The sequence below is a fragment of the Salvelinus fontinalis genome, chromosome 15 (genome assembly GCF_029448725.1).
Source record: "Salvelinus fontinalis isolate EN_2023a chromosome 15, ASM2944872v1, whole genome shotgun sequence".
Classification (NCBI taxonomy): Eukaryota; Metazoa; Chordata; class Actinopteri; order Salmoniformes; family Salmonidae; genus Salvelinus; species Salvelinus fontinalis.
This window is the reverse complement of record NC_074679.1, coordinates 15,679,369-15,751,457: the sequence shown is the minus strand read 5'-3', so window position 1 is coordinate 15,751,457 and position 72,089 is coordinate 15,679,369. Positions and strand designations below refer to the sequence as shown.

At 49.4% G+C, this 72,089-nt stretch overlaps 1 protein-coding gene across 1 annotated transcript; it reads left to right on the top strand.

Annotated features, from left to right (window-relative positions):
• The first annotated feature begins 16,487 nt into the window (after positions 1-16,487).
• On the top strand, positions 16,488-70,767 carry LOC129811466 (M-phase inducer phosphatase 1-like). The gene is made up of 11 exons (XM_055862799.1): positions 16,488-16,946; positions 17,060-17,312; positions 18,126-18,211; positions 18,595-18,646; positions 21,440-21,481; positions 21,657-21,978; positions 22,111-22,305; positions 25,271-25,453; positions 32,470-32,631; positions 37,776-38,126; positions 70,549-70,767. The coding sequence occupies exons 2-11, from the start codon at positions 17,113-17,115 to the stop codon at positions 70,687-70,689; spliced, it is 1,734 nt and encodes a 577-aa protein (XP_055718774.1). The 5' UTR covers positions 16,488-16,946; positions 17,060-17,112; the 3' UTR covers positions 70,690-70,767.
• Positions 70,768-72,089: the final 1,322 nt, after the last annotated feature.

The window sequence follows — 72,089 nt, the reverse complement described above, 5'->3', positions numbered from 1 at the left end:
TATTGTACCAGCCATCCAACATAACAACTAGTATTGTACCAGCCATCCAACATAACAACTGGTATTGTACCATCCATCCAACATAACAACTGGTATTGTACCAGCCATCCAGTATAACAACTAGTATTGTACCAGCCATCCAACATAACAACTGGTATTGTACCAGCCATCCAACATAACAACTGGTATTGTACCAGCCATCCAGCATAACAACTGGTATTGTACCATCCATCCAGCATAACAACTAGTATTGTACGAGCCATCCAACATAACAACTGGTATTGTACCAGCCATCCAACATAACAACTGGTATTGTACCAGCCATCCAGTATAACAACTGGTATTGTACCATCCATCCAACATAACAACTGGTATTGTACCAGCCATCCAACATAACAACTGGTATTGTACCATCCATCCAACATAACAACTGGTATTGTACCAGCCATCCAACATAACAACTGGTATTGTACCAGCCATCCAACATAACAACTGGTATTGTACCATCCATCCAACATAACAACTGGTATTGTACCAGCCATCCAACATAACAACTGGTATTGTACCATCCATCCAACATAACTGGTATTTTACCAGCCATCCAGTATAACAACTGGTATTTTACCAGCCATCCAGTATAACAACTGGTATTGTACCATCCATCCAGTATAACAACTGGTATTGTACCAGCCATCCAACATAACAACTGGTATTGTACCATCCATCCATTATAACAACTGGTATTGTAACATCCATCCAACATAACAACTGGTATTGTACCAGCCATCCAAAATAACAACTAGTATTGTACCAGCCATCCAACATAACAACTGGTATTGTACCAGCCATCCAACATAACAACTGGTATTGTACCAGCCATCCAACATAACAACTAGTATTGTACCAGCCATCCAACATAACAACTGGTATTGTACCATCCATCCAACATAACAACTGGTATTGTACCAGCCATCCAGTATAACAACTAGTATTGTACCAGCCATCCAACATAACAACTGGTATTGTACCAGCCATCCAACATAACAACTGGTATTGTACCAGCCATCCAGCATAACAACTGGTATTGTACCATCCATCCAGCATAACAACTAGTATTGTACGAGCCATCCAACATAACAACTGGTATTGTACCAGCCATCCAACATAACAACTGGTATTGTACCAGCCATCCAGTATAACAACTGGTATTGTACCATCCATCCAACATAACAACTGGTATTGTACCAGCCATCCAACATAACAACTGGTATTGTACCATCCATCCAACATAACAACTGGTATTGTACCAGCCATCCAACATAACAACTGGTATTGTACCAGCCATCCAACATAACAACTGGTATTGTACCAGCCATCCAACATAACAACTGGTATTGTACCAGCCATCCAACATAACAACTGGTATTGTACCAGCCATCCAACATAACAACTGGTATTGTACCAGCCATCCAACATAACAACTGGTATTGTACCAGCCATCCAACATAACAACTGGTATTGTACCAGCCATCCAACATAACAACTGGTATTGTACCAGCCATCCAACATAACAACTGGTATTGTACCAGCCATCCAACATAACAACTGGTATTGTACCATCCATCCAACATAACAACTGGTATTGTACCATCCATCCAACATAACAACTGGTATTGTACCAGCCATCCAACATAACAACTGGTATTGTACCATCCATCCAACATAACAACTGGTATTGTACCAGCCATCCAACATAACAACTGGTATTGTACCAGCCATCCAACATAACAACTGGTATTGTACCATCCATCCAACATAACAACTGGTATTGTACCAGCCATCCAACATAACAACTGGTATTGTACCATTCATCCATCATAACAACTGGTATTGTACCAGCCATCCAACATAACAACTGGTATTGTACCAGCCATCCAACATAACAACTGGTATTGTACCAGCCATCCAACATAACAACTGGTATTGTACCAGCCATCCAACATAACAACTGGTATTGTACCAGCCATCCAACATAACAACTGGTATTGTACCAGCCATCCAACATAACAACTGGTATTGTACCAGCCATCCAACATAACAACTGGTATTGTACCAGCCATCCAACATAACAACTGGTATTGTACCAGCCATCCAACATAACAACTGGTATTGTACCAGCCATCCAACATAACAACTGGTATTGTACCAGCCATCCAACATAACAACTGGTATTGTACCATCCATCCAACATAACAACTGGTATTGTACCAGCCATCCAGCATAACAACTGGTATTGTACCATCCATCCAACATAACAACTGGTATTGTACCAGCCATCCAACATAACAACTGGTATTGTACCAGCCATCCGAAATAACAACTGGTATTGTACCATCCATCCAACATAACAACTGGTATTGTACCAGCCATCCAACATAACAACTGGTATTGTACCATCCATCCATCATAACAACTGGTATTGTACCAGCCATCCAACATAACAACTGGTATTGTACCAGCCATCCAACATAACAACTGGTATTGTACCAGCCATCCAACATAACAACTGGTATTGTACCAGCCATCCAGCATAACTGGTATTTTACCAGCCATCCAACATAACAACTGGTATTGTACCAGCCATCCAGCATAACTGGTATTTTACCAGCCATCCAACATAACAACTGGTATTGTACCAGCCATCCAACATAACAACTGGTATTGTACCAGCCATCCAACATAACAACTGGTATTGTACCAGCCATCCAACATAACAACTGGTATTGTACCAGCCATCCAACATAACAACTGGTATTGTACCATCCATCCAACATAACTGGTATTTTACCAGCCATCCAGTATAACAACTGGTATTTTACCAGCCACCCAGTATAACAACTGGTATTGTACCAGCCATCCAACATAACAACTGGTATTGTACCAGCCATCCAACATAACAACTGGTATTGTACCAGCCATCCAGCATAACAACTGGTATTGTACCATCCATCCAACATAACAACTGGTATTGTACCATCCATCCAACATAACAACTGGTATTGTACCAGCCATCCAGTATAACAACTAGTATTGTACCAGCCATCCAACATAACAACTGGTATTGTACCAGCCATCCAACATAACAACTGGTATTGTACCAGCCATCCAGCATAACAACTGGTATTGTACCATCCATCCAACATAACAACTAGTATTGTACCAGCCATCCAACATAACAACTGGTATTGTACCAGCCATCCAACATAACAACTGGTATTGTACCAGCCATCCAGTATAACAACTGGTATTGTACCATCCATCCAACATAACAACTGGTATTGTACCAGCCATCCAACATAACAACTGGTATTGTACCAGCCATCCAACATAACAACTGGTATTGTACCAGCCATCCAATATAACAACTGGTATTGTACCAGCCATCCAACATAACAACTGGTATTGTACCAGCCATCCACCATAACAACTGGTATTGTACCAGCCATCCAACATAACAACTGGTATTGTACCAGCCATCCAACATAACAACTGGTATTGTACCATCCATCCAACATAACAACTGGTATTGTACCAGCCATCCAACATAACAACTGGTATTGTACCAGCCATCCAGCATAACAACTGGTATTGTACCAGCCATCCAACATAACAACTGGTATTGTACCAGCCATCCAACATAACAACTGGTATTGTACCAGCCATCCAACATAACAACTGGTATTGTACCAGCCATCCAACATAACAACTGGTATTGTACCAGCCATCCAACATAACAACTGGTATTGTACCATCCATCCATCATAACAACTGGTATTGTACCAGCCATCCAACATAACAACTGGTATTGTACCAGCCATCCAACATAACAACTGGTATTGTACCAGCCATCCAACATAACAACTGGTATTGTACCATCCATCCAACATAACAACTGGTATTGTACCAGCCATCCAGTATAACAACTGGTATTGTACCAGCCATCCAACATAACAACTGGTATTGTACCATCCATCCAGTATAACAACTGGTATTGTACCAGCCATCCAACATAACAACTGGTATTGTACCAGCCATCCAACATAACAACTGGTATTGTACCAGCCATCCAACATAACAACTGGTATTGTACCAGCCATCCAACATAACAACTGGTATTGTACCAGCCATCCAACATAACAACTGGTATTGTACCAGCCATCCAACATAACAACTGGTATTGTACCAGCCATCCAACATAACAACTGGTATTGTACCAGCCATCCAGTATAACAACTGGTATTGTACCAGCCATCCAACATAACAACTGGTATTGTACCATCCATCCAACATAACAACTGGTATTGTACCAGCCATCCAACATAACAACTGGTATTGTACCAGCCATCCAACATAACAACTGGTATTGTACCAGCCATCCAACATAACAACTGGTATTGTACCAGCCATCCAGTATAACAACTGCTATTGTACCAGCCATCCAACATAACAACTGGTACTGTACCATCCATCCAACATAACAACTGGTATTGTACCAGCCATCCAACATAACAACTGGTATTGTACCAGCCATCCAACATAACAACTGGTATTGTACCAGCCATCCAACATAACAACTGGTATTGTACCAGCCATCCAACATAACAACTGGTATTGTACCAGCCATCCAACATAACAACTGGTATTGTACCAGCCATCCATCATAACAACTGGTATTGTACCAGCCATCCAACATAACAACTGGTATTGTACCAGCCATCCAGCATAACAACTGGTATTGTACCATCCATCCAACATAACAACTAGTATTGTACCAGCCATCCAACATAACAACTGGTATTGTACCAGCCATCCAACATAACAACTGGTATTGTACCATCCATCCAACATAACAACTGGTATTGTACCAGCCATCCAACATAACAACTGGTATTGTACCAGCCATCCAACATAACAACTGGTATTGTACCAGCCATCCAACATAACAACTGCTATTGTACCAGCCATCCAACATAACAACTGGTATTGTAACATCCATCCAACATAACAACTGCTATTGTACCAGCCATCCAGTATAACAACTGGTATTGTACCATCCATCCAACATAACAACTGGTATTGTACCAGCCATCCAACATAACAACTGGTATTGTACCAGCCATCCAACATAACAACTGGTATTGTACCAGCCATCCAACATAACAACTGGTATTGTACCATCCATCCAACATAACAACTGGTATTGTACCAGCCATCCAACATAACAACTGGTATTGTACCATCCATCCATCATAACAACTGGTATTGTACCAGCCATCCAACATAACAACTGGTATTGTACCAGCCATCCAACATAACAACTGGTATTGTACCATCCATCCAACATAACAACTGGTATTGTACCAGCCATCCAACATAACAACTGGTATTGTACCAGCCATCCAGCATAACTGGTATTTTACCAGCCATCCAACATAACAACTAGTATTGTACCAGCCATCCAGCATAACTGGTATTGTACCAGCCATCCAACATAACAACTGGTATTGTACCATCCATCCAACATAACAACTGGTATTGTACCAGCCATCCAACATAACAACTGGTATTGTACCATCCATCCAACATAACTGGTATTTTACCAGCGATCCAGTATAACAACTGGTATTTTACCAGCCATCCAGTATAACAACTGGTATTGTACCATCCATCCAGTATAACAACTGGTATTGTACCAGCCATCCAACATAACAACTGGTATTGTACCATCCATCCATTATAACAACTGGTATTGTAACATCCATCCAACATAACAACTGGTATTGTACCAGCCATCCAAAATAACAACTAGTATTGTACCAGCCATCCAACATAACAACTGGTATTGTACCAGCCATCCAACATAACAACTGGTATTGTACCAGCCATCCAACATAACAACTAGTATTGTACCAGCCATCCAACATAACAACTGGTATTGTACCATCCATCCAACATAACAACTGGTATTGTACCAGCCATCCAGTATAACAAATAGTATTGTACCAGCCATCCAACATAACAACTGGTATTGTACCATCCATCCAACATAACAACTGGTATTGTACCAGCCATCCAGTATAACAGCTAGTATTGTACCAGCCATCCAACATAACAACTGGTATTGTACCAGCCATCCAACATAACAACTGGTATTGTACCAGCCATCCAGCATAACAACTGGTATTGTACCATCCATCCAGCATAACAACTAGTATTGTACGAGCCATCCAACATAACAACTGGTATTGTACCAGCCATCCAACATAACAACTGGTATTGTACCAGCCATCCAGTATAACAACTGGTATTGTACCATCCATCCAACATAACAACTGGTATTGTACCAGCCATCCAACATAACAACTGGTATTGTACCAGCCATCCAACATAACAACTGGTATTGTACCAGCCATCCAACATAACAACTGGTATTGTACCAGCCATCCAACATAACAACTGGTATTGTACCATCCATCCAACATAACAACTGGTATTGTACCAGCCATCCAACATAACAACTGGTATTGTACCATCCATCCAACATAACTGGTATTTTACCAGCCATCCAGTATAACAACTGGTATTTTACCAGCCATCCAGTATAACAACTGGTATTGTACCATCCATCCAGTATAACAACTGGTATTGTACCAGCCATCCAACATAACAACTGGTATTGTACCATCCATCCATTATAACAACTGGTATTTTAACATCCATCCAACATAACAACTGGTATTGTACCAGCCATCCAAAATAACAACTAGTATTGTACCAGCCATCCAACATAACAACTGGTATTGTACCAGCCATCCAACATAACAACTGGTATTGTACCAGCCATCCAACATAACAACTAGTATTGTACCAGCCATCCAACATAACAACTGGTATTGTACCATCCATCCAACATAACAACTGGTATTGTACCAGCCATCCAGTATAACAACTAGTATTGTACCAGCCATCCAACATAACAACTGGTATTGTACCAGCCATCCAACATAACAACTGGTATTGTACCAGCCATCCAGCATAACAACTGGTATTGTACCATCCATCCAGCATAACAACTAGTATTGTACGAGCCATCCAACATAACAACTGGTATTGTACCAGCCATCCAACATAACAACTGGTATTGTACCAGCCATCCAGTATAACAACTGGTATTGTACCATCCATCCAACATAACAACTGGTATTGTACCAGCCATCCAACATAACAACTGGTATTGTACCATCCATCCAACATAACAACTGGTATTGTACCAGCCATCCAACATAACAACTGGTATTGTACCAGCCATCCAACATAACAACTGGTATTGTACCATCCATCCAACATAACAACTGGTATTGTACCAGCCATCCAACATAACAACTGGTATTGTACCAGCCATCCAACATAACAACTGGTATTGTACCAGCCATCCAACATAACAACTGGTATTGTACCAGCCATCCAACATAACAACTGGTATTGTACCAGCCATCCAACATAACAACTGGTATTGTACCAGCCATCCAACATAACAACTGGTATTGTACCAGCCATCCAACATAACAACTGGTATTGTACCAGCCATCCAGTATAACAACTGGTATTGTACCAGCCATCCAACATAACAACTGGTATTGTACCATCCATCCAACATAACAACTGGTATTGTACCAGCCATCCAACATAACAACTGGTATTGTACCAGCCATCCAACATAACAACTGGTATTGTACCAGCCATCCAACATAACAACTGGTATTGTACCAGCCATCCAGTATAACAACTGCTATTGTACCAGCCATCCAACATAACAACTGGTACTGTACCATCCATCCAACATAACAACTGGTATTGTACCAGCCATCCAACATAACAACTGGTATTGTACCAGCCATCCAACATAACAACTGGTATTGTACCAGCCATCCAACATAACAACTGGTATTGTACCAGCCATCCAACATAACAACTGGTATTGTACCAGCCATCCAACATAACAACTGGTATTGTACCAGCCATCCATCATAACAACTGGTATTGTACCAGCCATCCAACATAACAACTGGTATTGTACCAGCCATCCAGCATAACAACTGGTATTGTACCATCCATCCAACATAACAACTAGTATTGTACCAGCCATCCAACATAACAACTGGTATTGTACCAGCCATCCAACATAACAACTGGTATTGTACCATCCATCCAACATAACAACTGGTATTGTACCAGCCATCCAACATAACAACTGGTATTGTACCAGCCATCCAACATAACAACTGGTATTGTACCAGCCATCCAACATAACAACTGCTATTGTACCAGCCATCCAACATAACAACTGGTATTGTAACATCCATCCAACATAACAACTGCTATTGTACCAGCCATCCAGTATAACAACTGGTATTGTACCATCCATCCAACATAACAACTGGTATTGTACCAGCCATCCAACATAACAACTGGTATTGTACCAGCCATCCAACATAACAACTGGTATTGTACCAGCCATCCAACATAACAACTGGTATTGTACCATCCATCCAACATAACAACTGGTATTGTACCAGCCATCCAACATAACAACTGGTATTGTACCATCCATCCATCATAACAACTGGTATTGTACCAGCCATCCAACATAACAACTGGTATTGTACCAGCCATCCAACATAACAACTGGTATTGTACCATCCATCCAACATAACAACTGGTATTGTACCAGCCATCCAACATAACAACTGGTATTGTACCAGCCATCCAGCATAACTGGTATTTTACCAGCCATCCAACATAACAACTAGTATTGTACCAGCCATCCAGCATAACTGGTATTGTACCAGCCATCCAACATAACAACTGGTATTGTACCATCCATCCAACATAACAACTGGTATTGTACCAGCCATCCAACATAACAACTGGTATTGTACCATCCATCCAACATAACTGGTATTTTACCAGCCATCCAGTATAACAACTGGTATTTTACCACCCATCCAGTATAACAACTGGTATTGTACCATCCATCCAGTATAACAACTGGTATTGTACCAGCCATCCAACATAACAACTGGTATTGTACCATCCATCCATTATAACAACTGGTATTGTAACATCCATCCAACATAACAACTGGTATTGTACCAGCCATCCAAAATAACAACTAGTATTGTACCAGCCATCCAACATAACAACTGGTATTGTACCAGCCATCCAACATAACAACTGGTATTGTACCAGCCATCCAACATAACAACTAGTATTGTACCAGCCATCCAACATAACAACTGGTATTGTACCATCCATCCAACATAACAACTGGTATTGTACCAGCCATCCAGTATAACAACTAGTATTGTACCAGCCATCCAACATAACAACTGGTATTGTACCATCCATCCAACATAACAACTGGTATTGTACCAGCCATCCAGTATAACAACTAGTATTGTACCAGCCATCCAACATAACAACTGGTATTGTACCAGCCATCCAACATAACAACTGGTATTGTACCAGCCATCCAGCATAACAACTGGTATTGTACCATCCATCCAGCATAACAACTAGTATTGTACGAGCCATCCAACATAACAACTGGTATTGTACCAGCCATCCAACATAACAACTGGTATTGTACCAGCCATCCAGTATAACAACTGGTATTGTACCATCCATCCAACATAACAACTGGTATTGTACCAGCCATCCAACATAACAACTGGTATTGTACCATCCATCCAACATAACAACTGGTATTGTACCAGCCATCCAACATAACAACTGGTATTGTACCAGCCATCCAACATAACAACTGGTATTGTACCATCCATCCAACATAACAACTGGTATTGTACCAGCCATCCAACATAACAACTGGTATTGTACCATCCATCCAACATAACTGGTATTTTACCAGCCATCCAGTATAACAACTGGTATTTTACCAGCCATCCAGTATAACAACTGGTATTGTACCATCCATCCAGTATAACAACTGGTATTGTACCAGCCATCCAACATAACAACTGGTATTGTACCATCCATCCATTATAACAACTGGTATTTTAACATCCATCCAACATAACAACTGGTATTGTACCAGCCATCCAAAATAACAACTAGTATTGTACCAGCCATCCAACATAACAACTGGTATTGTACCAGCCATCCAACATAACAACTGGTATTGTACCAGCCATCCAACATAACAACTAGTATTGTACCAGCCATCCAACATAACAACTGGTATTGTACCATCCATCCAACATAACAACTGGTATTGTACCAGCCATCCAGTATAACAACTAGTATTGTACCAGCCATCCAACATAACAACTGGTATTGTACCAGCCATCCAACATAACAACTGGTATTGTACCAGCCATCCAGCATAACAACTGGTATTGTACCATCCATCCAGCATAACAACTAGTATTGTACGAGCCATCCAACATAACAACTGGTATTGTACCAGCCATCCAACATAACAACTGGTATTGTACCAGCCATCCAGTATAACAACTGGTATTGTACCATCCATCCAACATAACAACTGGTATTGTACCAGCCATCCAACATAACAACTGGTATTGTACCATCCATCCAACATAACAACTGGTATTGTACCAGCCATCCAACATAACAACTGGTATTGTACCAGCCATCCAACATAACAACTGGTATTGTACCAGCCATCCAACATAACAACTGGTATTGTACCAGCCATCCAACATAACAACTGGTATTGTACCAGCCATCCAACATAACAACTGGTATTGTACCAGCCATCCAACATAACAACTGGTATTGTACCAGCCATCCAACATAACAACTGGTATTGTACCAGCCATCCAACATAACAACTGGTATTGTACCAGCCATCCAACATAACAACTGGTATTGTACCAGCCATCCAACATAACAACTGGTATTGTACCATCCATCCAACATAACAACTGGTATTGTACCATCCATCCAACATAACAACTGGTATTGTACCAGCCATCCAACATAACAACTGGTATTGTACCATCCATCCAACATAACAACTGGTATTGTACCAGCCATCCAACATAACAACTGGTATTGTACCAGCCATCCAACATAACAACTGGTATTGTACCATCCATCCAACATAACAACTGGTATTGTACCAGCCATCCAACATAACAACTGGTATTGTACCATCCATCCATCATAACAACTGGTATTGTACCAGCCATCCAACATAACAACTGGTATTGTACCAGCCATCCAACATAACAACTGGTATTGTACCAGCCATCCAACATAACAACTGGTATTGTACCAGCCATCCAACATAACAACTGGTATTGTACCAGCCATCCAACATAACAACTGGTATTGTACCAGCCATCCAACATAACAACTGGTATTGTACCAGCCATCCAACATAACAACTGGTATTGTACCAGCCATCCAACATAACAACTGGTATTGTACCAGCCATCCAACATAACAACTGGTATTGTACCAGCCATCCAACATAACAACTGGTATTGTACCAGCCATCCAACATAACAACTGGTATTGTACCATCCATCCAACATAACAACTGGTATTGTACCAGCCATCCAACATAACAACTGGTATTGTACCATCCATCCAACATAACAACTGGTATTGTACCAGCCATCCAACATAACAACTGGTATTGTACCAGCCATCCAACATAACAACTGGTATTGTACCATCCATCCAACATAACAACTGGTATTGTACCAGCCATCCAACATAACAACTGGTATTGTACCATCCATCCAACATAACAACTGGTATTGTACCAGCCATCCAACATAACAACTGGTATTGTACCATCCATCCATCATAACAACTGGTATTGTACCAGCCATCCAACATAACAACTGGTATTGTACCAGCCATCCAACATAACAACTGGTATTGTACCAGCCATCCAACATAACAACTGGTATTGTACCAGCCATCCAGCATAACTGGTATTTTACCAGCCATCCAACATAACAACTGGTATTGTACCAGCCATCCAGCATAACTGGTATTTTACCAGCCATCCAACATAACAACTGGTATTGTACCAGCCATCCAACATAACAACTGGTATTGTACCAGCCATCCAACATAACAACTGGTATTGTACCAGCCATCCAACATAACAACTGGTATTGTACCAGCCATCCAACATAACAACTGGTATTGTACCATCCATCCAACATAACTGGTATTTTACCAGCCATCCAGTATAACAACTGGTATTTTACCAGCCACCCAGTATAACAACTGGTATTGTACCAGCCATCCAACATAACAACTGGTATTGTACCAGCCATCCAACATAACAACTGGTATTGTACCAGCCATCCAGCATAACAACTGGTATTGTACCATCCATCCAACATAACAACTGGTATTGTACCATCCATCCAACATAACAACTGGTATTGTACCAGCCATCCAGTATAACAACTAGTATTGTACCAGCCATCCAACATAACAACTGGTATTGTACCAGCCATCCAACATAACAACTGGTATTGTACCAGCCATCCAGCATAACAACTGGTATTGTACCATCCATCCAACATAACAACTAGTATTGTACCAGCCATCCAACATAACAACTGGTATTGTACCAGCCATCCAACATAACAACTGGTATTGTACCAGCCATCCAGTATAACAACTGGTATTGTACCATCCATCCAACATAACAACTGGTATTGTACCAGCCATCCAACATAACAACTGGTATTGTACCAGCCATCCAACATAACAACTGGTATTGTACCAGCCATCCAATATAACAACTGGTATTGTACCAGCCATCCAACATAACAACTGGTATTGTACCAGCCATCCACCATAACAACTGGTATTGTACCAGCCATCCAACATAACAACTGGTATTGTACCAGCCATCCAACATAACAACTGGTATTGTACCATCCATCCAACATAACAACTGGTATTGTACCAGCCATCCAACATAACAACTGGTATTGTACCAGCCATCCAGCATAACAACTGGTATTGTACCAGCCATCCAACATAACAACTGGTATTGTACCAGCCATCCAACATAACAACTGGTATTGTACCAGCCATCCAACATAACAACTGGTATTGTACCAGCCATCCAACATAACAACTGGTATTGTACCAGCCATCCAACATAACAACTGGTATTGTACCATCCATCCATCATAACAACTGGTATTGTACCAGCCATCCAACATAACAACTGGTATTGTACCAGCCATCCAACATAACAACTGGTATTGTACCAGCCATCCAACATAACAACTGGTATTGTACCATCCATCCAACATAACAACTGGTATTGTACCAGCCATCCAGTATAACAACTGGTATTGTACCAGCCATCCAACATAACAACTGGTATTGTACCATCCATCCAGTATAACAACTGGTATTGTACCAGCCATCCAACATAACAACTGGTATTGTACCAGCCATCCAACATAACAACTGGTATTGTACCAGCCATCCAACATAACAACTGGTATTGTACCAGCCATCCAACATAACAACTGGTATTGTACCAGCCATCCAACATAACAACTGGTATTGTACCAGCCATCCAACATAACAACTGGTATTGTACCAGCCATCCAACATAACAACTGGTATTGTACCAGCCATCCAGTATAACAACTGGTATTGTACCAGCCATCCAACATAACAACTGGTATTGTACCATCCATCCAACATAACAACTGGTATTGTACCAGCCATCCAACATAACAACTGGTATTGTACCAGCCATCCAACATAACAACTGGTATTGTACCAGCCATCCAACATAACAACTGGTATTGTACCAGCCATCCAGTATAACAACTGCTATTGTACCAGCCATCCAACATAACAACTGGTACTGTACCATCCATCCAACATAACAACTGGTATTGTACCAGCCATCCAACATAACAACTGGTATTGTACCAGCCATCCAACATAACAACTGGTATTGTACCAGCCATCCAACATAACAACTGGTATTGTACCAGCCATCCAACATAACAACTGGTATTGTACCAGCCATCCAACATAACAACTGGTATTGTACCAGCCATCCATCATAACAACTGGTATTGTACCAGCCATCCAACATAACAACTGGTATTGTACCAGTCATCCAACATAACAACTGGTATTGTACCAGCCATCCAACATAACAACTGGTATTGTACCAGCCATCCAACATAACAACTGGTATTGTACCAGCCATCCAACATAACAACTGGTATTGTACCAGCCATCCAACATAACAACTGGTATTGTACCAGCCATCCAACATAACAACTGGTATTGTACCAGCCATCCAACATAACAACTGGTATTGTATCAGCCATCCAACATAACAACTGGTATTGTACCAGCCATCCAACATAACAACTGGTATTGTACCAGCCATCCAACATAACAACTGGTATTGTACCAGCCATCCATCATAACAACTGGTATTGTACCAGCCATCCAACATAACAACTGGTATTGTACCAGTCATCCAACATAACAACTGGTATTGTACCAGCCATCCAACATAACAACTGGTATTGTACCAGCCATCCAACATAACAACTGGTATTGTACCAGCCATCCAACATAACAACTGGTATTGTACCAGCCATCCAACATAACAACTGGTATTGTACCAGCCATCCAACATAACAACTGGTATTGTACCAGCCATCCAACATAACAACTGGTATTGTATCAGCCATCCAACATAACAACTGGTATTGTACCAGCCATCCAACATAACAACTGGTATTGTACCATCCATCCAACATAACAACTGGTATTGTACCAGCCATCCAACATAACAACTGGTACTGTACCATCCAACCAACATAACAACTGGTATTGCCTTGGCATTAGCTAATGGGGATCCTTAATAAATACAAATACAAATTACGGGGTATCCTGTGTAGATGGGTGAGAAAAAAAGTCAATGAAATCCATTTTGAATTGAGGCTGGATGTCTTGCCCACATGTTCCGTACTTGACTCACATATTATTTGCTTAGCAACGCACGAGTTGAAAATATCGAACGCATGCGGTACACAGAACGCACCGCAGCCAAGTGCGGCACTAGCGTTGCGGACTGCTCCGTTTGCAATGAATTACTTCCACCAGAACCAATGCATCTGGTGGACACGAGGCTTCATCTCAATATCTCAACATTTCGCTGAGCACACAATAATGCGATTGTTGTGGATAGTCAGATTAATATAATAGTTTGATTAAAACGTTTACATGCTTTGCAAGATGAACGATTCCCCTAATAATCCTGTTTACATGGACACATCTGCAATCAGACTACCTAACGGCACTCTGATAAATGCGGAAAATCGCCAAACAAAATAAACGTTTTACAACAGTGACCATGTTATTTTAGGGAAGAATATTTGATTCTGAGATCATATAAAGTTTGTATGTGAAAACTACTCTTAACGCCTCATGTCCACCAGATACATCAAACTCGTCGCGTACCCAAAGGAAGTCATTCATTGTCAATGGAGCAGTCCAGAACGCTAGTTGGGAGTGCCGCACTAGACTGCGGTGCGTTCTGTGTACCGCATGCGTCAATATTTTCAACTGGTGTTTCTTTACGGTGAGGTGGTATAAATGGAGGTGCGGACTTGGGTATTCTTCTCAAATGCATATTTGTGTTCTATCTAGAGCGTATAGCGGGGTACGGAAGTCAACTGTCCATTTTTCAAGTGCGATTCCAAACATAAGAATGTGAAAAGGCAAGTCTGTACTAGGTTTAGCTGAAGTTCTATAATCACACGCTATATCAAACTCTGTGCCTGTCGTTGTTTCTTCGCCATATGAATGGTGTTTTGCTGTGTGATTGGCTGTGTTGGTCATGTGGTTATTCTCCAACTGGCGATTCAAATCTTCCGCGGGAAGAATGCGTTTATTATAGACGGAGAGAAAGAGGAACCGAAAGGTCCAACTCGGTGGGAAATCTGTCTCCCTTCACCGGGCAAGGAGTTTTTCTATGCAGATCAATGGGTGTCGAATTTTGGTCCCCCCCCCCCCCAAAAAAAAAAAAATGATGACATATTTGCAACGTGAAGTTTATTTGATCGAATAGAAGTTTCGTAATGCTTAATTTGTCACGAATGTACTGAATGATAAGTAGGACGGGTGACATCCCGGCAACTCAGAGAAAAAACACTTGATATATATTCATGTAAGAGACTCGTAGTAAAGCATCTCCGTTGAATACAGGCGGTTGAAGTCAACACTCATTTCATATTCTAAAATGCATATCATTGGCTACCTGTCATGACTACGCTGCTGTCAGGAATTTGATTGGTTCGTTGACGAGTACGTCATGGAAATGACATCCCTTCCCATTTTCATGCCGAAAAGTCTCAACGGAATCCTTGGGACCTCCTAACTCTTACGTCACCCCATTGAAGGTGACATTTAAAACGGTTAAGGTAAAGGTTATGATTTAAAGGTTAGAGTTATGGTTAATGTTAGCGTAAGGGTTATTGTACGGACGTCCCAATGATCCCGAATAGCACAAGCGATGTTCCAGCCAGACAACCTCGCAGAAAGGGAAACGCCTCTGGACGAGTAGAATGTAACGACGTCTCTGATTGGACGTACAAGGATGTAACGACGTCTCTGATTTGCCGAAAGCATTGGCGCTTGTGAGCATCTATTTTGAACGTAAATACAGTCAGCTGCATTTACTTCCTGAGTGGGGCCTGTCAGGGAGAGGACACAGCTGTGAGCTCTCTGACAGAATATAAAGTCTGTACTTTTAAGCCAAGATGCTGTTCTAAATTGTGGTTTTCCAAGACGGGGTCTGCAAACAGCTTGCCATGGTTGTTTTGTATTTAGTACTTTTCACACTCATTCTGCAAGTTTCCTAATTTGGTTAGCTAGCTTGATTTTTCGGCCTGTGTATATTCACCGATATTTTGGCCTTCTTTAACAGGCATCTAAATTGAATTCCATTCAAGGAACTATCATTGGATTTACCTTGTAAAAATGGAAAACGTTACCAAAGATTTCAGTCCAGTCACCTTGACCAGCAGGCCCGACAGAGTCTCAGGGCTTTCCTCGATGTCGGACATGATGATGGCCTCGCCTTGCATCAACAAGAGTCTCTTCTCTTCTGGACCCACAAATGTACTGTCTCCCGTCACTAATCTGGCCCTAAACATGAACAATCTAGCTGGACTTGGGAGGTAAGAGTGTAATACAATGTATGTTGCTATGCTAGTTAGCTATGTTGTTTTCATCGAACTGCGTGAAAGCTGCACGATAACTACATTTGGGACATAACATCGGGAGTCTGTTTGCGCTCTCTGAGTTTTGCATTGTTCTGGTGGTCTGCGACAGAAAGTAACCCTACCACCATATAGCCGGCTTCACCGCAAAAAAAAAAAACGTTTCCTGTCAACAAAGGCATATGTATAATCTGTAGAAACGTAATCTCTACGATCCCTACTAGTTTGCTACAGTATTTATCAGGTGTAAAGTGAAGTCCATTGAGATCAAATACACGTCTGAATCCAACTTTTGTCAAAACCGCACAATATTCCTGAGTTAGACAGTGGGCTGACAAGACATTACTAGACCACACCATTTAACGCCAGATTTCCCACCACGGTCTAATTTACACAGCAGGAATATGGTGCGCTTTTATTTGAAAGGAAGGGACATTTTTCACTGTACATCAGTTAAGAAGAGTTTCTAGATATTTTACATACGCCTTTTGTTGAAAGGAAAAAGCTTTTGAAACCGGTTATATTGTGGTAGGTTTATTTTATAACCATTAGTCCAAACCCGATCATTGGTCCAACGAGTCTTGCAACTAAACTAAAGTTTCACCCCTGTTTCGTTCGCTTCAGTTTAGGAAAACGTTTTGCAACATAATCGGCATAATGAATACTCCCCAGCTAGCTTGGTAGTTAGCTAACTATTTCAAGCTAATGGAAATTGCTAGTTTGTCTGGTTGTTAGTAAAGTTAACTGATTATGTAACCCGTTCCTTTACAGCCAACAATGTGACACTCCAAAGCGGAAACAACGTGTGCCCCTCCTGAAGTTTCCGTCCGTCGCCTCTGACTGCTCCTCTGATGCAGGTACGACAAAATGTTTCACCCCAATATGTGTCAATATAATGTTGGCAATAGGAACTTGGCTTGCTATTTTAAAAGGTCAAATATTTTTTTTACGAGGTGTGTAGCCCTTATATTTTGTCATTTCCTGTTTTTTAAATTCTGCTCTTTTCAGTTGTGCAGTTTGACCACCTTGAATAAATGTGTAGGATATTTTCCTTTTTTTACCAGTACAGGATACACATTTTTAGTTATTAACAGGACAGGAAAAAAAGCCAAAATGTACATGATTAAATATTCTCTCCTGTGTGACCTTGTAGACCTGTGGTGTGAATGTGTTCTGATTTGAACTAGTCAACGGTTTACGATCAGATGAACTGTTGAGGTGTTTCTGCATGTTCTTCCAGGTCTTGGTATGGATTCCCCCAGCCCCATGGACCCCATCCATGTTGAGGAGACGTAAGCAATTGTCCTCTTGTCTGGCACAAATCTATCTCTCTGTTCTAGCAATGCTTACCCTCCCTTCCTCCGTACCATCCCTCCTCCTCTTCCTCATCCCGATGGAACACGGTTAGTGTCACCAGCTCAGCTGTGCTCTGGGATTAGGTGTTACTAAAGCAGACTAACAGACAAGATGCTCTTGTAACAGTATAACTTTACGTCGTCCCCTCGCCCCGACACGGGCGCGAACCAGGGACCCTCTGCACACATCGACAACAGTCACCCACGAAGCATCGTTAACCATCGCTCCACAAAGGCCGCGGCTCTTGCAGAGCAAGGGGCAACACTACTTAAGTCTCAGAGCAAGTGACGTAACTGATTGAAATGCTACTAGCGCGTACCCGCTAACTAGCTAGCCATTTCACATCCGTTACACTCTTATACTACAGAACTTTCCCTAGTTAAAGGATGGGCTCATTGGAGATGTTAAACACCACTGGAATGTCAGTCCTAAGTCATTTATCACCCTAGTAACAGGATGGGCTCATTGGAGATGTTAAACACCACTGGGATGTCAGTCCTAAGTCATTTATCACCCTAGTAACAGGATGGGCTCATTGGAGATGTTAAACACCACTGGGATGTCAGTCCTAAGTCATTTATCACCCTAGTAACAGGATGGGCTCATGGGAGATGTTGAACACCACTGGAATGTCAGTCCTAAGTCATTTATCACTCTAGTAACAGGATGGGCTCATGGGAGATGTTGAACACCACTGGGATGTCAGTCCTAAGTCATTTATCACCCTAGTAACAGGATGGGCTCATGGGAGATGTTGAACACCACTGGAATGTCAGTCCTAAGTCATTTATCACCCTAGTAACAGGATGGGCTCATGGGAGATGTTGAACACCACTGGAATGTCAGTCCTAAGTCATTTATCACCCTAGTAACAGGATGGGCTCATGGGAGATGTTGAACCACTGATTAGTCAGATGCACCAATCCCCTTGCTCGGATATAGAAGCAAACAGTGGTGTTAACGGATGATATTTATACCTGACTCTTTTCTTATAGAAGTGTTATACAGTTTCTAAAATGTTAATTAATTATTGTGGAAGGCATTATCTCCTAGCAGTGGGCTTTAGAGGAACAATGGGAAAGTCATTCTGCTTTGGAAGTTGATCAACTTGTAACCCCACTTTTGAGAAAATGGCCCTTGAATGTTTTGGTACTACTACTGGAGAGCTCTTCTTTGTCTCCACCCATTCAGCATTATTTATACCGTCTTAAGCCTTAAAGAGATGGGTGGGGATAACATGTGAGGCCATGTGCTAAACAGAGGGAGTCGTGTAGTAAACAACCAAATATTTCAAGACTAAAAGTGGTGAAAGTAGTAGCCTACGATAAGGAAAAACTCCAGGTTAAAATACACTAATCTAGTCTTTGGCCTGGATCCTAATCTGACTTTGTTGCAGGTCATGTTCTTCACATTACCGTCTCTGGTAAACGCACACTATATCAAATAAAATCTGTTTATTTGTCACATACACAGGATACAGAAGGTGTAAACGGTACAGTGAAGCGGTTATTTGCATAGTAGCTAATTCTACGTCTCTTTTATTCTTGTATAGCAATGAAAATGGTTTTCGGATTCGACTAATATTACTACACAGATCATACAAGTAACGCTAGCTAGCGAGCCAGCAAGCTAACGTTCGCTAGCTAGGTTACAGTACGCTTTAACTTGCAATGAAAATGACTTTCTGACGAAATTAGAAATGTATAATGTCTGAAAATGTAGCTAGACTCTTACCTGTTACACATGGAGGAGCTTCACACAGACTGGAACCATGTAACTCCGTTCTGTTTGTAGCTACATCTTGTTTGGTCAGCGTTGTGTCAAGTCACTCCGGTTCACACTGACTGGTGCGTGTGCAGAAAGGAGCCCATCACTTTTTCCTACTTATCTGTCGATAGCGCCTGCTAAATTCAGGGCATCGATGTTGTTGAGACAAGTAGCAACATTTTTGTAGTTCTCGATGGCTAACGTTATATTTAAAAACAGCCGTGGTAGAAAGCATTACCGACACATACTGAGCATCTCACGTTACAGACAGAAGTATGCTACATGGCAGACCAATCAGAACTCATCTCCCGACATGTCCAGCCCCATCAATTATCTCAGCCAATCATGGCTAGCGGGAAGGTTCCTGACTTTTTCCATAGCTCCCCTCATAATTTAACAATTTTATTTGTTTAACAGATGGAACTAAGTGTGTTTTATTAAGGCACATGAAAGTTCACATGTCCCAGAAGGCATTTCAAATTACAAAATGTTTGATAAACATGTCAAAGACGTTGAAATGCCTCTCCAGTGAGGTAGTGACGTGCGACATAAGCCCAGCTTCTTGAAACGAGTCACTTATTGGTAGATTAGCAGACCCCCCCCCCCCCCCCCCCCACCGTTCTCCTCTGTCTCTTTCTGTCTGGGTACTCTCCTCTCATCTCCTCGCTGCTTTTTCAGCATACAGTTGGGCATTGCTCTGCTCTGTTGTACAGCGATAAGGAGAGACGACCTCTTGCCCCTTCACTATACTCAACACTGGTTGAGTTACATCACCTACAACTGTTGATCATTTGTCCTGCTTCATTAGAGCCAGCCAGGGTCTTAGTCCTGAGAAGGTCATTTAGTTGCAGACCTCTTCTGGCCTGGTTAGTGGAGAAGACTTCCTGGGTCCTTTTCACTGTGTAGGGCAGGGATCTCAATAAATCGGTCTGTCACTGAATGTAAATGTTTGTCTCTGGCAGGTTTGAGAAGGCCATTCTTCATTCTGAAAGAGTTGTCAATGAGTAAGTGCTTAGTCCTTCGTGCTTAATGAATCGCTTTTTAAGTCTCATTTGACCCTAATTTGCTATCTGGGGAGTAGTTTCCTCTTTTCAATGTTCATGATCCAAGCTCCATATTGATTGACTGTCTGGTCCATCCATGTTTACTGACGGTGTAGCTTCTCTTCCCCACTTAAAGTAACATGCCAATCCGAAGAATCAACTCTCTGCCACTGCAGCTGCCAGACTTCGGCCCTCCTCTGAAGGGTCCGGTCCCAGGGAGCCAGAGTCAGCAGCGCCACGGGGCTTTTGGACGGCTCGGCTCAGCCCAGGATACAGCCCAGTGCTCCTCTGAGCACAGCGTTCACGGTGGACAGGGAAACAAGGAGAACCGGGAAAGCTTTGAGTTTAAGAAGCCCACCAAGCCCATGTCACCCGGCCGTATGAGGTCCTTCCATAGCGAAGGGGAGGAGAACAAGGACTTTGCCCCCTGGCCCAAGGACTTTGGCCCAGCACTCGTTGTGGGTAGCACGGACACACACTTACAGACACTCCGACATCATCAATATGTGACAGTGGACCAGCGGTTGGGTTGACGTTCAGACAACATCAAAGTTAACCCTTTTCTTGTCTCCTTCCTTTCTTAACTCTAGCTATCTCCGTCTAAACGCCTCGGCTCATTGGATGACAGAAGACCCGTCTTCCCGCATCGCTGCTCCCTTGACGATGACGACGGTTTCCTTGACGTTCTGGACGACCGTGAGGAGGAGTGTGACATGCCAATGGGGATGTCCAACCTGCTGACTGCTCCGCTTGTGAGGGACCGCACCACGCCAGGAGATGACTCGGTATGGTTGTTTAGCCACCGGATGTCGGGTTTTGGTCTGCCTGTCTTTCTTTGAAGAAATCAGAATCAGTCATTTTACTTTTGAGTCATTTTTAAAGGTAGTTTACCCCCAAAATCTAGAAATTCCTAAGTGCTTCCATACATTGAAACCATTTTAGTGGAGATTGTCGTCTCTCTCTCCCTGTACGGGTCATGTGACGTTGCTGGATGCAGGCCTCTCTGCTCCTTTGCCTGTGAATTCATGATTCAGAAATCCCCGAAGTGTGAACATTCGTTGTTTTATTGAAATCGTACAGACTAAAGTGCTCTCGGTTTTGAGTGAGGAAATGTGTACTTTTCCACCGAAATCATTAGCCACAGAAGGGGAGATGGGTAAGGACTGGCACAGAAGGGGAGATGGGTAAGGACCGGCACAGAAGGGGAGATGGGTAAGGACTGGCACAGAAGGGGAGATGGGTAAGGACCGGCACAGAAGGGGAGATGGGTAAGGACCGGCACGGAAGGGGAGATGGGTAAGGACTGGCACGGAAGGGGAGATGGGTAAGGACGGGCACAGAAGGGGAGATGGGTAAGGACTGGCACGGAAGGGGAGATGGGTAAGGACTGGCACGGAAGGGGAGATGGGTAAGGACTGGCACGGAAGGGGAGATGGGTAAGGACTGGCACGGAAGGGGAGATGGGTAAGGACTGGCACGGAAGGGGAGATGGGTAAGGACTGGCACGGAAGGGGAGATGGGTAAGGACTGGCACGGAAGGGGAGATGGGTAAGGACTGGCACGGAAGGGGAGATGGGTAAGGACGGGCACGGAAGGGGAGATGGGTAAGGACGGGCACGGAAGGGGAGATGGGTAAGGACGGGCACGGAAGGGGAGATGGGTAAGGACGGGCACGGACGGGGAGATGGGTAAGGACGGGCACGGGCGGGGAGATGGGTAAGGACGGGCACGGGCGGGGAGATGGGTAAGGACGGGCACGGGCGGGGAGATGGGTAAGGACGGGCACGGGCGGGGAGATGGGTAAGGACGGGCACGGGCGGGGAGATGGGTAAGGACGGGCACGGGCGGGGAGATGGGTAAGGACGGGCACGGGCGGGGAGATGGGTAAGGACTGGCACGGGCGGGGAGATGGGTAAGGACTGGCACGGGCGGGGAGATGGGTAAGGACTGGCACGGGCGGGGAGATGGGTAAGGACGGGCACGGGCGGGGAGATGGGTAAGGACGGGCACGGGCGGGGAGATGGGTAAGGACGGGCACGGGCGGGGAGATGGGTAAGGACGGGCACGGGCGGGGAGATGGGTAAGGACGGGCACGGGCGGGGAGATGGGTAAGGACTGGCACGGGCGGGGAGATGGGTAAGGACTGGCACGGGCGGGGAGATGGGTAAGGACTGGCACGGGCGGGGAGATGGGTAAGGACTGGCACGGGCGGGGAGATGGGTAAGGACTGGCACGGAAGGGGAGATGGGTAAGGACGGGCACGGAAGGGGAGATGGGTAAGGACGGGCACGGAAGGGGAGATGGGTAAGGACGGGCACGGACGGGGAGATGGGTAAGGACGGGCACGGGCGGGGAGATGGGTAAGGACGGGCACGGGCGGGGAGATGGGTAAGGACGGGCACGGAAGGGGAGATGGGTAAGGACTGGCACGGAAGGGGAGATGGGTAAGGACGGGCACGGACGGGGAGATGGGTAAGGACGGGCACGGACGGGGAGATGGGTAAGGACCGGCACGGACGGGGAGATGGGTAAGGACCGGCACGGAAGGGGAGATGGGTAAGGACTGGCACGGAAGGGGAGATGGGTAAGGACGGGCACGGAAGGGGAGATGGGTAAGGACGGGCACGGACGGGGAGATGGGTAAGGACGGGCACGGACGGGGAGATGGGTAAGGACGGGCACGGACGGGGAGATGGGTAAGGACGGGCACGGACGGGGAGATGGGTAAGGACGGGCACGGACGGGGAGATGGGTAAGGACGGGCACGGACGGGGAGATGGGTAAGGACGGGCACGGACGGGGAGATGGGTAAGGACGGGCACGGACGGGGAGATGGGTAAGGACGGGCACGGACGGGGAGATGGGTAAGGACCGGCACGGACGGGGAGATGGGTAAGGACTGCTACGTAGAACCGTCACCATATGTCCGTTTCTGTAGCTCGGTGACCGGATCTGCAGCACCAGTCTGTGTTGGTCCAGCTGCAGCACCACTCGGTGTTTAACCAGGGGTGTGTCGGGGCTGTGGTCCAGCTGCTGCTGTGGCTAGAGAGGTGGGGGCCACCTGAAGCTCAATCTGAATACTCAGGTTCAAATAAATACGTTCCGTGACACCGTCGGGCCATTGGGCATCAGACATTTTACAGGTTGTGTTACTTAGTGTATCGCTGTGTTCACTTCCCTGCTGAAAGCCCCTTCATCTGCGTAACGTGACGTTTGTCCGGAGCAAGGATTCCCCCGAGAGTTGTTACCCATCTCCACTGCTGTGGCAGTCGGCTACATAACATAATAGCAAATGTTTTGGGTGGAAAAAGGTTACATTTTCCGAACTTAAAACCGATACTACTTTTGACAGAAATGGCTCATTAGGCCGTAAGCTTCCAATTAAAACAACTAATTTGTCCACATGTTGGATTTCTGAATCATGAATTCACTGACAACGGAGCAGCGAGGCCTGCATCCAGCAACGTCATGAGTCACGTGACCCTTTTTTACAGCTGTGTCAGTACACTAATACAGGGTGAAGAGGGCAAAGTCCACGAAACTAATTTTCAATGTATGGAGTCACTTGGTAGTTACTGGATTCTGGGTAAACTCCTCCTTTAACTGTGGCTCTTATCCAGAGTAACACCGTCGGTGTTCAACTAGGGTCAGTAGGAACGACTACCCTTACAGCCACGATCAGCACAGTCCGTGCTAGAATGAAAACAGCACGTGGCATCAAACTAACTTCATCTTTGTCCTCTTCCTCAGCCGGTGGTTCGTTGTCGGCCGCGGGGTCTGTTCCGCTCGCCCTCCATGCCCAGCCAGGCGGGCCGCACACCTCTGAAGCGCCCCCAGGACGAGAACACGCCGGTCAGAGTGAAGAGACGACGCAGCCTGGCGGAAACTCATGGCACCACCATGGACCAGGACGACTGCTCTCCCAGCAAGATGGTACGTACCTGCTCACAGTACTTCCTGCTTAATGTCTCCACCCCCTAGTCAACTGGTCCTGGTACTTCCTGCTTAATGTCTTCACCCCCCTAGTCAACTGGTCCTGGTACTTCCTGCTTAATGTCTTCACCCCCTAGTCAACTGGTCCTGGTACTTCCTGCTTAATGTCTTCACCCCCTAGTCAACTGGTCCTGGTACTTCCTGCTTAATGTCTCCACCCCCTAGTCAACTGGTCCTGGTACTTCCTGCTTAATGTCTCCACCCCCTAGTCAACTGGTCCTGGTACTTCCTGATTAATGTCTCCACCCCCCTAGTCAACTGGTCCTGGTACTTCCTGCTTAATGTCTCCACCCCCCTAGTCAACTGGTCCTGGTACTTCCTGCTTAATGTCTCCACCCCCCTAGTCAACTGGTCCTGGTACTTCCTGCTTAATGTCTCCACCCCCTAGTCAACTGGTCCTGGTACTTCCTGCTTAATGTCTCCACCCCCTAGTCAACTGGTCCTGGTACTTCCTGCTTACTGTCTCCACCCCCTAGTCAACTGGTCCTGGTACTTCCTGCTTAATGTCTCCACCCCCTAGTCAACTGGTCCTGGTACTTCCTGCTTAATGTCTCCACCCCCTAGTCAACTGGTCCTGGTACTTCCTGCTTAATGTCTTCACCCCCTAGTCAACTGGTCCTGGTACTTCCTGCTTAATGTCTTCACCCCCTAGTCAACTGGTCCTGGTACTTCCTGCTTAATGTCTCCACCCCCTAGTCAACTGGTCCTGGTACTTCCTGCTTAATGTCTCCACCCCCTAGTCAACTGGTCCTGGTACTTCCTGCTTAATGTCTCCACACGTACACAGTCGGTGAGGTTTTTTTTTGGGGGGGGGGGGGTGGATTTGAGCAAGGAGAACCACAGAATCACTAATCTTGATCACAAAATGATTTGTTATTTGGAGTGATTTTCTAGATCAGTGGTTTTTGTCTGACTGCAATGTTTTAAATCTGTTGAATCACTTCAGGTCGTTCGGAAAGTATTCACACCCCGTGACTTTTTACACATTTTGTTACAAATTACGATTTAAGGAGATTTTTTCCCCCCCCATCACTGGCCTACACACAATACCCCATAATGTCAGTGGTATTATGATTTTCCAAATTGTTACAAATTTAATAAATGAAAAGCTGAGGAATTCAACCCCTTTGTTATGGCAAGTCTACAATCAGGAGTAAAAATGTGCTTAACAGGTCACGTAATAAGCTGCATGGACTCACTCTGTGTACAATAATAGTGTTTTAACATGATGGTTGAATGACTACCTCATCTCTGCCCCAAACATACAATTATCTGTAAGGTCACTCAGTCGAGCAGTGAATTTAAAACACAGATTCAACCACAAAGACCAGGGAGGTTTTCCAATGCCTCGCAAAGGAGGGCACCGATTGGTGGATGAGTAAAAAAAATAGAAAAGCAGACATTGAATATCCCTTTGAGCATGGTGAAGTTATTAATTACACTGTTGATGGTGTATCAATACACCCAGTCACTACAAAGATACAGGCGTCCTTCCTAACTTAGTTGCCGGAGAGGAAATGGCCTCGTTTCACCGCGAGAGGAAATGGCCTCGTTTCACCGCGAGAGGAAATGGCCTCGTTTCACCGTGAGAGGAAAATGGCCTCGTTTCACCGTGAGAGGAAAATGGCCTCGTTTCACCGCGAGAGGAAAATGGCCTCGTTTCACCGCGAGAGGAAATGGCCTCGTTTCACCGCGAGAGGAAATGGCCTCGTTTCACCGCGAGAGGAAATGGCCTCGTTTCACCGCGAGAGGAAATGGTGACTTTTAAACAGAGTTTAATGGCTGTGATACGAGGAAACTGAGGATTGGTCAACAACATTGTAGTTACACCACAATACTAACCTAATTCAGAGTGAAAAGGAGGAAGCCTTCTACATAATACATGTTTCTTTTTCTCTAAAATATGCATCCTGATTTGCAACAAGGCACTAAAGTAATACTGCAACAACATAAAAAATTGTGACTCAAATCACTTTCTGTCCTGAATACAAAGTGTTATGTTTGGGGCAAATCCAATACAACACATTACTGAGTACAACTTTCCATATTTTCAAGCATAGTGGTGGTTGCATCATGTTATGGGTATGCTTGTGTTACGAACCGGCTCGTAACAAAAAGGGGGAGACAACACGGAAATAAAGAAATAACAAACATATTTATTAAAGTCAACTATATCCAAGTAACAAAGTGAGTGGATGTATAGATAGATGGTGATAATGGTGTTGAGAGGTGCCAAAACAAATTAACACAAAGAAGCACCAAAATGCCACAACCAAAAACAACAGTTTGTCTGTGTGGAGAGTCTCCTCGACGTATTTATCCCCGGGACACACCCGAGCCACATTTGGCTGATGACCCACCCGGTTGATGACCCACCCGGCTTCGCCCACCGACATCCTATTAAGGAAAACGAGCGAAGAGAGAATTCGATAGAGTAGGAGGATCATGACCACCAAGAACCCCGGAACACCACACCAACCAATCAATACTGCTCTGGTAAACCCACTGCCCCAGCCAACCTCGTCCTCCCCAGGCCCTCAGCAACCTTTTTTTAAGAGGAAAGAAAAAACAAGGACAGCAAGACTGGACAAAACAAATAGTGGACGACACGCATTACCTTTTGGGGACAACGCGTATAAGAACGTGTGTCCACCGATCAATCGGACCAGACGCGTTCAGGAACAGGAGAGAGCGCGTCAGCAATGACATTATCAGTCCTCTCTGATGTGCCGCACATCGACACGGAATACCTATTAAAAACAAACACCATCTCATTATCCTCTGGTTAGGACACATCGTTGACCTCAAGAAGGTGAGAGGGTTATGGTCGGTTCAGACCACAATAGGTAGTACTCCCGACCCGACATAGACCTGCTTGCAGCAGGATTGCACCTGCCCCCACGTGACTCGCGTCTACTCGAGGAGCAGCTAGCACCAGAGTTGAGGTAAGCAATCTCTTTGCATCCTCAAAAGCCTGTTGACAAGAGAGAAGACCAGGTGTAAAACCGCCTTAACTTTCAGCAAATCTGTCAGGGGAGCAACTACAGTAGAGAAGTTCCTATGGAAATGATTGGTTATTACCGTAGTTTCTAAGACATGCATCAGTTTCTATTTTTAGTAGTTGGCGGTGGAAAAGCATCAATAGCTACCACTTTAGCCCGAAAAGGACGCACTTCACCCTGCCCAACCACCTCTCCAAGGTACGTAACGGTCGCCTGAGCAAACTCGCACTTAGCCAGATTGATAGTGAGGTGACCCACAGCCAGGTGGTCGAACAAGGCTCGAATATGGGACAGATTCTCCTCCCAAATATCTTCATAAACTTTTACATCGTCCAGATAAACAGTGCAGACCGGAGACCAGACCAGAGACCGCAGCGCAGACCGCAGCGCAGACCGCAGCGCAGACCAGACCGGAGACCAGACCGGAGACCGCAGACCAGACCGGAGACCGCACCGGAGACCGCACCGGAGACCGCACCGGAGACCGCACCGGAGACCAGACCGGAGACCAGACCGGAGACCAGACCGGAGACCAGACCGGAGACAACCCTAATTCATAAGGCGCTGAAAAGGGACGGGTGCTTTACGCCGAAACTCATAACCGAATACTTGTTTTAATATTGTGTTCTATTAGGTTTGTCGGTGTATCAGAAAAGAACTAGAAGAATCAGACCGACCAACTCGTCTCGCCTGTCAGCAGGTAGATGAGCTAGAAGGTTATTAGTGACTGAATTTTTCATTCTACCCTGCAGTACGCAGTAGTTGGGACCTGGGACATCTTCACCATGCACAGTCCTAACATGACAAAAAGAAGAACCCAGCAATGTAACCGTACTGGCCAAAAGAACAGGTTTACCGTCCTCTGCGGACTCCTACTCTTCGGCCCCAGAGGAACGTGGGTAATAAGGGTTTTAGCAGATTTACATGGCACAGTTGGTGCATTTTCCTCCGTTCTGGAGTGGCAACTAGACAGTTTTGCTCAGTGTACTTGCGCACCACTGTATATTGACCATGAAACTTGGCCTGAAAAGGAGAAACAACAATTGGCAGCAGAGCAAGAACCTGGTCACCTGGACTAAAGTGATCGGCTCAGCTCGCCAATCAAATAGTCCTTTCATCCTCCCCTGTGACGATGACAGCTTCTCTTTTGCCATCTCACCAGCGGTGTACAGGCGCCGCTGGACATCACACACAAGATAACAGGGACTGAGGTAGCTTGGGAGACTTCCAGACATCCTGGAGCACCGCTAGAAGCCCACGCAGACTATGTCCGAACACTAGGTCATTTGGATTGAAACCTGTGCTCTCCTGTGAAACCTCCCTGTCGGCAAACAGTAACCATTTCAACCTCTCCTCCCAATCCTTATCCATCTCAGTACAATAAGCTCTCAACAAAGACTTAAGTGTTTGATGGAAACGTTCCAGCGCTCCTAGCCTCTCAAAACAACCACCACGAGACACCCACCTTCTCATCAGGACCTCATCCTGGAGAAAATAGCCATAGGTGACATCTCCCAACTGTTCTACAGGCACAATTTGGTCACGCAACTCTTCTAATGTGGAGTCAGCCCGTTGCGCCTTGATTAGATCGGAGCAGGGTACAGATACCGGGATCATAGGGAAAGTGGTGCATTATATCTTTGTAACTTCGTACTTAGCCGGCTCAGTGACCAGGTCGCCACGGCTCATGGACCCGCGTCACTGCGCCCTCCGAGAACACCTCTGGGGGAAACGCTGGGCGCTCTGGGGGAAACGCTGGTCGCTCTGAGAACACCTCTGGGGGAAACGCTGGTCGCTCTGAGAACACCTCTGGGGGAAACGCTGGTCGCTCTGAGAACACCTCTGGGGGAAACGCTGGTCGCTCTGAGAACACCTCTGGGGGAAACGCTGGTCGCTCTGAGAACACCTCTGGGGGAAACGCTGGTCGCTCCGAGAACACCTCTGGGGGAAACGCTGGTCGCTCCGAGAACACCTCTGGGGGAAACGCTGGTCGCTCCGAGAACACCTCTGGGGGAAACGCTGGTCGCTCTCATTGTGAATTCCTCCAAACGATGGATTAGTGGAAACCATTAGAGATGGTGACCCGACAGGCCATACCCGCTCACCATCCAAGTTCTTCCCAAGGATAACGTTGATACCCTCAATAGGCAACGAAGGAAGCACTCCAACAACCTTTCACCAGTTCACAATACAACATACATTTACGTTTGTGTTGGTTACTACATGATTCCATATGTGTTATTTCATAGTTCTGATGTCTTCACTATTATTCTGTAGAAAATAGTACAAATTAAGAAAACCCCTGGAATGAGTAGGTGTCCATACTTTTAACTGGTACTTTGTCAAGACTTTGTCATAAATGGTTGTCTAGCAATGATCAACACCCCAATATGACAGAGTTTGAAGAGTTTTGAAAAGAATAATGGTCAAATGTCGCCTAATCCAGGTGTGGAAAGCTCTTAGACTTACCTAGAGACTCACAGCTCTTAGAGATTTACCCAGAAACACTCACAGCTCTTAGAGACTTACCCAGAAAGACTCACAGCTCTTAGAGACTTACCCAGAAACACTCACAGCTCTTGGAGACGTACCCAGAAACTCTCTAAGAGCTGTGAGTGTCTTACCCAGAAACACTCACAGCTCTTGGAGACTTACCCAGAAAGACTCACAGCTCTTAGAGACTTACCCAGAAAGACTCACAGCTCTTAGAGACTTACCCAGAAAGACTCACAGCTCTTGGAGACTTACCGAGAAACACTCACAGCTCCTAGAGACTTACCCAGAAAGACTCACAGCTCTTAGAGACTTACCCAGAAAGACTCACAGCTCTTGGAGACTTACCGAGAAACACTCACAGCTCTTAGAGACGTACCCAGAAACACACTCTACTGTAATCACTGCCAGAGGTGACTAACATGTATTGACTCAGGGTGGTTGAACACTTATCTAGATACACTGAGTGTACAAAACATTAGGAACATCTGCTCTTTCCATGACAGACTGACCAGGTGAATCAAAATCAAATTTTATTGGTCACATACACATGGTTAGCAGATGTTATTGCGAGTGTAACAAAATGCTTGTCCAGGTAAAAGAAAGATCCTTTATTGTTGTCACCTGTTAAATCCACTTCAATCAGTGTAGATGAAGGGGAGGAGACGGGTTGAAGAAGGATTTTATAGCCTTGAGACATGGATTGTGTCTGTGTGCCATTCAGAGGGTGAATGGGAAAGACAAAATATTGAAGTGCCTTTGAACTGGGTATGGTAATAGGTGCCAGACGCACCGGTTTGTGTCAAGAACTGCAACGCTGCTGGGTTTTTCACGCTCAACAGTTTCCTGTGTGTATCAAGAACGGTCCACCACCCAAAGGACATCCAGACAACTTGACACAACTGTGGGGAAGCATTGGAGTCAACATGGGCCAGCAACCCTGTGGAACGCTTTCAACACCTTGTAGAGTCCATGCCCTGACGAATTGAGGCTGTTCTGAGGGTGAAAGACGGAGCAACTCAATATTAGGAAGGTGTTCCTAATGTTCTGTACACTGTGTGGTATTTTACATTACAAATGTACATTTTTTTCTTCTACTTTGTTATTAGAGTCTTTTGTGTAGATCGTTATAAACAAAATAAATGATCAAATCCATTTCAATCCCACTTTGTAACACAATAAAATGTGGAAAATGTCTTGGGTTGTGAATACTATCTGAAGACTCTGTACAGTACCAACTCCTGCTGTTATTCTACATGAGCCCCTGAAATAACCACCCTCTGTCTCTGTCTCTGTCTCTCTCTCTGTCTGTCTGTCTGTCTCTCTGTCTGTGTCTCTCTCTCTCTCTCTCTCTGTCTGTCTGTCTGTCTCTCTGTCTGTCTGTCTGTCTGTCTGTCTGTCTGTCTGTCTGTCTCTCTGTCTCTCTCTGTCTGTCTCTCTGTCTCCTCTCTCGCCATCCAGGTATTTTCTGAGCGCCACGTACAGCGCTCTAAATCGTTCTGTAACCACACCGAGATTGAGAAGTTGCTGGATAAGGAGCTGATTGGAGACTTCACCAAACCCTTCGCCCTGTCTACCGTGGAGGGAAAACACCAGGACCTCAAATACATCACTCCTGAGATGGTGAGGATCAGTCACCCTTTCATTTCTTCACCACGATGGTTTGGCTTGTCCTATCCCTTTAACCTGAGATGGTGAGGAACAGTGTTTAGCTGTAGCCCCCCCCCCCCCCATCCCCCCAAAATTAAACATGATAACATTTTACATGGTATCAGCCACAGGTGGTTGGTGACACCTTTTTAATTGGGAGGACGGGCTCGTGGTAATGCTTGAGTGGGAAAAAAAATTGTATTCTTTGGCATTATGGGGTATTGTGTGTAAATTGCTGAGAATTTGTATTTTTTTCAATCCATTTTAGAATAAAGTAACAAAAAGTGGAAAAAGGGGTCTGAATACTTTCTAAAGGCTCTGTATATGGCTCATCAAGCTTGAATGTTCACGCTGCTTAAAGCTCTATTCAAACCCTGACGTATTAATATGCTTTAGAATGACATCTAGTCGAGAGGATCTATAACCTGGGACTAACCTGTCTGTTCCTCAGATGGCGTCCTCTCTGAGCGGCCAGCTGGATCATCTATAACCTGGGACTAACCTGTCTGTTCCTCAGATGGTGTCCTCTCTGAGGGGCCAGCTGGATCATCTATAACCTGGGACTAACCTGTCTGTTCCTCAGATGGTCTCCTCTCTGAGCGGCCAGCTGGATCATCTATAACCTGGGACTAACCTGTCTGTTCCTCAGATGGCGTCCTCTCTGAGTGGCCAGCTGGATCATCTATAACCTGGGACTAACCTGTCTGTTCCTCAGATGGCGTCCTCTCTGAGCGGCCAGCTGGATCATCTATAACCTGGGACTAACCTGTCTGTCTGTTCCTCAGATGGTGTCCTCTCTGAGCGGCCAGCTGGATCATCTATAACCTGGGACTAACCTGTCTGTTCCTCAGATGGTGTCCTCTCTGAGCGGCCAGCTGGATCATCTATAACCTGGGACTAACCTGTCTGTTCCTCAGATGGCGTCCTCTCTGAGCGGCCAGCTGGATCATCTATAACCTGGGACTAACCTGTCTGTCTGTTCCTCAGATGGTGTCCTCTCTGAGCGGCCAGCTGGATCATCTATAACCTGGGACTAACCTGTCTGTTCCTCAGATGGTGTCCTCTCTGAGCGGCCAGCTGGATCATCTATAACCTGGGACTAACCTGTCTGTTCCTCAGATGGCGTCCGCTCTGAGGGGCCAGCTGGATCATCTATAACCTGGGACTAACCTGTCTGTTCCTCAGATGGTGTCCTCTCTGAGCGGCCAGCTGGATCATCTATAACCTGGGACTAACCTGTCTGTCTGTTCCTCAGATGGTGTTCGCTCTGAGGGGCCAGCTGGATCATCTATAACCTGGGACTAACCTGTCTGTCTGTTCCTCAGATGATGTCCTCTCTGAGCGGACAGCTGGATCATCTATAACCTGGGACTAACCTGTCTGTTCCTCAGATGGTGTCCTCTCTGAGCGGCCAGCTGGATCATCTATAACCTGGGACTTACCTGTCTGTTCCTCAGATGGTGTTCGTTCTGAGCTGCCAGCTGGATCATCTATAACCTGGGACTAACCTGTCTGTCTGTTCCTCAGATGGTGTCCTCTCTGAGGGGCCAGCTGGATCATCTATAACCTGGGACTAACCTGTCTGTCTGTTCCTCAGATGGTGTTCGTTCTGAGCTGCCAGCTGGATCATCTATAACCTGGGACTAACCTGTCTGTCTGTTCCTCAGATGGCGTCCGCTCTGAGCGGCCAGCTGGATCATCTATAACCTGGGACTAACCTGTCTGTCTGTTCCTCAGATGGTGTCCTCTCTGAGCGGCCAGCTGCATCATCTATAACCTGGGACTAACCTGTCTGTTCCTCAGATGGTGTTCGTTCTGAGCGGCCAGCTGGATCATCTATAACCTGGGACTAACCTGTCTGTCTGTTCCTCAGATGGTGTCCTCTCTGAGCGGCCAGCTGGATCATCTATAACCTGGGACTAACCTGTCTGTTCCTCAGATGGTGTCCTCTCTGAGCGGCCAGCTGGATCATCTATAACCTGGGACTAACCTGTCTGTTCCTCAGATGGCGTCCTCTCTGAGCGGCCAGCTGGATCATCTATAACCTGGGACTAACCTGTCTGTTCCTCAGATGGTGTCCTCTCTGAGCGGCCAGCTGGATCATCTATAACCTGGGACTAACCTGTCTGTTCCTCAGATGGCGTCCGCTCTGAGGGGCCAGCTGGATCATCTATAACCTGGGACTAACCTGTCTGTTCCTCAGATGGTGTCCTCTCTGAGCGGCCAGCTGGATCATCTATAACCTGGGACTAACCTGTCTGTTCCTCAGATGGCGTCCTCTCTGAGCGGCCAGCTGGATCATCTATAACCTGGGACTAACCTGTCTGTCTGTTCCTCAGATGGTGTCCTCTCTGAGGGGCCAGCTGGATCATCTATAACCTGGGACTAACCTGTCTGTCTGTTCCTCAGATGGTGTCCTCTCTGAGCGGCCAGCTGGATCATCTATAACCTGGGACTAACCTGTCTGTTCCTCAGATGGTGTCCTCTCTGAGCGGCCAGCTGGATCATCTATAACCTGGGACTAACCTGTCTGTTCCTCAGATGGCGTCCGCTCTGAGGGGCCAGCTGGATCATCTATAACCTGGGACTAACCTGTCTGTTCCTCAGATGGTGTCCTCTCTGAGCGGCCAGCTGGATCATCTATAACCTGGGACTAACCTGTCTGTCTGTTCCTCAGATGGTGTTCGCTCTGAGGGGCCAGCTGGATCATCTATAACCTGGGACTAACCTGTCTGTCTGTTCCTCAGATGATGTCCTCTCTGAGCGGACAGCTGGATCATCTATAACCTGGGACTAACCTGTCTGTTCCTCAGATGGTGTCCTCTCTGAGCGGCCAGCTGGATCATCTATAACCTGGGACTTACCTGTCTGTTCCTCAGATGGTGTTCGTTCTGAGCTGCCAGCTGGATCATCTATAACCTGGGACTAACCTGTCTGTCTGTTCCTCAGATGGTGTCCTCTCTGAGGGGCCAGCTGGATCATCTATAACCTGGGACTAACCTGTCTGTCTGTTCCTCAGATGGTGTTCGTTCTGAGCTGCCAGCTGGATCATCTATAACCTGGGACTAACCTGTCTGTCTGTTCCTCAGATGGCGTCCGCTCTGAGCGGCCAGCTGGATCATCTATAACCTGGGACTAACCTGTCTGTCTGTTCCTCAGATGGTGTCCTCTCTGAGCGGCCAGCTGCATCATCTATAACCTGGGACTAACCTGTCTGTTCCTCAGATGGTGTTCGTTCTGAGCGGCCAGCTGGATCATCTATAACCTGGGACTAACCTGTCTGTTCCTCAGATGGCGTCCTCTCTGAGTGGCCAGCTGGATCATCTATAACCTGGGACTAACCTGTCTGTTCCTCAGATGGCGTCCGCTCTGAGGGGCCAGCTGGATCATCTATAACCTGGGACTAACCTGTCTGTCTGTTCCTCAGATGGTGTCCTCTCTGAGCGGCCAGCTGGATCATCTATAACCTGGGACTAACCTGTCTGTTCCTCAGATGGTGTCCTCTCTGAGCGGCCAGCTGGATCATCTATAACCTGGGACTAACCTGTCTGTTCCTCAGATGGCGTCCTCTCTGAGCGGCCAGCTGGATCATCTATAACCTGGGACTAACCTGTCTGTCTGTTCCTCAGATGATGTCCTCTCTGAGCGGACAGCTGGATCATCTATAACCTGGGACTAACCTGTCTGTTCCTCAGATGGTGTCCTCTCTGAGCGGCCAGCTGGATCATCTATAACCTGGGACTAACCTGTCTGTTCCTCAGATGGCGTCCGCTCTGAGGGGCCAGCTGGATCATCTATAACCTGGGACTAACCTGTCTGTTCCTCAGATGGTGTCCTCTCTGAGCGGCCAGCTGGATCATCTATAACCTGGGACTAACCTGTCTGTTCCTCAGATGGCGTCCTCTCTGAGCGGCCAGCTGGATCATCTATAACCTGGGACTAACCTGTCTGTCTGTTCCTCAGATGGTGTTCGCTCTGAGGGGCCAGCTGGATCATCTATAACCTGGGCCTAACCTGTCTGTTCCTCAGATGGTGTTCTCTCTGAGCGGCCAGCTGGATCATCTATAACCTGGGACTAACCTGTCTGTTCCTCAGATGGTGTCCTCTCTGAGCGGCCAGCTGGATCATCTATAACCTGGGACTAACCTGTCTGTCTGTTCCTCAGATGGTGTTCGTTCTGAGCTGCCAGCTGGATCATCTATAACCTGGGACTAACCTGTCTGTCTGTTCCTCAGATGGCGTCCTCTCTGAGCGGCCAGCTGCATCATCTATAACCTGGGACTAACCTGTCTGTTCCTCAGATGGTGTTCGTTCTGAGCGGCCAGCTGGATCATCTATAACCTGGGACTAACCTGTCTGTTCCTCAGATGGCGTCCTCTCTGAGCAGCCAGCTGGATCATCTATAACCTGGGACTAACCTGTCTGTTCCTCAGATGGTCTCCTCTCTGAGGGGCCAGCTGGATCATCTATAACCTGGGACTAACCTGTCTGTTCCTCAGATGGTGTCCTCTCTGAGCAGCCAGCTGGATCATCTATAACCTGGGACTAACCTGTCTGTCTGTTCCTCAGATGGTGTCCTCTCTGAGCAGCCAGCTGGATCATCTATAACCTGGGACTAACCTGTCTGTCTGTTCCTCAGATGGTGTCCTCTCTGAGCGGCCAGCTGCATCATCTATAACCTGGGACTAACCTGTCTGTTCCTCAGATGGTGTTCGTTCTGAGCGGCCAGCTGAATCATCTATAACCTGGGACTAACCTGTCTGTCTGTTCCTCAGATGGTCTCCTCTCTGAGCAGCCAGCTGGATCATCTATAACCTGGGACTAACCTGTCTGTTCCTCAGATGGTCTCCTCTCTGAGCAGCCAGCTGGATCATCTATAACCTGGGACTAACCTGTCTGTTCCTCAGATGGTCTCCTCTCTGAGCGGCCAGCTGGATCATCTATAACCTGGGACTAACCTGTCTGTCTGTTCCTCAGATGGTGTCCTCTCTGAGCGGCCAGCTGCATCATCTATAACCTGGGACTAACCTGTCTGTCTGTTCCTCAGATGGCGTCCGCTCTGAGGGGCCAGCTGGATCATCTATAACCTGGGACTAACCTGTCTGTCTGTTCCTCAGATGGCGTCCGCGCTGAGCGGCCAGCTGGATCATCTAGTCGAGAGGATGGTGGTGATTGACTGTCGCTACCCGTATGAGTTTGAGGGGGGCCACATCAGAGGAGCCCTGAACCTCCACCAGGAGGAGCAGGTAGAGGAGTACCTCCTACGCACCCCCATCGCCCCCCTCTCCCCTGACCGCAGGGTCCTCCTCGTCTTCCACTGTGAGTTCTCCTCAGAGCGAGGGCCCAGGATGTGTCGTTTCGTACGTGAGCGGGACAGGACGATGAACGAGTATGAGTACCCTAACCTGCACTACCCAGAAGTCTACGTCCTCAAGGGAGGCTACCAAGAGTTCTTCCATCACTTCCAGGTAAAACACACTACACCAATCATAGATGACTGAAAACGTTTTGATCTTCTAGACATGGAATCAGATTGAAATGATCGTCACCAAGTGATGTTTTATTTCTATAACAAAAGACATGCAGTTAAATTGCAGCGTTGGCTGGGGGGGGGGCGCGGCTTTGGCGGGGGAGGGGGGCGGCGTTGGCGGGGGGGGGGGGGGGGGGGGGCGTTGGCTGGAGGGGGGGGGGGGGGGGCGGCGTTGGCTGGGGGAGGGGGGCGTTGGCTGGAGGGGGGGGGGGGGGGGGGGGCGTTGGCGGGGGGGAGGGGGCGGCGTTGGCGGGGGGGGGGGGGGCGTTGGCTGGAGGGGGGGGGAGGGGGGGGGGGGCGTTGGCGGGGGGGGGGGGCGCGACGTTGGCGGCGGGGGGGGGACGCGGCGTTGGCGGGTGGGGGGGACGCGGCGTTGGCGGGGGGGGGGCGCGGCGTTGGCGGGGGGGACGCGGCGTTGGCGTTTACTCACACGTATTTGCGTCAATAGTGTCAAAGCAACGGTGTATAAAGTAAAAAATAAAGTTTTTTTAAAGAATAACAACTATAAAATGGTAACCGTCAATATTAGAATTGAATAAATATAAAAGGCTGAAACACGGAGAATATAACTGTCATCCTCACCAACATCGGTACTACAACTACCATCATTAGTAGTAACTCTTTACTATGCAGACGTTAGTATTCAGTGTCCCTCGGGCTGTAGCAGGACGTTAGTGTTCAGTGTCCCTCGGGCTGTAGCAGGACGTTAGTGTTCAGTGTCCCTCGGGCTGTAGCAGGACGTTAGTGTTCCCTCGGGCTGTGGCAGGACGTTAGTATTCAGTGTCCCTCGGGCTGTAGCAGGACGTTAGTGTTCCCTCGGGCTGTGGCAGGACGTTAGTATTCAGTGTCCCTCGGGCTGTGGCAGGACGTTAGTATTCGGTGTCCCTCGGGCTGTGGCAGGACGTTAGTATTCGGTGTCCCTCGGGCTGTGGCAGGACGTTAGTATTCAGTGTCCCTCGGGCTGTGGCAGGACGTTAGTATTCAGTGTCCCTCGGGCTGTGGCAGGACGTTAGTATTCAGTGTCCCTCGGGCTGTGGCAGGACGTTAGTATTCAGTGTCCCTCGGGCTGTGGCAGGACGTTAGTATTCAGTGTCCCTCGGGCTGTGGCAGGACGTTAGTATTCCCTCGGGCTGTGGCAGGACGTTAGTATTCCCTCGGGCTGTGGCAGGACGTTAGTATTCGGTGTCCCTCGGGCTGTGGCAGGACGTTAGTATTCGGTGTCCCTCGGGCTGTGGCAGGACGTTAGTATTCAGTGTCCCTCGGGCTGTGGCAGGACGTTAGTATTCAGTGTCCCTCGGGCTGTGGCAGGACGTTAGTATTCCCTCGGGCTGTGGCAGGACGTTAGTATTCGGTGTCCCTCGGGCTGTGGCAGGACGTTAGTATTCGGTGTCCCTCGGGCTGTGGCAGGACGTTAGTATTCAGTGTCCCTCGGGCTGTGGCAGGACGTTAGTATTCAGTGTCCCTCGGGCTGTGGCAGGACGTTAGTATTCAGTGTCCCTCGGGCTGTGGCAGAACGTTAGTATTCCCTCGGGCTGTGGCAGGACGTTAGTATTCGGTGTCCCTCGGGCTGTGGCAGGACGTTAGTATTCAGTGTCCCTCGGGCTGTGGCAGGACGTTAGTATTCAGTGTCCCTCGGGCTGTGGCAGAACGTTAGTATTCCCTCGGGCTGTGGCAGGACGTTAGTATTCGGTGTCCCTTGGGCTGTGGCAGGACGTTAGTATTCAGTGTCCCTCGGGCTGTGGCAGGACGTTAGTATTCAGTGTCCCTCGGGCTGTGGCAGGACGTTAGTATTCAGTGTCCCTCAGGCTGTGGCAGGACATTAGTATTCAGTGTCCCTCGGGCTGTGGCAGGACGTTAGTATTCAGTGTCCCTCGGGCTGTGGCAGGACGTTAGTATTCAGTGTCCCTCGGGCTGTGGCAGGACGTTAGTATTCAGTGTCCCTCAGGCTGTGGCAGGACGTTAGTATTCCCTCGGGCTGTGGCAGAACGTTAGTATTCCCTCGGGCTGTGGCAGGACGTTAGTATTCAGTGTCCCTCAGGCTGTGGCAGGACGTTAGTATTCCCTCGGGCTGTGGCAGAACGTTAGTATTCCCTCGGGCTGTGGCAGGACGTTAGTATTCCCTCGGGCTGTGGCAGGACGTTAGTATTCCCTCGGGCTGTGGCAGGACGTTAGTATTCCCTCAGGCTGTGGCAGGACGTTAGTATTCCCTCGGGCTGTGGCAGAACGTTAGTATTCCCTCGGGCTGTGGCAGGACGTTAGTATTCGGTGTCCCTCGGGCTGTGGCAGGACGTTAGTATTCGGTGTCCCTCGGGCTGTGGCAGGACGTTAGTATTCAGTGTCCCTCGGGCTGTAGCAGGACGTTAGTGTTCAGTGTCCCTCGGGCTGTAGCAGGACGTTAGTGTTCAGTGTCCCTCGGGCTGTAGCAGGACGTTAGTGTTCCCTCGGGCTGTGGCAGGACGTTAGTATTCAGTGTCCCTCGGGCTGTAGCAGGACGTTAGTGTTCCCTCGGGCTGTGGCAGGACGTTAGTATTCAGTGTCCCTCGGGCTGTGGCAGGACGTTAGTATTCGGTGTCCCTCGGGCTGTGGCAGGACGTTAGTATTCGGTGTCCCTCGGGCTGTGGCAGGACGTTAGTATTCAGTGTCCCTCGGGCTGTGGCAGGACGTTAGTATTCAGTGTCCCTCGGGCTGTGGCAGGACGTTAGTATTCAGTGTCCCTCGGGCTGTGGCAGGACGTTAGTATTCAGTGTCCCTCGGGCTGTGGCAGGACGTTAGTATTCAGTGTCCCTCGGGCTGTGGCAGAACGTTAGTATTCCCTCGGGCTGTGGCAGGACGTTAGTATTCGGTGTCCCTCGGGCTGTGGCAGGACGTTAGTATTCGGTGTCCCTCGGGCTGTGGCAGGACGTTAGTATTCGGTGTCCCTCGGGCTGTGGCAGGACGTTAGTATTCAGTGTCCCTCGGGCTGTGGCAGGACGTTAGTATTCAGTGTCCCTCGGGCTGTGGCAGGACGTTAGTATTCCCTCGGGCTGTGGCAGGACGTTAGTATTCGGTGTCCCTCGGGCTGTGGCAGGACGTTAGTATTCAGTGTCCCTCGGGCTGTGGCAGGACGTTAGTATTCAGTGTCCCTCGGGCTGTGGCAGAACGTTAGTATTCCCTCGGGCTGTGGCAGGACGTTAGTATTCGGTGTCCCTCGGGCTGTGGCAGGACGTTAGTATTCAGTGTCCCTCGGGCTGTGGCAGGACGTTAGTATTCAGTGTCCCTCGGGCTGTGGCAGAACGTTAGTATTCCCTCGGGCTGTGGCAGGACGTTAGTATTCGGTGTCCCTCGGGCTGTGGCAGGACGTTAGTATTCAGTGTCCCTCGGGCTGTGGCAGGACGTTAGTATTCCCTCGGGCTGTGGCAGGACGTTAGTATTCGGTGTCCCTCGGGCTGTGGCAGGACGTTAGTATTCAGTGTCCCTCGGGCTGTGGCAGGACGTTAGTATTCAGTGTCCCTCAGGCTGTGGCAGGACATTAGTATTCAGTGTCCCTCGGGCTGTGGCAGGACGTTATTATTCAGTGTCCCTCGGGCTGTGGCAGGACGTTAGTATTCAGTGTCCCTCGGGCTGTGGCAGGACGTTAGTATTCAGTGTCCCTCAGGCTGTGGCAGGACGTTAGTATTCCCTCGGGCTGTGGCAGAACGTTAGTATTCCCTCGGGCTGTGGCAGGACGTTAGTATTCAGTGTCCCTCAGGCTGTGGCAGGACGTTAGTATTCCCTCGGGCTGTGGCAGAACGTTAGTATTCCCTCGGGCTGTGGCAGGACGTTAGTATTCCCTCGGGCTGTGGCAGGACGTTAGTATTCCCTCGGGCTGTGGCAGGACGTTAGTATTCCCTCGGGCTGTGGCAGGACGTTAGTATTCCCTCAGGCTGTGGCAGGACGTTAGTATTCCCTCGGGCTGTGGCAGAACGTTAGTATTCCCTCGGGCTGTGGCAGGACGTTAGTATTCGGTGTCCCTCGGGCTGTGGCAGGACGTTAGTATTCGGTGTCCCTCGGGCTGTGGCAGGACGTTAGTATTCAGTGTCCCTCGGGCTGTGGCAGGACGTTAGTATTCGGTGTCCCTCGGGCTGTGGCAGAACGTTAGTATTCCCTCGGGCTGTGGCAGGACGTTAGCGTTCGGTGTCCCTCGGGCTGTGGCAGGACGTTAGTATTCAGTGTCCCTCGGGCTGAGGCAGGACGTTAGTATTCCCTTGGGCTGTGGCAGGACGTTAGTATTCCCTTGGGCTGTGGCAGGACGTTAGTATTCCCTTGGGCTGTGGCAGGACGTTAGTATTCCCTCGGGCTGTGGCAGGACGTTAGTATTCCCTCGGGCTGTGGCAGGACGTTAGTATTCCCTCGGGCTGTGGCAGGACGTTAGTATTCCCTCGGGCTGTGGCAGGACGTTAGTATTCCCTCGGGCTGTGGCAGGACGTTAGTATTCCCTCGGGCTGTGGCAGGACGTTAGTATTCGGTGTCCCTCGGGCTGTGGCAGGACGTTAGTATTCGGTGTCCCTCGGGCTGTGGCAGGACGTTAGTATTCCCTCGGGCTGTGGCAGGACGTTAGTATTCGGTGTCCCTCGGGCTGTGGCAGGACGTTAGTATTCGGTGTCCCTCGGGCTGTGGCAGGACGTTAGTATTCCCTCGGGCCGTGGCAGGACGTTGGCGTTCGGTGCCCCTCGGGCTGTGGCAGGACGTTAGTATTCGGTGTCCCTCGGGCTGTGGCAGGACGTTAGTATTCGGTGTCCCTCGGGCTGTGGCAGGACGTTAGTATTCCCTCGGGCCGTGGCAGGACGTTGGCGTTCGGTGCCCCTCGGGCCGTGGCAGGACGTTGGCCTTCGGTGCCCCTCGGGCCGTGGCAGGACGTTGGCCTTCGGTGCCCCTCGGGCCGTGGCAGGACGTTGGCCTTCGGTGCCCCTCGGGCCGTGGCAGGACGTTGGCCTTCGGTGCCCCTCGGGCCGTGGCAGGACGTTGGCCTTCGGTGCCCCTCGGGCCGTGGCAGGACGTTGGCCTTCGGTGCCCCTCGGGCCGTGGCAGGACGTTGGCCTTCGGTGCCCCTCGGGCCGTGGCAGGACGTTGGCCTTCGGTGCCCCTCGGGCCGTGGCAGGACGTTGGCCTTCGGTGCCCCTCGGGCCGTGGCAGGACGTTGGCCTTCGGTGCCCCTCGGGCCGTGGCAGGACGTTAGCGTTCGGTGTCCCTCGGGCCGTGGCAGGACGTTAGCGTTCGGTGTCCCTCGGGCCGTGGCAGGACGTTGGCGTTCGGTGTCCCTCGGGCCGTGGCAGGACGTTGGCGTTCGGTGTCCCTCGGGCTGTGGCAGGACGTTAGTATTCCCTCGGGCCGTGGCAGGACGTTAGCGTTCGGTGTCCCTCGGGCCGTGGCAGGACGTTGGCGTTCGGTGCCCCTCGGGCCGTGGCAGGACGTTGGCCTTCGGTGCCCCTCGGGCCGTGGCAGGACGTTGGCCTTCGGTGCCCCTCGGGCCGTGGCAGGACGTTGGCCTTCGGTGCCCCTCGGGCCGTGGCAGGACGTTGGCCTTCGGTGCCCCTCGGGCCGTGGCAGGACGTTGGCCTTCGGTGCCCCTCGGGCCGTGGCAGGACGTTGGCCTTCGGTGCCCCTCGGGCCGTGGCAGGACGTTGGCCTTCGGTGCCCCTCGGGCCGTGGCAGGACGTTGGCCTTCGGTGCCCCTCGGGCCGTGGCAGGACGTTGGCGTTCGGTGTTCAAATACATATTTGGCTGCAAGAGGAGCTGTCGCTCCTTTGCCCATGAGTATTTTTAGTTTTTCCTCTGGGTTTAATAAGTTAACATTTTGAATAAATGTAGACATTTCTGTGAATAATGAATCTCTTGGTGAGGAATATTTATCACAGTAAAGGAGAAAGTGCATCTCTGTTTCTACCTCCCCTGTCGTGCAGTGACCACATACACACTCCTCTTTGGGTAGCCATGTCTTTTTATGTCTGCCGGTTTCTATTGCCAATTGGTGGTCACTCAGCCTGTACTTGGTAAGGATCTGTCTCTGCTTCGAATCTCTGACAGAGTAGAGATATTCAGCCAATTCATATTCTCTGTTTAGGGTCCGATAGCAATTTAGTCGGCTTTGGGATTTTGTTTCGTTTTTCCACAGATGTAAATATGAGTCCTTTGATTGGTTCATGATTTTGTTTATTGGAAATCTTTCTTTTGAAGCAGTGCTGGTGTCAGCTTGGTTGGTGAGGTGCAACACCAGCTGTCTGAGGGCTTGTTCCTGGCCTCAAGTGCTTTTTAGGGGGATTTGAAGTGCTTTTAAGACTTGAATTTGGACTTGAATTTAGGGTTAACCAACATTTTAATATTTTTTTGTATTTTCATTACCAACGGAAAGCGGACCAATTCTGCCCTACATGCATTAGTTGGTGTATTTCTTTAGACTTTCTCTCTGTCTGAAGGCTGTCCTGTCTGTCTCTCTCTCTGAGGGCTGTCCTGTCTGTCTCTCTCTCTCTGAGGGCTGTCCTGTCTGTCTCTCTCTCTCTGAGGGCTGTCCTGTCTGTCTCTCTCTCTCTGAGGGCTGTCCTGTCTGTCTCTCTCTCTCTGAGGGCTGTCCTGTCTGTCTCTCTCTCTCTGAGGGCTGTCCTGTCTGTCTCTCTCTCTCTGAGGGCTGTCCTGTCTGTCTCTCTCTCTCTGAGGGCTGTCCTGTCTGTCTCTCTCTCTCTGAGGGCTGTCCTGTCTGTCTCTCTCTCTCTGAGGGCTGTCCTGTCTGTCTCTCTCTCTCTGAGGGCTGTCCTGTCTGTCTCTCTCTCTCTGAGGGCTGTCCTGTCTGTCTCTCTCTCTCTGAGGGCTGTCCTGTCTGTCTCTCTCTCTCTGAGGGCTGTCCTGTCTGTCTCTCTCTCTCTGAGGGCTGTCCTGTCTGTCTCTCTCTCTCTGAGGGCTGTCCTGTCTGTCTCTCTCTCTCTGAGGGCTGTCCTGTCTGTCTCTCTCTCTCTGAGGGCTGTCCTGTCTGTCTCTCTCTCTCTGAGGGCTGTCCTGTCTGTCTCTCTCTCTCTGAGGGCTGTCCTGTCTGTCTGAGGGCTGTCTCTCTGTCTGAGGGCTGTCTCTCTGTCTGAGGGCTGTCTCTCTGTCTGAGGGCTGTCTCTCTGTCTGAGGGCTGTCTCTCTGTCTGAGGGCTGTCTCTCTGTCTGAGGGCTGTCTCTCTGTCTGAGGGCTGTCTCTCTGTCTGAGGGCTGTCTCTCTGTCTGCGGGCTGTCTCTCTGTCTGAGGGCTGTCCTGTCTGTCTGAGGGCTGTCCTGTCTGTCTGAGGGCTGTCCTGTCTGTCTGAGGGCTGTCCTGTCTGTCTCTCTCTCTGAGGGCTGTCCTGTCTGTCTCTCTCTCTCTGAGGGCTGTCCTGTCTGTCTCTCTCTCTCTGAGGGCTGTCCTGTCTGTCTCTCTCTCTCTGAGGGCTGTCCTGTCTGTCTCTCTCTCTCTGAGGGCTGTCCTGTCTGTCTCTCTCTCTCTGAGGGCTGTCCTGTCTGTCTCTCTCTCTCTGAGGGCTGTCCTGTCTGTCTCTCTCTCTCTGAGGGCTGTCCTGTCTGTCTCTCTCTCTCTGAGGGCTGTCCTGTCTGTCTCTCTCTCTCTGAGGGCTGTCCTGTCTGTCTCTCTCTCTCTGAGGGCTGTCCTGTCTGTCTCTCTCTCTCTGAGGGCTGTCCTGTCTGTCTCTCTCTCTCTGAGGGCTGTCCTGTCTGTCTCTCTCTCTCTGAGGGCTGTCCTGTCTGTCTCTCTCTCTCTGAGGGCTGTCCTGTCTGTCTCTCTCTCTCTGAGGGCTGTCCTGTCTGTCTCTCTCTCTCTGAGGGCTGTCCTGTCTGTCTCTCTCTCTCTGAGGGCTGTCCTGTCTGTCTGAGGGCTGTCTCTCTGTCTGAGGGCTGTCTCTCTGTCTGAGGGCTGTCTCTCTGTCTGAGGGCTGTCTCTCTGTCTGAGGGCTGTCTCTCTGTCTGAGGGCTGTCTCTCTGTCTGAGGGCTGTCTCTCTGTCTGAGGGCTGTCTCTCTGTCTGAGGGCTGTCTCTCTGTCTGCGGGCTGTCTCTCTGTCTGAGGGCTGTCCTGTCTGTCTGAGGGCTGTCCTGTCTGTCTGAGGGCTGTCCTGTCTGTCTGAGGGCTGTCCTGTCTGTCTCTCTCTCTGAGGGCTGTCCTGTCTGTCTCTCTCTCTCTGAGGGCTGTCCTGTCTGTCTCTCTCTCTCTGAGGGCTGTCCTGTCTGTCTCTCTCTCTCTGAGGGCTGTCCTGTCTGTCTCTCTCTCTCTGAGGGCTGTCCTGTCTGTCTCTCTCTCTCTGAGGGCTGTCCTGTCTGTCTCTCTCTCTCTGAGGGCTGTCCTGTCTGTCTCTCTCTCTCTGAGGGCTGTCCTGTCTGTCTCTCTCTCTCTGAGGGCTGTCCTGTCTGTCTCTCTCTCTCTGAGGGCTGTCCTGTCTGTCTCTCTCTCTCTGAGGGCTGTCCTGTCTGTCTCTCTCTCTCTGAGGGCTGTCCTGTCTGTCTCTCTCTCTCTGAGGGCTGTCCTGTCTGTCTCTCTCTCTCTGAGGGCTGTCCTGTCTGTCTCTCTCTCTCTGAGGGCTGTCCTGTCTGTCTCTCTCTCTCTGAGGGCTGTCCTGTCTGTCTCTCTCTCTCTGAGGGCTGTCCTGTCTGTCTCTCTCTCTCTGAGGGCTGTCCTGTCTGTCTCTCTCTCTCTGAGGGCTGTCCTGTCTGTCTGAGGGCTGTCCTGTCTGTCTGAGGGCTGTCCTGTCTGTCTGAGGGCTGTCCTGTCTGTCTGAGGGCTGTCCTGTCTGTCTGAGGGCTGTCCTGTCTGTCTGAGGGCTGTCCTGTCTGTCTGAGGGCTGTCCTGTCTGTCTGAGGGCTGTCCTGTCTGTCTGAGGGCTGTCCTGTCTGTCTGAGGGCTGTCCTGTCTGTCTGAGGGCTGTCCTGTCTGTCTGAGGGCTGTCCTGTCTGTCTGAGGGCTGTCCTGTCTGTCTGAGGGCTGTCCTGTCTGTCTGAGGGCTGTCCTGTCTGTCTGAGGGCTGTCCTGTCTGTCTGAGGGCTGTCCTGTCTGTCTGAGGGCTGTCCTGTCTGTCTGAGGGCTGTCCTGTCTGTCTGAGGGCTGTCCTGTCTGTCTGAGGGCTGTCCTGTCTGTCTGAGGGCTGTCCTGTCTGTCTGAGGGCTGTCCTGTCTGTCTGAGGGCTGTCCTGTCTGTCTGAGGGCTGTCCTGTCTGTCTGAGGGCTGTCCTGTCTGTCTGAGGGCTGTCCTGTCTGTCTGAGGGCTGTCCTGTCTGTCTGAGGGCTGTCCTGTCTGTCTGAGGGCTGTCCTGTCTGTCTGAGGGCTGTCCTGTCTGTCTGAGGGCTGTCCTGTCTGTCTGAGGGCTGTCCTGTCTGTCTGAGGGCTGTCCTGTCTGTCTGAGGGCTGTCCTGTCTGTCTGAGGGCTGTCCTGTCTGTCTGAGGGCTGTCCTGTCTGTCTGAGGGCTGTCCTGTCTGTCTGAGGGCTGTCCTGTCTGTCTGAGGGCTGTCCTGTCTGTCTGAGGGCTGTCCTGTCTGTCTGAGGGCTGTCCTGTCTGTCTGAGGGCTGTCCTGTCTGTCTGAGGGCTGTCCTGTCTGTCTGAGGGCTGTCCTGTCTGTCTGAGGGCTGTCCTGTCTGTCTGAGGGCTGTCCTGTCTGTCTGAGGGCTGTCCTGTCTGTCTGAGGGCTGTCCTGTCTGTCTGAGGGCTGTCCTGTCTGTCTCTCTCTCTCTCTGAGGGCTGTCCTGTCTGTCTGAGGGCTGTCCTGTCTGTCTGAGGGCTGTCCTGTCTGTCTGAGGGCTGTCCTGTCTGTCTGAGGGCTGTCCTGTCTGTCTGAGGGCTGTCCTGTCTGTCTGAGGGCTGTCCTGTCTGTCTGAGGGCTGTCCTGTCTGTCTGAGGGCTGTCCTGTCTGTCTCTCTCTCTCTGAAGGCTGTCCTGTCTGTCTCTCTCTCTGAGGGCTGTCTCTCTCTCTGAGGGCTGTCCTGTCTGTCTCTCTCTCTGAAGGCTGTCCTGTCTGTCTCTCTCTCTGAGGGCTGTCTCTCTCTCTGAGGGCTGTCCTGTCTGTCTCTCTCTCTGAAGGCTGTCCTGTCTGTCTCTCTGAAGGCTGTCCTGTCTGTCTCTCTGAGGGCTGTCCTGTCTTTCTTTCAATTCAATAGACTTTATTGACATGGCAAGTTAAATTACACTGTGACAACCAGTCTACATTGTCAAAGTATGCACATAACAATATTAATGAACAATAATATTATTATTATTATTATTAAAGCAATAGTTGTACACTATTGTTTGTCTGTGATGACCGGTCTCTGTAGCCAGACTGTCCTCTCTGGGCAGCCAGGTTTGTCTGTGATTACCGGTCTCTATAGCCTGTCCTCTCTGGGCAGCCAGGTTTGTCTGTGACGACCGGTCTCTATAGCCAGACTGTCCTCTCTGGGCAGCCAGGTTTGTCTGTGATGACCGGTCTCTATAGCCAGACTGTCCTCTCTGGGCAGCCAGGTTTGTCTGTGACGACCGGTCTCTATAGCCAGATTGTCCTCTCTGGGCAGCCAGGTTTGTCTGTGACGACCGGTCTCTATAGCCAGATTGTCCTCTCTGGGCAGCCAGGTTTGTCTGTGACGACCGGTCTCTATAGCCAGACTGTCCTCTCTGGGCAGCCAGGTTTGTCTGTGACGACCGATCTCTATAGCCAGACAGTCCTCTCTGGGCAGCCAGGTTGGTCTGTGACGACCGGTCTCTATAGCCAGACTGTCCTCTCTGGGCAGCCAGGTTTGTCTGTGACGACCGATCTCTATAGCCAGACAGTCCTCTCTGGGCAGCCAGGTTGGTCTGTGACGACCGGTCTCTATAGCCAGACTGTCCTCTCTGGGCAGCCAGGTTTGTCTGTGACGACCGGTCTCTATAGCCAGACTGTCCTCTCTGGGCAGCCAGGTTTGTCTGTGACGACCGGTCTCTATAGCCAGACTGTCCTCTCTGGGCAGCCAGGTTTGTCTGTGACGACCGGTCTCTATAGCCAGATTGTCCTCTCTGGGCAGCCAGGTTTGTCTGTGATTACCGGTCTCTATAGCCAGACTGTCCTCTCTGGGCAGCCAGGTTTGTCTGTGACGACCGGTCTCTATAGCCAGACTGTCCTCTCTGGGCAGCCAGGTTTGTCTGTGACGACCGGTCTCTATAGCCAGACTGTCCTCTCTGGGCAGCCAGGTTTGTCTGTGACGACCGGTCTCTATAGCCTGTCCTCTCTGGGCAGCCAGGTTTGTCTGTGACGACCGGTCTCTATAGCCAAACTGTCCTCTCTGGGCAGCCAGGTTTGTCTGTGACGACCGGTCTCTATAGCCAGACTGTCTTCTCTGGGCAGCCAGGTTTGTCTGTGACGACCGGTCTCTATAGCCAGATTGTCCTCTCTGGGCAGCCAGGTTTGTCTGTGACGACCGGTCTCTATAGCCAGACTGTCCTCTCTGGGCAGCCAGGTTTGTCTGTGACGACCGGTCTCTATAGCCAGACTGTCCTCTCTGGGCAGCCAGGTTTGTCTGTGACGACCGATCTCTATAGCCAGACTGTCCTCTCTGGGCAGCACGGTTGGTCTGTGACGACCGGTCTCTATAGCCAGACTGTCCTCTCTGGGCAGCCAGGTTTGTCTGTGACGACCGGTCTCTGTAGCCAGACTGTCCTCTCTGGGCAGCCAGGTTTGTCTGTGACGACCGGTCTCTATAGCCAGACTGTCCTCTCTGGGCAGCCAGGTTTGTCTGTGACGACCGGTCTCTATAGCCAGACTGTCCTCTCTGGGCAGCCAGGTTTGTCTGTGACGACCGGTCTCTATAGCCAGACTGTCCTCTCTGGGCAGCCAGGTTTGTCTGTGACGACCGGTCTCTATAGCCAGATTGTCCTCTCTGGGCAGCCAGGTTTGTCTGTGACGACCGGTCTCTATAGCCAGATTGTCCTCTCTGGGCAGCCAGGTTTGTCTGTGACGACCGGTCTCTATAGCCAAACTGTCCTCTCTGGGCAGCCAGGTTTGTCTGTGATTACCGGTCTCTATAGCCAGACTGTCCTCTCTGGGCAGCCAGGTTTGTCTGTGACGACCGGTCTCTATAGCCAGACTGTCCTCTCTGGGCAGCCAGGTTTGTCTGTGACGACCGGTCTCTATAGCCAGACTGTCCTCTCTGGGCAGCCAGGTTTGTCTGTGACGACCGGTCTCTATAGCCAGACTGTCCTCTCTGGGCAGCCAGGTTTGTCTGTGACGACCGGTCTCTATAGCCAAACTGTCCTCTCTGGGCAGCCAGGTTTGTCTGTGATTACCGGTCTCTATAGCCAAACTGTCCTCTCTGGGCAGCCAGGTTTGTCTGTGATTACCGGTCTCTATAGCCAGACTGTCCTCTCTGGGCAGCCAGGTTTGTCTGTGACGACCGGTCTCTATAGCCAGACTGTCCTCTCTGGGCAGCCAGGTTTGTCTGTGACGACCGGTCTCTATAGCCTGTCCTCTCTGGGCAGCCAGGTTTGTCTGTGACGACCGGTCTCTATAGCCAAACTGTCCTCTCTGGGCAGCCAGGTTTGTCTGTGACGACCGGTCTCTATAGCCAGACTGTCTTCTCTGGGCAGCCAGGTTTGTCTGTGACGACCGGTCTCTATAGCCAGACTGTCCTCTCTGGGCAGCCAGGTTTGTCTGTGACGACCGGTCTCTATAGCCAGACTGTCCTCTCTGGGCAGCCAGGTTTGTCTGTGACGACCGGTCTCTATAGCCAAACTGTCCTCTCTGGGCAGCCAGGTTTGTCTGTGATTACCGGTCTCTATAGCCAAACTGTCCTCTCTGGGCAGCCAGGTTTGTCTGTGATTACCGGTCTCTATAGCCAGACTGTCCTCTCTGGGCAGCCAGGTTTGTCTGTGACGACCGGTCTCTATAGCCAGACTGTCCTCTCTGGGCAGCCAGGTTTGTCTGTGACGACCGGTCTCTATAGCCTGTCCTCTCTGGGCAGCCAGGTTTGTCTGTGACGACCGGTCTCTATAGCCAAACTGTCCTCTCTGGGCAGCCAGGTTTGTCTGTGACGACCGGTCTCTATAGCCAGACTGTCTTCTCTGGGCAGCCAGGTTTGTCTGTGACGACCGGTCTCTATAGCCAGACTGTCCTCTCTGGGCAGCCAGGTTTGTCTGTGACGACCGGTCTCTATAGCCAGATTGTCCTCTCTGGGCAGCCAGGTTTGTCTGTGACGACCGGTCTCTATAGCCAGATTGTCCTCTCTGGGCAGCCAGGTTTGTCTGTGACGACCGGTCTCTATAGCCAAACTGTCCTCTCTGGGCAGCCAGGTTTGTCTGTGATTACCGGTCTCTATAGCCAGACTGTCCTCTCTGGGCAGCCAGGTTTGTCTGTGACGACCGGTCTCTATAGCCAGACTGTCCTCTCTGGGCAGCCAGGTTTGTCTGTGATTACCGGTCTCTATAGCCAGACTGTCCTCTCTGGGCAGCCAGGTTTGTCTGTGACGACCGGTCTCTATAGCCAGACTGTCCTCTCTGGGCAGCCAGGTTTGTCTGTGACGACCGGTCTCTATAGCCAGACTGTCCTCTCTGGGTAGCCAGGTTTGTCTGTGACGACCGGTCTCTATAGCCAGACTGTCCTCTCTGGGCAGCCAGGTTTGTCTGTGACGACCGGTCTCTATAGCCAGACTGTCCTCTCTGGGCAGCCAGGTTTGTCTGTGACGACCGGTCTCTATAGCCTGTCCTCTCTGGGCAGCCAGGTTTGTCTGTGACGACCGGTCTCTATAGCCAAACTGTCCTCTCTGGGCAGCCAGGTTTGTCTGTGACGACCGGTCTCTATAGCCAGACTGTCTTCTCTGGGCAGCCAGGTTTGTCTGTGACGACCGGTCTCTATAGCCAGATTGTCTTCTCTGGGCAGCCAGGTTTGTCTGTGACGACCGGTCTCTATAGCCAGACTGTCCTCTCTGGGCAGCCAGGTTTGTCTGTGACGACCGGTCTCTATAGCCAGACTGTCCTCTCTGGGCAGCCAGGTTTGTCTGTGACGACCGGTCTCTATAGCCAGACTGTCCTCTCTGGGCAGCCAGGTTTGTCTGTGACGACCGGTCTCTATAGCCAGACTGTCCTCTCTGGACAGCCAGGTTTGTCTGTGACGACCGGTCTCTATAGCCAGACTGTCCTCTCTGGGCAGCCAGGTTTGTCTGTGACGACCGGTCTCTATAGCCAGACTGTCCTCTCTGGACAGCCAGGTTTGTCTGTGACGACCGGTCTCTATAGCCAGACTTTCCTCTCTGGGCAGCCAGGTTTGTCTGTGACGACCGGTCTCTATAGCCAGACTGTCCTCTCTGGGCAGCCAGGTTTGTCTGTGACGACCGGTCTCTATAGCCAGACTGTCCTCTCTGGGCAGCCAGGTTTGTCTGTGATTACCGGTCTCTATAGCCAGACTGTCCTCTCTGGGCAGCCAGGTTTGTCTGTGACGACCGGTCTCTATAGCCAGACTGTCCTCTCTGGGTAGCCAGGTTTGTCTGTGACGACCGGTCTCTATAGCCAGACTGTCCTCTCTGGGCAGCCAGGTTTGTCTGTGACGACCGGTCTCTATAGCCAGACTGTCCTCTCTGGGTAGCCAGGTTTGTCTGTGACGACCGGTCTCTATAGCCAGACTGTCCTCTCTGGGCAGCCAGGTTTGTCTGTGACGACCGGTCTCTATAGCCAGACTGTCCTCTCTGGGCAGCCAGGTTTGTCCCATTTTTTTATTTATTTACACAATAAAATATTGACGAGGCTATACACATGGGGTACAAGTTAGTCAAGTTATTTTGTACATGTAGGTAAGAGTAAAGTGACTATGCATAGATAATAAGTTAAACAATTTACCAGCAATGCACTCAATTAGTATTTGGTAGCATGTAAACTTCTGACCTACTGGGAATGTGATGAAAGAAATAAAAGCTGAATTAAATAATTCTCTCTACTATTATTCTGACATTTCACATTCTTATAATAAAGTGGTGATCCTAACTGACCTAAGACAGGGAATCTTTACTAAGATTAAATGTCAGGAAATTGTGAAAAACTGAGTTTAAATGTATTTGGATAGGCTGTACAGGAACTTCAAGACTTCAACTGTACTTATGGAGCTGCCGACTACTGATCCGTTTTTCAAATCATATGAGCAAAAACATATTTAGCTTTATCTGGGACGCTAAACCAGACAAATTACAGCGTGTCTATCTGTATAATGAATATGAATTGGGTGGGTTGAGATTATTAAATATAAAACCACTAAACCTCCCTCTGAAACTTATTCACTTATTCAACAGTTTTACTTGAACCCTAAATGGTTCTCCAGTAGATTACTAAGAAAAGCTCATCCATCCATTGTTTAAAAATGTTCTTTTTGCCTCTGTGCAGATTGCCATGTCTCATTTTCAATTAATTTCAAAGTAACTATCTTTTTTTTCTAACAAGCATTGCAGAGCTGGTTACAATTTCATCCCCCTGAAAAGAGAGAACAAATATTATGACCGAACTCAATGTGCCGTTTGATAAAATACCTGTATTTATGGGAAAGATGTTTGAAAAGGGCATTTTGATCTTAAATTATATTGTAAATTGGAATGGTAGAGTTATGTACTTCATGGAGTTATCAGAATTGTACGGGAAGGTCTCCTCAATCCAAGAGTTCAACCAATTGATTACAACATTACCCCAAAACTGGAGGAGGCAGGTGGCAGCGGGAGGAGGTAAGGAACTGGCCTGTCTGCCCAATATAAAGGATCAAAACTGGAGGAGGTAGGGAACTGGTCTGTCTGCCCAATATAAAGGACCAGGATGGAGGAGGGAGGGAACTGGTCTGTCTGCCCAATATAAAGGATCAAACTGGAGGAGGGAACTGGTCTGTCTGCCCAATATAAAGGATCAAACTGGAGGAGGCAGGTGGCAGCGGGAGGAGGAGGGAACTTGTCTGTCTGCCCAATATAAAGGATCTAACTGGAGGAGGTAAGGAACTGGTCTGTCTGCCCAATATAAAGGATCTAACTGGAGGAGGTAAGGAACTGGTCTGTCTGCCCAATATAAAGGATCAAAACTGGAGGAGGTAGGGAACTGGTCTGTCTGCCCAATATAAAGGATCTAACTGGAGGAGGTAGGGAACTGGTCTGTCTGCCCAATATAAAGGATCAAAACTGGAGGAGGAAGGGAACTGGTCTGTCTGCCCAATATAAAGGATCTAACTAGAGGAGGCAGGGAACTGGTCTGTCTGCCCAATATAAAGGATCAAACTGGAGGAGGAAGGGAACTGGTCTGTCTGCCCAATATAAAGGATCAAACTGGAGGAGGCAGGGAACTGGTCTGTCTGCCCAATATAAAGGATCAAACTGGAGGAGGCAGGTGGCAGCGGGAGGAGGAGGGAACTTGTCTGTCTGCCCAATATAAAGGATCTAACTGGAGGAGGTAGGGAACTGGTCTGTCTGCCCAATATAAAGGATCTAAACTGGAGGAGGAAGGGAACTGGTCTGTCTGTCCAATATAAAGGATCAAACTGGAGGAGGCAGGTGGCAGCGGGAGGAGGCAGGGAACTGGTCTGTCTGCCCAATATAAAGGATCAAACTGGAGGAGGGAGGGAACTGGTCTGTCTGCCCAATATAAAGGATCAAACTGGAGGAGGAAGGGAACTGGTCTGTCTGCCCAATATAAAGGATCTAACTGGAGGAGGAGGGAACTGGTCTGTCTGCCCAATATAAAGGACCAGGATGGAGGAGGCAGGGAACTGGTCTGTCTGCCCAATATAAAGGATCAAACTGGAGGAGGCAGGTGGCAGCGGGAGGAGGAGGGAACTTGTCTGTCTGCCCAATATAAAGGATCTAACTGGAGGAGGTAGGGAACTGGTCTGTCTGCCCAATATAAAGGATCTAACTGGAGGAGGAGGGAACTGGTCTGTCTGCCCAATATAAAGGATCAAAACTGGAGGAGGGAACTGGTCTGTCTGCCCAATATAAAGGATCTAACTGGAGGAGGGAACTGGTCTGTCTGTCCAATATAAAGGATCAAACTGGAGGAGGCGGGAGGAGGCAGGGAACTGGTCTGTCTGCCCAATATAAAGGATCTAACTGGAGGAGGTAGGGAACTGGTCTGTCTGCCCAATATAAAGGATCTAACTGGAGGAGGCAGGGAACTGGTCTGTCTGCCCAATATAAAGGATCAAACTGGAGGAGGAAGGGAACTGGTCTGTCTGCCCAATATAAAGGATCTAACTGGAGGAGGAGGGAACTGGTCTGTCTGCCCAATATAAAGGACCAGGATGGAGGAGGCAGGGAACTGGTCTGTCTGCCCAATATAAAGGATCAAACTGGAGGAGGCAGGTGGCAGCGGGAGGAGGAGGGAACTTGTCTGTCTGCCCAATATAAAGGATCTAACTGGAGGAGGTAGGGAACTGGTCTGTCTGCCCAATATAAAGGATCTAAACTGGAGGAGGAAGGGAACTGGTCTGTCTGCCCAATATAAAGGATCAAAATGGAGGAGGGAACTGGTCTGTCTGCCCAATATAAAGGACCAGGATGGAGGAGGCAGGGAACTGGTCTGTCTGCCCAATATAAAGGATCAAACTGGAGGAGGCAGGTGGCAGCGGGAGGAGGAGGGAACTTGTCTGTCTGCCCAATATAAAGGATCAAACTGGAGGAGGAGGGAACTGGTCTATCTGCCCAATATAAAGGATCTAACTGGAGGAGGTATGGAACTGGTCTGTCTGCCCAATATAAAGGATCAAACTGGAGGAGGTAGGGAACTGGTCTGTCTGCCCAATATAAAGGACCAGGATGGAGGAGGCAGGGAACTGGTCTGTCTGCCCAATATAAAGGATCAAACTGGAGGAGGCAGGTGGCAGCGGGAGGAGGCAGGGAACTGGTCTGTCTGCCCAATATAAAGGATCAAACTGGAGGAGGTAGGGAACTGGTCTGTCTGCCCAATATAAAGGATCAAACTGGAGGAGGAAGGGAACTGGTCTGTCTGCCCAATATAAAGGATCTAACTGGAGGAGGTAGGGAACTGGTCTGTCTGCCCAATATAAAGGATCTAACTGGAGGAGGGAGGGAACTGGTCTGTCTGCCCAATATAAAGGATCTAAACTGGAGGAGGAAGGGAACTGGTCTGTCTGTCCAATATAAAGGATCAAACTGGAGGAGGCAGGTGGCAGCGGGAGGAGGCAGGGAACTGGTCTGTCTGCCCAATATAAAGGATCTAACTGGAGGAGGTAGGGAACTGGTCTGTCTGCCCAATATAAAGGATCTAACTGGAGGAGGCAGGGAACTGGTCTGTCTGCCCAATATAAAGGATCAAACTGGAGGAGGAAGGGAACTGGTCCGTCTGCCCAATATAAAGGATCTAACTGGAGGAGGAGGGAACTGGTCTGTCTGCCCAATATAAAGGACCAGGATGGAGGAGGCAGGGAACTGGTCTGTCTGCCCAATATAAAGGATCAAACTGGAGGAGGCAGGGAACTGGTCTGTCTGCCCAATATAAAGGATCAAACTGGAGGAGGCAGGTGGCAGCGGGAGGAGGAGGGAACTTGTCTGTCTGCCCAATATAAAGGATCTAACTGGAGGAGGTAGGGAACTGGTCTGTCTGCCCAATATAAAGGATCTAAACTGGAGGAGGAAGGGAACTGGTCTGTCTGCCCAATATAAAGGATCTAACTGGAGGAGGGAACTGGTCTGTCTGCCCAATATAAAGGACCAGGATGGAGGAGGCAGGGAACTGGTCTGTCTGCCCAATATAAAGGATCTAACTGGAGGAGGAAGGGAACTGGTCTGTCTGCCCAATATAAAGGATCAAAATGGAGGAGGGAACTGGTCTGTCTGCCCAATATAAAGGACCAGGATGGAGGAGGCAGGGAACTGGTCTGTCTGCCCAATATAAAGGATCTAAACTGGAGGAGGAAGGGAACTGGTCTGTCTGTCCAATATAAAGGATCAAACTGGAGGAGGCAGGTGGCAGCGGGAGGAGGCAGGGAACTGGTCTGTCTGCCCAATATAAAGGATCTAACTGGAGGAGGTAGGGAACTGGTCTGTCTGCCCAATATAAAGGATCTAACTGGAGGAGGAGGGAACTGGTCTGTCTGCCCAATATAAAGGATCAAACTGGAGGAGGGAGGGAACTGGTCTGTCTGCCCAATATAAAGGATCTAAACTGGAGGAGGAGGGAACTGGTCTGTCTGCCCAATATAAAGGATCTAAACTGGAGGAGGGAGGGAACTGGTCTGTCTGCCCAATATAAAGAATCAAACTGGAGGAGGGAGGGAACTGGTCTGTCTGCCCAATATAAAGGATCTAAACTGGAGGAGGAGGGAACTGGTCTGTCTGCCCAATATAAAGGATCTAAACTGGAGGAGGGAGGGAACTGGTCTGTCTGCCCAATATAAAGGATCTAACTGGAGGAGGGAACTGGTCTGTCTGCCCAATATAAAGGATCTAACTGGAGGAGGTAGGGAACTGGTCTGTTTGCCCAATATAAAGGATCTAACTGGAGGAGGCAGGGAACTGGTCTGTCTGCCCAATATAAAGGATCTAACTGGAGGAGGGAACTGGTCTGTCTGCCCAATATAAAGGATCTAACTGGAGGAGGGAACTGGTCTGTCTGTCCAATATAAAGGATCAAACTGGAGGAGGCAGGTGGCAGCGGGAGGAGGCAGGGAACTGGTCTGTCTGCCCAATATAAAGGATCTAACTGGAGGAGGTAGGGAACTGGTCTGTCTGCCCAATAAAAAGGATCTAACTGGAGGAGGCAGGGAACTGGTCTGTCTGCCCAATATAAAGGATCAAACTGGAGGAGGAAGGGAACTGGTCTGTCTGCCCAATATAAAGGATCTAACTGGAGGAGGAGGGAACTGGTCTGTCTGCCCAATATAAAGGACCAGGATGGAGGAGGCAGGGAACTGGTCTGTCTGCCCAATATAAAGGATCAAACTGGAGGAGGCAGGGAACTGGTCTGTCTGCCCAATATAAAGGATCAAACTGGAGGAGGCAGGTGGCAGCGGGAGGAGGAGGGAACTTGTCTGTCTGCCCAATATAAAGGATCTAACTGGAGGAGGTAGGGAACTGGTCTGTCTGCCCAATATAAAGGATCTAAACTGGAGGAGGAAGGGAACTGGTCTGTCTGCCCAATATAAAGGATCTAACTGGAGGAGGGAACTGGTCTGTCTGCCCAATATAAAGGACCAGGATGGAGGAGGCAGGGAACTGGTCTGTCTGCCCAATATAAAGGATCTAACTGGAGGAGGAAGGGAACTGGTCTGTCTGCCCAATATAAAGGATCAAAATGGAGGAGGGAACTGGTCTGTCTGCCCAATATAAAGGACCAGGATGGAGGAGGCAGGGAACTGGTCTGTCTGCCCAATATAAAGGATCAAACTGGAGGATGAGGGAACTGGTCTGTCTGCCCAATATAAAGGATCTAACTGGAGGAGGGAGGGAACTGGTCTGTCTGCCCAATATAAAGAATCAAACTGGAGGAGGTAGGGAACTGGTCTGTCTGCCCAATATAAAGGATCTAACTGGAGGATTGAACTGGTCTGTCTGCCCAATATAAAGGATCTAACTGGAGGAGGAAGGGAACTGGTCTATCTGCCCAATATAAAGGATCTAACTGGAGGAGGTATGGAACTGGTCTGTCTGCCCAATATAAAGGATCAAACTGGAGGAGGTAGGGAACTGGTCTGTCTGCCCAATATAAAGGACCAGGATGGAGGAGGCAGGGAACTGGTCTGTCTGCCCAATATAAAGGATCTAACTGGAGGAGGAAGGGAACTGGTCTGTCTGCCCAATATAAAGGATCTAAACTGGAGGAGGTAGGGAACTGGTCTGTCTGCCCAATATAAAGGATCTAAACTGGAGGAGGAGGGAACTGGTCTGTCTGCCCAATATAAAGGATCTAACTGGAGGATTGAACTGGTCTGTCTGCCCAATATAAAGGATCTAACTGAAGGAGGTAGGGAACTGGTCTGTTTGCCCAATATAAAGGATCTAACTGGAGGAGGCAGGGAACTGGTCTGTCTGCCCAATATAAAGGATCTAACTGGAGGAGGGAACTGGTCTGTCTGCCCAATATAAAGGATCTAACTGGAGGAGGCAACTGGTCTGTCTGTCCAATATAAAGGATCAAACTGGAGGAGGCAGGTGGCAGCGGGAGGAGGCAGGGAACTGGTCTGTCTGCCCAATATAAAGGATCTAACTGGAGGAGGCAGGGAACTGGTCTGTCTGCCCAATATAAAGGATCAAACTGGAGGAGGAAGGGAACTGGTCTGTCTGCCCAATATAAAGGATCTAACTGGAGGAGGAGGGAACTGGTCTGTCTGCCCAATATAAAGGATCTAACTGGAGGAGGCAGGGAACTGGTCTGTCTGCCCAATATAAAGGATCAAACTGGAGGAGGCAGGTGGCAGCGGGAGGAGGAGGGAACTTGTCTGTCTGCCCAATATAAAGGATCTAACTGGAGGAGGTAGGGAACTGGTCTGTCTGCCCAATATAAAGGATCTAAACTGGAGGAGGAAGGGAACTGGTCTGTCTGCCCAATATAAAGGATCTAACTGGAGGAGGGAACTGGTCTGTCTGCCCAATATAAAGGACCAGGATGGAGGAGGCAGGGAACTGGTCTGTCTGCCCAATATAAAGGATCTAACTGGAGGAGGAAGGGAACTGGTCTGTCTGCCCAATATAAAGGATCAAAATGGAGGAGGGAACTGGTCTGTCTGCCCAATATAAAGGACCAGGATGGAGGAGGCAGGGAACTGGTCTGTCTGCCCAATATAAAGGATCTAACTGGAGGAGGGAACTGGTCTGTCTGCCCAATATAAAGGATCTAACTGGAGGAGGAAGGGAACTGGTCTGTCTGCCCAATATAAAGGATCAAACTGGAGGAGGTAGGGAACTGGTCTGTCTGCCCAATATAAAGGACCAGGATGGAGGAGGCAGGGAACTGGTCTGTCTGCCCAATATAAAGGATCTAACTGGAGGAGGTAGGGAACTGGTCTGTCTGCCCAATATAAAGGATCAAACTGGAGGAGGTAGGGAACTGGTCTGTCTGCCCAATATAAAGGATCTAAACTGGAGGAGGTAGGGAACTGGTCTGTCTGCCCAATATAAAGGATCAAACTGGAGGAGGAGGGAACTGGTCTGTCTGCCCAATATAAAGGATCTAACTGGAGGAGGTAGGGAACTGTTCTGTCTGCCCAATATAAAGGATCTAACTAGAGGAGGCAGGGAACTGGTCTGTCTGCCCAATATAAAGGATCAAACTAGAGGAGGTAGGGAACTGGTCTGTCTGCCCAATATAAAGGACCAGGATAGAGTAGGAATAAAAATAGCATAAATAGGAAAGTATACCAGTTTAATTTGAGGACCAGGATGTTGACAACTGTGCCATACAGATTTCAAAATAGTTTGGAAGAGTTTTTTTATGCACCGATTCCATGGTACAGGGTGTGTGAGTTGATATATAAAATGACGTAAGATTCAAGATTTTGTGCTTTTTAGCTAAAATTATTATATAGAATTCTTGCCACCAACAAAATGTTGAATATTTGGGGAAATTACACTAATTATAAATCTGAAATGTTGTCAGGAAATGCAGCTCTGTCAGGTTCTGCTGTGGTGCAGTAGTTGCACGCCCTTTCCTGTTACAGGAAGTCAGGTTTTCATGTGTCTACCCTTCTCAATGGAAAGACTTTGCTCACTGAGCCTGTACTTCTCATCATTAATCATGGTCAAATAGTTAGCCACGGTCTACTGTTGATTTTGGGCCAGATAGCACTGCATCATGGTCAAATAGTTAGCCACGGTCTACTGTTGATTTAGGGCCAGATAGCACTGCATCATGGTCAAATAGTTAGCCACGGTCTACTGTTGATTTGGGGCCAGATAGCACTGCATCATGGTCAAATAGTTAGCCACGGTTGATTTTGGGCCAGATAGCACTGCTTCATGGTCAAATAGTTAGCCACGGTTGATTTTGGGCCAGATAGCACTGCATCATGGTCAAATAGTTAGCCACGGTTGATTTTGGGCCAGATAGCACTGCTTCATGGTCAAATAGTTAGCCACGGTCTACTGTTGATTTACGGCCAGATAGCACTGCATCATGGTCAAATAGTTAGCCACGGTCTACTGTTGATTTACGGCCAGATAGCACTGCATCATGGTCAAATAGTTAGCCACGGTCTACTGTTGATTTAGGGCCAGATAGCACTGCATCATGGTCAAATAGTTAGCCACGGTCTACTGTTGATTTAGCGCTAGATAGCACTGCATCATGGTCAAATAGTTAGCCACGGTCTACTGTTGATTTAGGGCCAGATAGCACTGCATCATGGTCAAATAGTTAGCCACGGTCTACTGTTGATTTAGGGCCAGATAGCACTGCATCATGGTCAAATAGTTAGCCACGGTTGATTTTGGGCCAGATAGCACTGCTTCATGGTCAAATAGTTAGCCACGGTTGATTTTGGGCCAGATAGCACTGCTTCATGGTCAAATAGTTAGCCACGGTCTACGGTTGATTTAGGGCCAGATAGCACTGCATCATGGTCAAATAGTTAGCCACGGTCTACTGTTGATTTAGGGCCAGATAGCACTGCATCATGGTCAAATAGTTAGCCACGGTCTACTGTTGATTTTGGGCCAGATAGCACTGCATCATGGTCAAATAGTTAGCCACTGTCTACTGTTGATTTGGGGCCAGATAGCACTGCATCATGGTCAAATAGTTAGCCACGGTCTACTGTTGATTTAGCGCCAGATAGCACTGCATCATGGTCAAATAGTTAGCCACGGTCTACTGTTGATTTAGGGCCAGATAGCACTGCATCATGGTCAAATAGTTAGCCACGGTCTACTGTTGATTTTTTGCCAGATAGCACTGCATCATGGTCAAATAGTTAGCCACGGTTGATTTTGGGCCAGATAGCACTGCTTCATGGTCAAATAGTTAGCCACGGTTGATTTTGGGCCAGATAGCACTTCTTCATGGTCAAATAGTTAGCCACGGTTGATTTTGGGCCAGATAGCACTGCTTCATGGTCAAATAGTTAGCCACGGTTGATTTTGGGCCAGATAGCACTGCTTCATGGTCAAATAGTTAGCCACGGTCTACGGTTGATTTAGGGCCAGATAGCACTGCATCATGGTCAAATAGTTAGCCACGGTCTACTGTTGATTTTGGGCCAGATAGCACTGCATCATGGTCAAATAGTTAGCCACGGTCTACTGTTGATTTTGGGCCAGATAGCACTGCGTCATGGTCAAATAGTTAGCCACGGTCTACTGTTGATTTAGGGCCAGATAGCACTGCGTCATGGTCAAATAGTTAGCCACGGTCTACTGTTGATTTAGGGCCAGATGGCACTGCATCATGCTCAAATAGTTAGCCACGGTGTACTGTTGATTTAGGGCCAGATAGCACTGCATCATGGTCAAATAGTTAGCCACGGTCTACTGTTGATTTAGGGCCAGATAGCACTGCTTTGTGCTTGTTTCCCAATAAGTAATGTAGTTTTGATTGTGTTGTAATTTGGTTTATCCTGATTGATTGGATGTTCTGGTCCTGAGGTTTCAGTGTGTTAGTAGAACAGGTTAGTGAACTCAGGACCAGCTGGATGAGGGGACTGAGGCTTCAGTGTGTTAGTAGAACAGGTTAGTGAACTCAGCCCCAGGACCAGCTGGATGAGGGGACTGAGGCTTCAGTGTGTTAGTAGAACAGGTTAGTGAACTCAGCCCCAGGACCAGCTGGATGAGGGGACTGAGGCTTCAGTGTGTTAGTAGAACAGGTTAGTGAACTCAGCCCCAGGACCAGCTGGATGAGGAGGCTGAGGCTTCAGTGTGTTAGTAGAACAGATTTGTGAACTCAGCCCCAGGACCAGCTGGATGAGGGGACTGAGGCTTCAGTGTGTTAGTAGAACAGGTTAGTGAACTCAGGACCAGCTAGATGAGGGGACTGAGGCTTCAGTGTGTTAGTAGATCAGGTTAGTGAACTCAGGACCAGCTGGATGAGGGGACTGAGGCTTCAGTGTGTTAGTAGAACAGGTTTGTGAACTCAGCCCCAGCTGGATGAGGGGATTGAGGCTTCAGTGTGTTAGTAGAACAGGTTAGTGAACTCAGCCCCAGGACCAGCTGGATGAGGGGACTGAGGCTTCAGTGTGTTAGTAGAACAGGTTAGTGAACTCAGCCCCAGGACCAGCTGGATGAGGGGACTGAGGCTTCAGTGTGTTAGTAGAACAGGTTAGTGAACTCAGCCCCAGGACCAGCTGGATGAGGGGACTGAGGCTTCAGTGTGTTAGTAGAACAGGTTAGTGAACTCAGCCCCAGGACCAGCTGGATGAGGGGACTGAGGCTTCAGTGTGTTAGTAGAACAGGTTAGTGAACTCAGCCCCAGGACCAGCTGGATGAGGGGACTGAGGCTTCAGTGTGTTAGTAGAACAGGTTAGTGAACTCAGCCCCAGGACCAGCTGAATGAGGGGACTGAGGCTTCAGTGTGTTAGTAGAACAGGTTAGTGAACTCAGCCCCAGGACCAGCTGGATGAGGGGACTGAGGCTTCAGTGTGTTAGTAGAACAGGTTAGTGAACTCAGGACCAGGACCAGCTGGATGATGGGACTGAGGCTTCAGTGTGTTAGTAGAACAGGTTTGTGAACTCAGCCCCAGCTGGATGAGGCGACTGAGGCTTCAGTGTGTTAGTAAAACAGGTTAGTGAACTCAGGACCAGCTGGATGAGGGGACTGAGGCTTCAGTGTGTTAGTAGAACAGGTTTGTGAACTCAGCCCCAGGACCAGCTGGATGAGGGGACTGAGGCTTCAGTGTGTTAGTAGAACAGGTTAGTGAACTCAGCCCCAGGACCAGCTGGATGAGGGGACTGAGGCTTCAGTGTGTTAGTAGAACAGGTTAGTGAACTCAGCCCCAGGACCAGCTGGATGAGGGGACTGAGGCTTCAGTGTGTTAGTAGAACAGGTTAGTGAACTCAGCCCCAGGACCAGCTGGATGAGGGGACTGAGGCTTCGGTGTGTTAGTAGAACAGGTTAGTGAACTCAGCCCCAGGACCAGCTGGATGATGGGACTGAGGCTTCAGTGTGTTAGTAGAACAGGTTAGTGAACTCAGGACCAGGACCAGCTGGATGATGGGACTGAGGCTTCAGTGTGTTAGTAGAACAGGTTTGTGAACTCAGCCCCAGCTGGATGAGGGGACTGAGGCTTCAGTGTGTTAGTAGAACAGGTTAGTGAACTCAGCCCCAGGACCAGCTGAATGAGGGGACTGAGGCTTCAGCGTGTTAGTAGAACAGGTTAGTGAACTCAGCACCAGGACCAGCTGGACGAGGGGACTGAGGCTTCAGTGTGTTAGTAGAACAGGTTAGTGAACTCAGGACCAGCTGGATGATGGGACTGAGGCTTCAGTGTGTTAGTAGAACAGGTTAGTGAACTCAGCCCCAGGACCAGCTGGATGAGGGGACTGAGGCTTCAGTGTGTTAGTAGAACAGGTTAGTGAACTCAGCCCCAGGACCAGCTGGATGAGGGGACTGAGGCTTCAGTGTGTTAGTAGAACAGGTTAGTGAACTCAGCCCCAGGACCAGCTGGATGAGGGGACTGAGGCTTCAGTGTGTTAGTAGAACAGGTTAGTGAACTCAGCCCCTGGACCAGCTGGATGAGGGGACTGAGGCTTCAGTGTGTTAGTAGAACAGGTTAGTGAACTCAGCCCCAGGACCAGCTGGATGATGGGACTGAGGCTTCAGTGTGTTAGTAGAACAGGTTAGTGAACTCAGGACCAGGACCAGCTGGATGATGGGACTGAGGCTTCAGTGTGTTAGTAGAACAGGTTTGTGAACTCAGCCCCAGCTGGATGAGGGGACTGAGGCTTCAGTGTGTTAGTAGAACAGGTTAGTGAACTCAGCCCCAGGACCAGCTGGATGAGGGGACTGAGGCTTCAGTGTGTTAGTAGAACAGGTTAGTGAACTCAGCCCCAGGACCAGCTGGATGAGGGGACTGAGGCTTCAGTGTGTTAGTAGAACAGGTTAGTGAACTCAGCCCCAGGACCAGCTGGATGAGGGGACTGAGGCTTCAGTGTGTTAGTAGAACAGGTTAGTGAACTCAGCCCCAGGACCAGCTGGATGAGGGGACTGAGGCTTCAGTGTGTTAGTAGAACAGGTTAGTGAACTCAGCCCCAGGACCAGCTGGATGAGGGGACTGAGGCTTCAGTGTGTTAGTAGAACAGGTTAGTGAACTCAGCCCCAGGACCAGCTGGATGAGGGGACTGAGGCTTCAGTGTGTTAGTAGAACAGGTTTGTGAACTCAGCCCCAGCTGGATGAGGGGATTGAGGCTTCAGTGTGTTAGTAGAACAGGTTAGTGAACTCAGCCCCAGGACCAGCTGGATGAGGGGACTGAGGCTTCAGTGTGTTAGTAGAACAGGTTAGTGAACTCAGCCCCAGGACCAGCTGGATGAGGGGACTGAGGCTTCAGTGTGTTAGTAGAACAGGTTAGTGAACTCAGCCCCAGGACCAGCTGGATGAGGGGACTGAGGCTTCAGTGTGTTAGTAGAACAGGTTAGTGAACTCAGCCCCAGGACCAGCTGGATGAGGGGACTGAGGCTTCAGTGTGTTAGTAGAACAGGTTAGTGAACTCAGCCCCAGGACCAGCTGGATGAGGGGACTGAGGCTTCAGTGTGTTAGTAGAACAGGTTAGTGAACTCAGCCCCAGGACCAGCTGAATGAGGGGACTGAGGCTTCAGTGTGTTAGTAGAACAGGTTAGTGAACTCAGCCCCAGGACCAGCTGGATGAGGGGACTGAGGCTTCAGTGTGTTAGTAGAACAGGTTAGTGAACTCAGGACCAGGACCAGCTGGATGATGGGACTGAGGCTTCAGTGTGTTAGTAGAACAGGTTTGTGAACTCAGCCCCAGCTGGATGAGGCGACTGAGGCTTCAGTGTGTTAGTAAAACAGGTTAGTGAACTCAGGACCAGCTGGATGAGGGGACTGAGGCTTCAGTGTGTTAGTAGAACAGGTTTGTGAACTCAGCCCCAGGACCAGCTGGATGAGGGGACTGAGGCTTCAGTGTGTTAGTAGAACAGGTTAGTGAACTCAGCCCCAGGACCAGCTGGATGAGGGGACTGAGGCTTCAGTGTGTTAGTAGAACAGGTTAGTGAACTCAGCCCCAGGACCAGCTGGATGAGGGGACTGAGGCTTCAGTGTGTTAGTAGAACAGGTTAGTGAACTCAGCCCCAGGACCAGCTGGATGAGGGGACTGAGGCTTCGGTGTGTTAGTAGAACAGGTTAGTGAACTCAGCCCCAGGACCAGCTGGATGATGGGACTGAGGCTTCAGTGTGTTAGTAGAACAGGTTAGTGAACTCAGGACCAGGACCAGCTGGATGATGGGACTGAGGCTTCAGTGTGTTAGTAGAACAGGTTTGTGAACTCAGCCCCAGCTGGATGAGGGGACTGAGGCTTCAGTGTGTTAGTAGAACAGGTTAGTGAACTCAGCCCCAGGACCAGCTGAATGAGGGGACTGAGGCTTCAGCGTGTTAGTAGAACAGGTTAGTGAACTCAGCACCAGGACCAGCTGGACGAGGGGACTGAGGCTTCAGTGTGTTAGTAGAACAGGTTAGTGAACTCAGGACCAGCTGGATGATGGGACTGAGGCTTCAGTGTGTTAGTAGAACAGGTTAGTGAACTCAGCCCCAGGACCAGCTGGATGAGGGGACTGAGGCTTCAGTGTGTTAGTAGAACAGGTTAGTGAACTCAGCCCCAGGACCAGCTGGATGAGGGGACTGAGGCTTCAGTGTGTTAGTAGAACAGGTTAGTGAACTCAGCCCCAGGACCAGCTGGATGAGGGGACTGAGGCTTCAGTGTGTTAGTAGAACAGGTTAGTGAACTCAGCCCCTGGACCAGCTGGATGAGGGGACTGAGGCTTCAGTGTGTTAGTAGAACAGGTTAGTGAACTCAGCCCCAGGACCAGCTGGATGATGGGACTGAGGCTTCAGTGTGTTAGTAGAACAGGTTAGTGAACTCAGGACCAGGACCAGCTGGATGATGGGACTGAGGCTTCAGTGTGTTAGTAGAACAGGTTTGTGAACTCAGCCCCAGCTGGATGAGGGGACTGAGGCTTCAGTGTGTTAGTAGAACAGGTTAGTGAACTCAGCCCCAGGACCAGCTGGATGAGGGGACTGAGGCTTCAGTGTGTTAGTAGAACAGGTTAGTGAACTCAGCCCCAGGACCAGCTGGATGAGGGGACTGAGGCTTCAGTGTGTTAGTAGAACAGGTTAGTGAACTCAGCCCCAGGACCAGCTGGATGAGGGGACTGAGGCTTCAGTGTGTTAGTAGAACAGGTTAGTGAACTCAGCCCCAGGACCAGCTGGATGAGGGGACTGAGGCTTCAGTGTGTTAGTAGAACAGGTTAGTGAACTCAGCCCCAGGACCAGCTGGATGAGGGGACTGAGGCTTCAGTGTGTTAGTAGAACAGGTTAGTGAACTCAGCCCCAGGACCAGCTGGATGAGGGGACTGAGGCTTCAGTGTGTTAGTAGAACAGGTTAGTGAACTCAGCCCCAGGACCAGCTGGATGAGGGGACTGAGGCTTCGGTGTGTTAGTAGAACAGGTTAGTGAACTCAGCCCCAGGACCAGCTGGATGATGGGACTGAGGCTTCAGTGTGTTAGTAGAACAGGTTAGTGAACTCAGGACCAGGACCAGCTGGATGATGGGACTGAGGCTTCAGTGTGTTAGTAGAACAGGTTAGTGAACTCAGCCCCAGCTGGATGAGGGGACTGAGGCTTCAGTGTGTTAGTAGAACAGGTTAGTGAACTCAGCCCCGGGACCAACTGGATGAGGGGACTGAGGCTTCAGTGTGTTAGTAGAACAGGTTAGTGAACTCAGCCCCAGGACCAGCTGGATGAGGGGACTGAGGCTTCAGTGTGTTAGTAGAACAGGTTAGTGAACTCAGCCCCAGGACCAGCTGGATGAGGGGACTGAGGCTTCAGTGTGTTAGTAGAACAGGTTAGTGAACTCAGCCCCAGGACCAGCTGGATGATGGGACTGAGGCTTCAGTGTGTTAGTAGAACAGGTTAGTGAACTCAGCCCTGGGACCAACTGGATGAGGGGACTGAGGCTTCAGTGTGTTAGTAGAACAGGTTAGTGAACTCAGCCCCAGGACCAGCTGGATGAGGGGACTGAGGCTTCAGTGTGTTAGTAGAACAGGTTAGTGAACTCAGCCCCAGGACCAGCTGGATGAGGGGACTGAGGCTTCAGTGTGTTAGTAGAACAGGTTTGTGAACTCAGCCCCAGGACCAGCTGGATGAGGGGACTGAGGCTTCAGTGTGTTAGTAGAACAGGTTAGTGAACTCAGCCCCAGGACCAGCTGGATGATGGGACTGAGGCTTCAGTGTGTTAGTAGAACAGGTTAGTGAACTCAGCCCTGGGACCAGCTGGATGAGGGGGACTGAGGCTTCAGTGTGTTAGTAGAACAGGTTAGTGAACTCAGCCCCAGGACCAGCTGGATGAGGGGACTGAGGCTTCAGCGTGTTAGTAGAACAGGTTAGTGAACTCAGCCCCAGGACCAGCTGGATGAGGGGACTGAGGCTTCAGTGTGTTAGTAGAACAGGTTTGTGAACTCAGCCCCAGGACCAGCTGGATGAGGGGACTGAGGCTTCAGTGTGTTAGTAGAACAGGTTAGTGAACTCAGCCCTGGGACCAGCTGGATGAGGGGGACTGAGGCTTCAGCGTGTTAGTAGAACAGGTTAGTGAACTCAGCCCCAGGACCAGCTGGATGAGGGGACTGAGGCTTCAGTGTGTTAGTAGAACAGGTTAGTGAACTCAGCCCCAGGACCAGCTGGATGAGGGGACTGAGGCTTCAGTGTGTTAGTAGAACAGGTTAGTGAACTCAGCCCCAGGACCAGCTGGATGAGGGGACTGAGGCTTCGGTGTGTTAGTAGAACAGGTTAGTGAACTCAGCCCCAGGACCAGCTGGATGATGGGACTGAGGCTTCAATGTGTTAGTAGAACAGGTTAGTGAACTCAGGACCAGGACCAGCTGGATGATGGGACTGAGGCTTCAGTGTGTTAGTAGAACAGGTTAGTGAACTCAGCCCCAGCTGGATGAGGGGACTGAGGCTTCAGTGTGTTAGTAGAACAGGTTAGTGAACTCAGCCCCGGGACCAACTGGATGAGGGGACTGAGGCTTCAGTGTGTTAGTAGAACAGGTTAGTGAACTCAGCCCCAGGACCAGCTGGATGAGGGGACTGAGGCTTCAGTGTGTTAGTAGAACAGGTTAGTGAACTCAGCCCCAGGACCAGCTGGATGAGGGGACTGAGGCTTCAGTGTGTTAGTAGAACAGGTTTGTGAACTCAGCCCCAGGACCAGCTGGATGAGGGGACTGAGGCTTCAGTATGTTAGTAGAACAGGTTAGTGAACTCAGCCCCAGGACCAGCTGGATGAGGGGACTGAGGCTTCAGTGTGTTAGTAGAACAGGTTAGTGAACTCAGCCCCAGGACCAGCTGGATGATGGGACTGAGGCTTCAGTGTGTTAGTAGAACAGGTTAGTGAACTCAGCCCTGGGACCAGCTGGATGAGGGGGACTGAGGCTTCAGTGTGTTAGTAGAACAGGTTAGTGAACTCAGCCCCAGGACCAGCTGGATGAGGGGACTGAGGCTTCAGTGTGTTAGTAGAACAGGTTAGTGAACTCAGCCCCAGGACCAGCTGGATGAGGGGACTGAGGCTTCAGTATGTTAGTAGAACAGGTTTGTGAACTCAGCCCCAGGACCAGCTGGATGAGGGGACTGAGGCTTCAGTATGTTAGTAGAACAGGTTAGTGAACTCAGCCCCAGGACCAGCTGGATGAGGGGACTGAGGCTTCAGTGTGTTAGTAGAACAGGTTAGTGAACTCAGCCCCAGGACCAGCTGGATGAGGGGACTGAGGCTTCAGTGTGTTAGTAGAACAGGTTAGTGAACTCAGCCCCAGGACCAGCTGGATGAGGGGACTCTTTTCTTTGCTCAGCTCTTGGCATGGCAGGGCTTGGTAATGATATGAGAGAGGAGTCACTGTATTTTAGATGTTTCCAAAACGTGATTTCTCTTTTTTGATTATCCGTGGATATTGGCCTAATTCTGCCCTGCATGCAGGGTTTCAATTGGGTGAAATCTTGTTTTGTAAGTGGACCCCTCACCTCGCAGACATAAAGTGCAATTGGTTCAATTAGTTTTAGCCAAATGGTAAAAGGTATTTCAATTTGAATGTGTTTTTTAATTGCTTTAGAATACCCTGCATGCTTTCTCTGTTCATTCCCTGCCTCGTTATAAGGTGACCAGTTCAACTCATTTATTCTCTCTCAATTCACTTCACTTTATTGGCCTGATGTAACAATGTGCATATTGCCAAAGCTGTCTGGCTGCATGTTGTAACTGGTCTCTCTGTGTGTGTAGATGCAGTGTGAGCCCCAGGGGTACCGGCCCATGCACCATCAGGACTTTAAAGAGGACCTGAGGAAGTTCAGACTGAAGAGCAGTACCTGGGCTGGGGAGCGCAGCAAGAGAGACCTGTACAGCAGACTGAAGAAGCTGTAACCTGTAACCCTACTGCCCTCCCTGTAACCCTACTGCCCCCCTCCCTGTAACCCTACTGCCCCCCTCCCTGTAACCCTACTGCCCCCCCTCCCTGTAACCCTACTGCCCCCCTCCCTGTAACCCTACTGCCCCCCTCCCTGTAACCCTACTGCCCCCCTCCCTGTAACCCTACTGCCCCCCTCCCTGTAACCCTACTGCCCCCCTCCCTGTAACCCTACTGCCCCCCTCCCTGTAACCCTACTGCCCCCCCTCCCTGTAACCCTACTGCCCCCCCTCCCTGTAACCCTACTGCCCCCCCTCCCTGTAACCCTACTGCCCCCCCTCCCTGTAACCCTACTGCCCCCCCTCCCTGTAACCCTACTGCCCCCCTCCCTGTAACCCTACTGCCCCCCTCCCTGTAACCCTACTGCCCCCCTCCCTGTAACCCTACTGTCCCCCCTCCCTGTAACCCTACTGTCCCCCCTCCCTGTAACCCTACTGTCCCCCCTCCCTGTAACCCTACTGTCCCCCCTCCCTGTAACCCTACTGCCCCCCTCCCTGTAACCCTACTGCCCCCCTCCCTGTAACCCTACTGCCCCCCTCCCTGTAACCCTACTGCCCCCCTCCCTGTAACCCTACTGCCCCCCCCCCTGTAACCCTACTGCCCCCCCCCTGTAACCCTACTGCCCCCCCCCCCTGTAACCCTACTGCCCCCCTCCCTGTAACCCTACTGCCCCCCCTCCCTGTAACCCTACTGCCCCCCCTCCCTGTAACCCTACTGCCCCCCCTCCCTGTAACCCTACTGCCCCCCCCTCCCTGTAACCCTACTGCCCCCCCTCCCTGTAACCCTACTGCCCCCCCTCCCTGTAACCCTACTGCCCCCCCTCCCTGTAACCCTACTGCCCCCCCTCCCTGTAACCCTACTGCCCCCCCTCCCTGTAACCCTACTGCCCCCCCTCCCTGTAACCCTACTGCCCCCCCTCCCTGTAACCCTACTGCCCCCCCCCCCTGTAGCCCTACTGCCCCCCCCCCCCCCCGTAGCCCTACTGCCCCCCCCCCCTGTAACCCTACTGCCCCCCCCCCCCTGTAACCCTACTGCCGCCCCCCACTGTAACCCTACTGCCGCCCCCCACTGTAACCTACTGCCCCCCCCCCCCTGACCCCCCCCACTGTAACCTACTGCCCCCCACTGTAACCTATTGCCCCCCTCCCTGTAACCCTACTGCCCCCCCCTCCCTGTAACCCTACTGCCCCCCCCTCCCTGTAGCCCTACTGCCCCCCCCTCCCTGTAGCCCTACTGCCCCCCCCCCTGTAGCCCTACTCCCCCCCCCCCCCTGTAGCCCTACTGCCCCCCCCCACTGTAACCCTACTCCCCCCCCCACTGTAACCCTACTCCCCCCCCCCCCCCCCCCCTGTAGCCC

Bases quoted from the DNA above. Each gene is read 5' to 3' on its own strand.
- LOC129811466 (XM_055862799.1), top strand. From the start codon at position 17,113: ATGGAAAACGTTACCAAAGATTTCAGTCCAGTCACCTTGACCAGCAGG. The intron at 18,212-18,594 runs GTACGACAAAAT...ATGTTCTTCCAG, and splicing joins TGACTGCTCCTCTGATGCAG to GTCTTGGTATGGATTCCCCC. The intron at 21,482-21,656 runs GTAAGTGCTTAG...CCCCACTTAAAG, and splicing joins TCTGAAAGAGTTGTCAATGA to TAACATGCCAATCCGAAGAA.